Source organism: Pinus tabuliformis, chromosome 1_2, assembly GCF_031772625.1.
Source record: "Pinus tabuliformis cultivar Carrire ecotype Pingquan chromosome 1_2, CPIR1, whole genome shotgun sequence".
In the NCBI taxonomy this organism is placed as follows: Eukaryota; Viridiplantae; Streptophyta; class Pinopsida; order Pinales; family Pinaceae; genus Pinus; species Pinus tabuliformis.
The window spans coordinates 804336900-804408988 of record NC_142298.1 but is presented as its reverse complement, the minus strand read 5'-3'; positions in this window follow the sequence as shown (position 1 = coordinate 804408988).

The window sequence follows — 72089 nt, the reverse complement described above, 5'->3', positions numbered from 1 at the left end:
ATGCTTTATTATGCTTTTACTGCACTGTCTAATAAGTTACTGATGTACTGGTTTAAGATCAACACATGATAAATTGTCTAAATCACAAGTTCTCTGGATATATGTTGGTTTCTCTAATCACAGTTGCGTGTACACGCTAGTTCACTTCACTGAAGTAGTGTATATAAATCTATTTGGGAAATAAAATTATTGATCTAATAATACTGATTCACCCCCCTCTTAGTATTATTTCCAACAATTGGTATCAGAGCAGGTCCTTCAGAAGAAGCTTGATCACTTGAAGGAAGATCTTTCAAGATGAATAATCACGAAGGCATGAGATCCATCAGACCACCAATCTTCAATGGGAGAAACTTAGTATATTGGAAAATAAGAACCAGATCCTATCTACAATCACTTGGAACTGATGTTTGGGAAATTGTGGAAGGAGGATATCAATTTCCAGTAGCAATTCCTACAGACTCTGCAGGTAAGAAGTTATACGAAACTAATGCCAAAGCTATCAATACATTACTGGGAAGTCTGTCAGAATTAGAATTTGTCAAGGTCATGCAACTCAAGACAGCTAAAGAAATATGGGACAAAATCATTCAGAGCTACGAAGGAGACTCTCAGGTAAAACGTGTTAAGCTTCAAACTCTCAGAATTCAGTATGAAACTCTTAAGATGCATAATGATGAGAGTGTAGCCAGTTACTTTTTACGTATAGATGAGATTGTTAATTGTATGAAGAATCTGGGTGAAGAAATAAAGGAAGTTACTTTAGTTGAGAAAATTTTGAGATCTTTGTCTTCTAAATTTGAGTCAAAAGTGTCTGCCATAGAAGAAAAACAGGATCTTAAAACTATCGTTGTGACTCAACTTCATGGAATCCTAAATGCCTTTGAAATGAGAAAAGGAGGTCCATCAGATATGAGAGAAGCCGCATTTAAAGCATCAGCAAAGGGAAAATAAAAGGAAGAGAACAATGAATCAAGACACATTTCTGAAGAAGAAGATGAGGTAAATTTTGTCAAGAAGCTTCAATGGGGTTCTGGAAGGTTCAGAGGTAAGCTACCTTTCAAATGTTTTGCTTTTGGTAGAGTCGGTCATTATGTTGCCAAATATCCTCATACAGATAAATATGAAAAGGTGAAGGAATATGAAAAAGGCAATAGGAAACAGGTTGTGAATAGAAGGAGTTACTATATGCATGAAGATAGTGATGGTTTATCTAATAGTGATGAAGATGAAACTGAACAAGATTATAGAATTTTCATGGCCTATGACAATGCTGATTTTTTGGATGCATTAGAAGAGGAAGACTTTCATGAAGAAATCACTAAACTTAAAATCTATTTAGAAGAAAGAATATGATCATAGATACTTTGACACACCAACTTGTTGAAAGAGAAAAACACAATGAAAATCTAGAATGTGAAATTGTGGGTCTAAGGAAAGATCTTGAGAAGATAAAATCTCTCAATCTTAGACTTGCTAAAGGATCATAACCTTTAAATGAAATTATCAAAGTTCAACGTTCTCCTCTGATAAATACAGGTCTTGGATATACTGAAGAATCATCTCAATCACAGAAGTCGTCAACCTCCACCAGAAGCTATCTTGATGCAACAAAGACCAATGAACAGTATGTCAATCATCAACAAAGGCCTAAAACCCATTATCAGGTAAATCATACTCAATTTACTCCAAGGATGAATATCAATAGAAGCCGCAACCAACAAGTAAACAATGTCAAAAGATTTGATGGTCGCAGAAACTTCTTTAATGGGCAATGTTTTTCATGTCATAACATTGGGCACAAGGCTACTCAATGTGTTGCTTACAAAACCATCATGACTAGAGAAGCACGAAATCAAAGGAGTGTAACAGGAATCAAGAAAAGTTCCTATAATAACTTTTCTCCTCTTGAAAATGAAATAGAATGCTCGATTTGTAACAACTTTGGTCATGAAGAATCTGAATGCAGGAGCAAATTTCGGCGAACACTTCAAAAGGAGAAAATGCCATTAAATCCAAAGATATGGAGAAGGAAGGAATCTCAATAAGAAAGATGTGGTATAGCCTTGTATGCATAAGGACAAGAAAATCAGTGGTACATTAGCAGTGGATGCTCCAAACACATGACAGGTGATAAAGAGAAACTTCACTCATATAATGTTTTAGAAAAAGAAAAGAATGTCTCATTTGGAAATGACACTCCAGCTGTCATTAAAGGTAAAGGTTCTGTTTTCTTGAAAGAAGAGGTTAAAGATGGAAATGTTATGTATGTAGATGGTTTAAAGCATAATCTGTTGAGTGTCAGTCAAATGTGTGATCAAGGAAATGAACTGGTGTTTCGATCAAATAGATGTGTTGTTCGTGAGCTTGATACAGGAGAGACTGTGATCAAAGGTACAAGAACTCCAAAAAACTTATACATACTCAAAGGAGGACAACAACAATGCTATCTAAGAAAAATAGATGAAAACTCACTGTGTCATAGAAGATTAGGACATCTAAGATTTTCTTAAATAAGAAAAGCATGCAAGCTCAAGGCAGTTCGTGATCTTCCAGATATAAGCATCCCAGAAAATACCATATGCAAACCATGTCAAATCGGTAAGCAAACTAGAGTTCACTTCATTGAAAAGGAAGGGTCAGCAAGTGAGCCTCTTGAACTTATCCATATTGATTTATGTGGACCAACAAGGAAAGATTCATCTCGAGGAGAAGAATACTTTATTTTGTTTATTGATGATTTTTCTAGAATGTGTTGGATAGGTCTTCTAAAGCATAAAGATGAAGCATTTGAAAATTTTAAAGCTTTCAAAGCATTGGTTGAAAATGAATCAGATCGAAAAATCAAATTTCTCATATTTGATCGAGGGGGAGAATTCATATTAGATGAATTCTTTGAATTTTGTGAGAAACATGGAATAAAAAGGAAATTCTCCACAGCAAGAACTCCTCAGCAAAATGGTGTGGTAGAAAGGATGAACATAACAGTTCAAAAAATGGCTCGAGCTATGCTAGATGAATCTGGAACTCCTGCAACCTTCTGGGGTGAAGCTGCATTTGCTGCCATGACTATTCTCAACAAAGAAAATGTTCGGGTAAATAGCACTCAAACTCCACATGAAATTTGGTATGGTAAGCCTCCTACTGTAAAATACTTTAAAGTTTTTGGAAGAAAATGTTTTATCAAAAGGACTGATGAAAAACTTGGTAAGTTTGAACCCAGAGCAGACGAAGGTATTCTTCTTGGTTATTCTTCCAGAAGTAAAGGATACAAATGTTATAATAAAAGAATTCAGAAAATTGTTGAAAGCATTGATGTTGTAGTTGATGAAGCATGTAAAAATCCAGAATAGATGAAATCAACAGATGAATATGAAAATGAGGAAGATGAGGATTTCTTTCCCACATCAAATCAAAATGATATTGAAGAAGAAACCAATGAAGCACCAAAATAACATACAACAGATAGGGAAAAGACTCCATCTAGGCATGTTCAGAAGAATCATCCAGAAACTTAAATTCTAGGAGAAAAAGGATCTAGAGTATAGACAAGAAGAACTCTTATAGGAACCTCAAGTTATCTAGCATTACTATCCTCTACAGAACCTCAGAATGTAAATGAACCCTACAAAGATGAATGTTGGGTCAAGGCCATGGATGAAGAATAAGATCAAATTGAAAAGAATGATACTTGGGAGTTAGTTCCTAGACCTCATGATAAAAATATTATAGGAACAAAATGGATATTTAAGAATAAACTGAATGAAAATGGAGAAGTTATTAGAAACATGGCAATACTTGTTTGCAAAGGGTATGCCCAACAAGAAGGTATAATTTTGAAGAAGCTTTTGTACCTATTACCAGACTTGAAGCCATAAGGATGTTTCTTGCTCTTTCTAGTTTTTGAAAATTCAAAGTATATCAAATGGATGTAAAATCAATATTTCTTAATGGAGATTTAGAAGAACAAGTTTATATTGAACAACCAGAAGGATTCATTCTTGGAAATGATGCAAAACTTGTATGCAGACTCAAAAAGGCTCTCTATGGTTTGAAACAGGCTCCAAGGGCTTGGTATTACTGCCTTGACAAATATCTACAACAACAAGGCTTTACAAAAAGTTCTGCAGATAGCAATTTATACACAAATATTGAAAATGATAAATTTCTAATTATTGTTGTTTATGTTGATGATATCATTTTTGGTAGCAATGAAGAATCCATGAGTCAGAATTTTGCTTCAGTAATGCAGCAAGAATTTGAAATGTCATTACTTGGTGAACTTACTTATTTTCTTGGTCTACAAGTTCAGCAAACAAAAGATGGTATCTTTATCTCACAAACCAAATATCTCAAGAAGATCTTGAAAAAGTACGGAATGGAAGATTCTAAACCAGTATGTACTCCAATGGTAACAGGATGCAGTCTTAGCTCTAATGATGAATCACTAGTAGTAAACCAACCAACTTACAGATCTATGATTGGAAGTCTGCTTTATCTAACAAGTACCAGACCTGACATCATGCATGCAATAGGAATTGTTGGAAGGTTCCAAGCAAATCCAAAGGAATCACATCTCCAGGCAGTCAAAAGAATTTTCAAATATCTTCAAGGAACTCAGGACTTTGGACTATGGTATCCTAAAGATACAAACCTTACTCTTCATGCATATACAGATGCTGATTGGGTAGGAAGTGTTGATGATCAAAAGAGCACTAGTGGTGGTGCATTCTATATGGGTTCTCGGTTAGTATCTTGGTTCATCAAGAAACAAAGTTTGATTGCTTTATCTACAGTTGAAGCAGAATATGTGGTTGCTGCATCTTGCTGCACACAACTACTTTGGATGATGCAAACTTTGCAAGACATTCAGATCACATATACTCCACCCATCTCCATTCTATGTGATAATACAAGTGCCATCAGTATTTCAAAAAATTTGGCCATGCACTCCAAGACGAAGCACATACCCATCAAGTACCATTTTCTACGAGAACAAGTACTTGAACAAAAGGTCAAATTGGAGTATGTTCCCTCCAAAAAATAGGTTGTTGATATATTCACTAAACCACTGCCCAGAGAAACATTTGAATATCTCAGACAAAAGCTGGGAGTAGTTGCTACATCATCCTGTTGTTAAATCCAGTTTTTCAGAGGAAGGTTATTATACACGGGTTTCATGAAGTATAGTCGCGTATACATGTGGGTTTCTGTGGCTAAAGAAGCATATATGTTTTTCTGACAAGAAAAATAGTGGGTCAGATTTTAATATGGGTGCTTTGTCTGATGTTGATGATTACATTCTAACGATATGCTTTGTTCATTAATTTTATCTGACTGACAAAGATGCCTTGATTAATGACTTGTTAACAATGCATAGGTAGCACAAGTTCAGGGGGAGCATTAGCCTTCACACACATTCTGCATTGTTGGCATTATAGTTGCTGAGTCTAGTTATGGCTTCAAATATCTATACCATTTGTTGCTTAAGTCATGTAAAAGTCTAGGGTGTGATATGACTTCTCATACATTTGAATGAGTCCTATTAGACAAATGATGTAATTTGTATCCCCACTTTGCATGGGATGGATGATTTAATATTTATTGTATTCTGTCATGTATAAACAATTGGTATATCCCCACTTGGTTGGGTTGATGAGTTAAATTTGGTATATCCCCACTTGATTGGGAGATTGATGTATGTATGAGTCATTGGTGATAGGAAGATCAAACTCACATAGTTGAGTTATAGAGTCATGTTATTCTTTTGGAAAATATTTTTGTAGACTCTGCATGTGCTCAGGGGGAGCATGGACAGTTAGTGCATCACAACATGTATAATGATACCAGAACATGCACAAAGAGGGAGTTTAATAAGATAATTCAGCATGTGCCTAGGGGGAGCATGATCATATTCAGTTGTTCAGATATGAAGAGTATCCTGGTTTTCCCTTTGCCCTTGATGTCAAAGGGGGAGAGAATTTTGGTGTTGCTTGTTATCTCTAATAGTTTCTACAGCTTGCAGAAATCAACACCATTATGGTTTCCTTTAAGTCCAAAGGGGAGATAGTTGGCATTATGATACAAGTGTTGTCCTTGATGGCAACTCACTCATAGGTCAATTCAGTTTTGGTAAAAGGAAACTCACAGTACAACAGGTATATTAAGAGGTTACAGGGCAATGGTACAGAAGAACAGGAAGATGGAACTAAGGTCTACTGATCAGAATAAAGAAGGTAAAGGAAAAAGCTGATACACGCTGGTCCACTTAGTCAAAACAGTGTATACACGCTGTTCCACATAACAAAAAGAGTGTATACGTATACACGCACTCCCACAGAAAGAAAAGCACGTACATGATTGGAAAACCTAGGTTTTGGTCCAAGGTATTTGGTCTGTGGTATTGACCCTAGGTATTTGGTCCAAGGTATTGGTCCTAAGTGGTTTTGGTCCAAGGTATTGACAAAGGGCCTAAAGCTATATAAGGAGGAGAAGATCATAAGGCCAGGGGTGCAAGTGTATGGGTTTCTAAGGAATACTTCTATCTAAAGTATATTTTATGTTGCAGGGGCTATGTTTGTGATTTGATCTAAAATACTTTGTGCACCTTGAATTCAATGTTGGATCAAGATCATGAGACCTGAAGTGACTTATTATTGGATGATCTGATATTGGTTGGGCTAGATCTGACTGTGTACACCTATTTTATTCTTTAAATGTCATGATTTGGGTTTGTATGAAGTTCAGAAGTGCATCAAATTTATGAGTTGATATTTGCAGATATGTACGCTGGTTCGTCTCTTCAAAAGCGTGTGTACACATAGGTTATACCCTTCAAAATAGCATGTACAAAAGAAAAGCTTCTTTTTTAGATCTAACTGATCTATCTGATCAAATTCTGTTGTTTTATTGTTGTTTTTCAATGAAGTCTTCTTAGATATGAATGTAAAACTGAATGCATAAGGAGGCTGGTATTTGATTGGTTGATTGTATAAGTGAGAATAAGTGATCTTTGTCGCTGCCTGTGTAAAGCTCCGTAAGTTTACAGTAGATATTCAGTATGTTGTTGGTTAATACAGACTTGATTCAAAAGTTTATGTTTGCAATAGTTTTGAAGGTATACACAGGTTTGATTAACGAAAGTAGCGTATACACGTAGTTTGGGTTTAGCCAAGTAGCGTATACACTCTGATGCATGGTTTTTGAGGTTACAGGTTCTGAATGATGATACAGGTTTCTGGGTTCAGCATAGTGTTCTGGTGTCAGTGATCTGATTGTTCAGATTAACTGAATGTTGGTTGACGCAATTTAAGTTTAAAAGTTTTTGATGGGTCCAGTATGAAAATTGGATGAAACATGGCCTTCAGATTGTGGTGTTGTGATCCAGGAGTATCTAGTCTGAAAATTCATGAAACGTGGTCCCTAGAGGAAGAAATAAGGTCGTAGCCTTCTGTAGGTCGGCACCTACGTACTAGTAAACAAATTGGCTTGTACAAGAGCTAGGGGGTTGCAACTCCCTTCCAGTAGAAGTTGGAAAATGAGAGAAGGTTGTAGCCTTCTGCAGGTGGGTGCCTGCGTACTGGTATGAGTCTACACCAATACAAGATTGTAAACTGATTTTCTTATTATTAAAAGAAGACAGAGACAACAGTAGCAGGTGGTTTTCACCCACATTGGGTTTCTACCTTAAATCTTGGTGTTCATGTGGGTTTCTTATGTGTGATGCTTTATTCTGCTTTTACTGCACTGTCTAATAAGTTACTGTTGTACTGGTTTAAGATCAACACATGATAAATTGTCTAAATCACAAGTTCTTTGGATATATGTTGGTTTCTCTAATCACAGTTGCGTGTACATGGTAGTTCACTTCACTGAAGTAGCGTATATAAATCTGTTTGGGAAATAAAATTATTGATTTGATAATACTGATTCACCCCCCTCTCAGTATTATTTCCAACATCTTTTACCCTTATATTCAAATTTTGGAAGTCCTTAATGTGCTCCATCATTGAAACCTTTTGTTTGAGATTTATCAATTGGCTAAAAAAGGTGTTGCTTTTTGTATCCTCATAATGTGCTATCATTTCTTTCGTAAAAATTGACCAAGTGACAATTTGTTTATGAAAGCAAAGCCATTGATACCATACAAACTGATTTGGTTCCAAATATAAAGTTTCAATGCGTACCTTTTGTGTGTTTTGCACATTATGGAGATTGAAATATTGTTCCATCTGTAGTATCCATGTTATGAGATCCTTAACATCAAACTTCCTCATATCGATCTTTAGAACGTGGTGGGTCTTTGTTCCAACGTTAGAGTATATGAAATCATGATTAACATTTCTTTTGTTTTCATCATAAGTTTCCTCTACTACATTTTCACCATTAGGAAGCCTTTCTTGTAGCAAATTTGTCAAACCTTCCTTCAAACCTTCCCCATCTTTCTTCAAATCTTCAATGTTGTCATTCTTCAAATCATGATTAACATTTCATTTTTTCTCATTATGAGTTTCCTCTACTACCTTTTCGCCATTAGGAAGCCTTTATTGTAGCAACTTTGTCAAACCTTCCTTCCAACCTTCCATGTCTTTCTTCCAATCTTCAATGATGTCTTTCATACCATCTATCTTAGCTTCCACTCCTTTCTCTAAACCATCCATCTTAGCTTCTGTTACTTTTTGTGAGAGTGAAATTTGTTGCACTTGGTCTCGTAATTTTGATATATCATGTTGCATTTCTTCCTCTTCTTCATGAGTCATGCTAGAGATTTCAGGTTGCTTACTAAGTGTTTTTGTTTTCTTTCTTAGGGGCATCAATTAATGATAATAATGCTTCACTATGCCCTTTGAATTCCTTGAAACTATTTTTTCAAACCAAACTTATGCAAAATAAAAATTAAAAAAAACTACACACTTTTTTTCACTTTGTAGGAGCTCAATACTGAATCTGTTGTATCTCTGTAATTTCGGATCTCCAAGGTCTGAGATTGCATCCTGCGGTAGCCCCCTGAGTCCTCTTTCTAACCCCACAAGTCTAATCAATATTGGATTCTCCAAGGAAGAATTATGCCAAATCTCCCACGATGACCTGATTATAGACTAGTTTAGTAGAGTGAACTTGTACAAAGTGCCACGTGTCACTGTTTCAAGCTTAGGACTTGAAACCAATACACATAAAACTAAAGGCCATTCTTTTTCTATAACTTCTTAGGAAATTTAAATTTGATGTTCAGAAAGAAATTTATGACGATTTCCCCAGGTTATCTATTTGAGATATAATTTGGGATCCTGCAAAATCCCTAACTTGGATCATATCTCGGCTAAAATGGATTTTTTTTTTAGCTTCTGAAATGTCGCAGAAAAAAATTATAGAGAAAATGCCACGATGACCTATTTGGAGCAGCGAAACCCTAGAATCCAGACCTCTAATACCAAATGTTATGCAACCAACTCACAAAATAGAAGAAGAGATAGATCAATGCCTTCAAAATCAACCTCTTCAAGGGGGGAACCTCCTTTACATTACACAAATGAACAATTCTTGGGTGATACAAATGAAAAAACCTCCTTTCTATATATAGGAGTCTAAGGGGTCACAATATATTCAAAGCCGACATAACAATAATAATATAAGGGAACAATAATAACAATAGTGGGCTTTTATGGGGCACAATAATAACAATATGGGGACAATAGGGGCACAACAATAACAATAAGGGCTACAATGAAAATAGTAATGGGGGAATCACTAGTATTATAGGGACCTAACAGTTTGGGATTCATTACAGTTGAGAAGCATCTCCTCTATTGGTTGGTTTCACTGATTCTGATTGGGCTGGTGACCCTGATGATTGGAAGTCTACTACAGGTTATGTCTTCACTCTTGGTTCTGGACCTATTACATGGGCTTGCAAGAAAAAAAGTGCCATTTCTCTTTCTTTAGTAGAAGCAAAGTATCATGGCACTGTTGAAGCTAGTAAGGAAGCCATGTGGCTTCGTCAGATCCTGTCAGAGTTTAGTTTTCAACAACAACATCCAACTACACTTTGGTGTGATAATCAAAGTGTCATTCAACTATGCCAAGATCTAGTCCAACATCATCACAAAAAACACATTGAGCTACACATGTACTTCATCAGAAATCTCATTCATGACCATGTCCTTGAAGTGCAATATTGTTCAACCGATGATCAAGTTGCAGACATCTTTACAAAGGCTCTCATACAAGAAAAGTTTACTAAACTTCGGTTTATGGTTGGAGTTCAGGAAGTTGTCACTAAAGGGGGATAGGCTCTAATGCCTCCTTCCTTCTCCTATTGTGTCATCTTTGTACATCCTTCAATCCTATCCCAAGTTTTTCTTAAGGGGGGGTGTTAGGATATTCCAACACATAGGAAATAATTAAGTATAACTTGGTCTAGTGTATAGTTAGGTAAAGTGTGTTTCTTTAGTATGTACTTTTTGTAACTTACAATCCGACGGTCACGATATGTTCTAGAAATAAAGTGATCTGACAGTTCATTCTCTCCTCGATATTATCGACACTTTATTCAAGGCTTAACACCCGATTGATCCATGATCTCTATTTAAAGAGAATGGAGGGTCATTTGTTAGGTGACTGTTCATGAGAGAAGTTTATGTAAATTTTATTTCTTTTACATTAATAAATTGCCTAAAGTGGTCGCATTGGCTCAAGATGTGCACTGTTTCCCTCTTTGAGGGTTTTAACAATGTCAAGAATACTGGTTTACTAATCTGTGATCTGTTTGTGAGCGGTGTCCTTTGGTTTTCTATCTAAGGAACTTACCCTGTAAATTCCTACACTAGGGAAATATTTTTCATCATAATTATAGTAAATACACTTGAATTGACATTTTTCCATCTCTTCCCATGTCAACTTGTGGATCTTTAGGGGTGGATTAGGATGTTAAGAAGACACAAAGTTTCGGTGTGGTCATGGAACAAAGTTTGGATTTTTGGATAGTGAAAATGTCATAACCTTTACATGAAATCTAGCTGGTAGTGGGGTGATTCATCCACGAGGGATTCACTAGGGGAGAAATATCATACCACGTGGGTTTATATTGGGGGATATATATTGAAGAACAAATGACATAATATATTGGGGGATATATAGGGGGTAAAGGGTTTTCATATTGGAAAATATAAAAAATGGAGCTTAAAGTTAATGAAAAAATATAAAGGGGTATAAAAAATGGATACCTACAATATCTAGTGAAAGTAGGGGTTTTTTAAATTGGGAAGTTGTATTGGGTTCATATTGGTAGGGGGTTAAATATTGTGATTTTTAGAGGGATTTTCCAATATGTAGTCAAATTAAGGGTATTGTTTAATATGCCACAAACACATGTGATATGTCAGAGATTCACTGAGTGAATCCCCAATGTATTCATCTCAAAGTGGGTTTTTATTCCCCCCTTAAGATGACTAATATAACATTACTTGAAAAATTCATCAATCAAATTTTCTATTCCAATTGTCAAGTGCTCAAAAGAAGAAATATATTCTTACACCATGCTTTTTTATGCAAATTTGGTAAGTAGTACCAAAAAATTAATATCATTTTTCAAAGTGAGTAAAATGGGATTTCACAAGCTACTTGTATGCAATGTATCTTGGATATGATTTTTTCCCACTATCACCAATACCAATATTTCTGATTTAGATATATAGCTCTTATCTTTAGTTTAAATGGGTCATCCTCTATAGTATGAAGGGACAGGTAGTGTTCCATTTGGCCAACCCATTTTATCAAATTGGATCCATCCAACTTATTCAAATCTAACTTAAAGGTAATTGGTGCAACATATTGGGTGAATGGTTTGGAAAGTGATTGTAATTGCTAGATCCTTCATTAATAGAACATTCACCATCATCACACTTACCCTCTATCTTGTCAAGTTTATGAAAATAAAATAAGAGTTGCCTATTGAATTTGGTCATGTGGTTCTGAAGTTGGTCCTTGTCTACATCTATTAATTGTATGAGGGACATGATTTCTTGCATTATGCCATTCATTTTGTCTTCCATGGATAAAATGTCTCTAGTATGATCCATGAGACCATAGGGACAAACTAAAGGGTTACAAGGGCAGTAGACCAACACAATTAGTGTTGTAAGAGGATTTTGAGAACGTACATAAATAAGGGTTTGGTTCAATGTGGGAATATGAGGTTACTTAAGAGCTATATCAAAATTAATGTAATGAGTAGTCTTTTGAAATGGATCTCACATAATGGTTTGGTTGAGGCTAAGTACTTTCTTTCTTCTTTCTTTTGGGCTATTTACTCCTTCCTTAGTATTATTGTACTTATGGAATTCTCAAATTTACGAGATTCCAAATTATGTAGGAATTTCATTACCTATGTTATAGAGGTAAGGGTTTTAAGATAAAATGAATGTTAGGAACTATAACTCTCTTATATACATGATGGTTTCCAACAATAATAATCAATTTGTCTTTCAAGGTACTAAGGATAAACCATACCCTTAGCGATAATACCTGATTCCTTGGTATGTGAGAGTGATCACCCTAAGTGCTACACTTGGTTTATTATTACAAAAAAGATGACTAACAAATTTATGTAAGGATGGTTTTAGGTGCACATATGAGGCTTCTGAGAAACCTTAGTGTACATGACAAATTGAACCTTATATAATATTTTCTAATGTGGTAGAAATTTCCAGGTACCAATAAAGGTGTGTAAGGGCATAGCCTACTGACCTAACTTGTATTCATTGCATGTATGCATGATAGCCATAGTTTTACCTATTAAACCATAGGCACCAAGTTTAAAGACATTGGAACTCATATTTAACCTTAAAACAAGTTCTCTAAAATTAGGAAAATGCTAGCATAAGAAAGTGCTCTATTACCACTTGTGGTGTACCTTGATAGCTAAAACAAAAACATCAAAATAATATTGATAGAAATGTAATTTCAAAAAGTAAATAAATATAACCAAAGTGTTGAAGCAACAAGAAAAGGAAAACATATATTCATATTATGAATAAAAGAAATGTTTTTTAGCCTTTTGAAGGGGGAAACCTCCAATTGAGCAAAGCTCCAATACAATATTAATTACTTGGTGCCTAATTACATAGTTTCTACTGATATAAATAATTTATACATATTCCAAATCCTAACCACATAGTGGAGTTTCGTTAATGAGGTTACATCAACTACCTCGTGGACATTCTTTAATAAGACCATATTGCATTTATTGGTTACACACTCTAACTGAATAATGGACCTTATTTAATAAATATGGTCACCATACATTAAGTAACAACCTATTTTCTTAACTACGAGAATTTGTGTGGGACCCTAACATTTGTAGAGCGGTTGTGTAGAATCTAAAGAAGTCTTTGTTGTTGACCCTTATTGTGAAGAAGCTCATTATATTTGAATCAAAGATGAAGAGAAACATCTACAAGGAGTGGTAGATTGTTCGACATGGCTGTTGGAAACCATCATTTCTCATGGGTATCATGAATAAGAAATTACATAACAACAATCTCAATAAAGAGGGAATGAGAAGTATGTAACATCTTCTGCTAAGAGAAAATTTCAATATCATGTAGTTGTATTTTTCATTACTACTTTTCTTATTTTACTCCTTAATGTCCCTCCCCTCCTATTGGGGAGCAAGAATTAAGTTCTATATTCAAAGAAATGCATGATAAAGAGATGGTTGTCTAAGAATATTATAAAAAAACTATCATACCCTATTTTGCAACAACATATGCACCAAGTAATTCCAGTTTCAATTATAGCAAAAATCTTGTTGCCTCTTCCATTTATTTACCTCCAATACAACAATAAATAGAGAAAGAATATGAATATAAGAGGGTTGTGTTTGTATCGAGTGTTTATCAAGTTGAATATGAGAAGTTCAATGAGCCTATATATCCTTCACACTTTTAAGACTCCATACTTGGGTAATCAGACCATTCATAACAACTATCATAATGAACTTGGTGATTAAAATCTAAATTTAGGATTTACATGCTTAAGCATGATTATTTAATTCATTGAGGGTGAATCCCTAGAGGTAATGGGAAAGGTAGTTTGAAGCTTGATTTTGAATCTAAAAAATGGGAGGATGGCCCACTCTTTACTTGGAGGATATTAAGGTGGAGGGAATAGAAAAATAAACTTTCCAAAAATGAAAAGTTTGAACTAAAACATAGATACAAAAACCACTAAATATAAAAAAATGCACTACACAGACCTATTCCTTATCTTGTTCTGTGGAATTCATATGAGGTATTTGTAACACTCCCTCCCACCCCCTCAAGTGTCTCGAGCTATGGGGGGTGTTACTTGTTTTCTTTACCTGACCCCCAAGGTCTGTTATAGAGTTGGGGTTACAATTTTTTTATTTATTCTAAATATTCAAATCTAAAAATAAACAACACCATCACATACAACTCATTAAGAGCTTTCCAGTGATATAAATTTTACCTCAATCCGACTCCCAGATTGAGACTTATGCCCATCAGAAGTTTAGCAAATCATATTAGGCCATGTCAACATTGAATTTCCATGTGGCATCCACATGGTCCCTACATGGACCACGTGGTACTGCCACATCAGCATGGGCACAAGGCCCATCGGGTCCTCACCCATGGTGTTTTGTGGCAAATCACCGTTATATTCAACCCACAACTTATCCATCCTACGAATGTTATGTTGCCACTTCACACTCCCGGATGGCCGTATCTCCATATCCATCTACAGTTGAGGGAAAATATGGTGCAAGGACCACCATATATCAAGTGACATCCACATGGTGGCCTTTGTGGCATCACCGCGCCAACTTGAAGTAGGGTCCACCAAGTCCCCATGCCTTGGCATTTTTCAATGTTTTCCTCTTGTATTCGCCCTATAGGCATCCAACCCTTTCAGTGGTGTGGAAATCCTTACCACCCCAAATCCTCAGATCTACAAATCCAAAATTCTATGTAAAGGTAATCTAGCCACTGCCCATCCGGTCATGTGCATATGGTGTTGACGCCGCCAACTGGTGAGCACCAGTATTGCAGCAAGAATGTTGCAACTCCTGGAGCTTCCTACTTTACTTTTATCAACCCGGTAGTTCGTAACAAACTTGGAAGCGACGGTGCTGTATGCACAAGTACTAGCTCTTACTGTAGGCTGTCACTTGGTCAGCTGGTGCAAGATCACTAGGAGCTCAAGCCAACTTCTATGAGTTTCCAAAAGAAGCTTTTAACTGTGATGAAAGAAATCTAACTCTACAGAGGCTATCCTACTTGCAGAAAGAGAAAGAAGGTTAGAGTATCAAGCAAACCCTAATTCTTCCAACTAACCCTACGCTTGCGGAAAAAGAGATGAAAATTGATGAAATGAGTGCCATTGACTACTGAGAAGGTAAATTACATCTATTCAAGCTACTTCTGAAGGGAAATGAGGAAAACCATCTTTTTGGGTTTTTTTATGTATTTTATGTGAAATTGCTATGCTTGTAATTTATCTGTTTGTGGTTGTGGCAGAGATCTGGTGGTGATGGAAGGTGGACTTGGGGTTTGGAAAGGTGTAGGAAGGTGTGGGGGAGTCCTAAGAAGCCTTTGGTAACCTTTTGAAGACTTTCTCTACAATCGGACTTCAAAAAGTCACTTTCAGGAAATTCTACAAGAGGTTGCAGGGGATCTACAGGAGGATCTATAGGAGGATGCCGAGAGCTATTTCTGGAGGTTTTAAAGGTGGAAAAATGGTGGGAAAGGGTAGTTGATGATTAGAGGGAGGTGTTAAGGCGTTTGTAGCTCATCAAGGATGATTAGGAAAGAAGATGATGGTTGGATTTGTTCAAGAGACAAGAGGAAAGTTTATGAGAGAAATGCAAAAATTAGGGAAGATTCGTGAAGGGCTGTGAATGACTTGTGAAACCTGTGAGAAACAAGGTGATGATCACTGCTTTATTGATGTATTGTGAGCATAGGTGTATTGTAGGAGAGCTGCACATCTAAATACTAAAACAGAGCAAGAATAGAACTAGTTGTACTAAAAAAACAGAACTATATCTCGTGTTAACCTAATTCTGACCTAGAAACATAAAATGCTTAACAGTGTTATATGAACATGAAAGCATGAAAAGAGTTTTATTGTAGAAACTGAAATGAACTTGGCAAAATGGATCTGAAGCAAAACATTAACCTCCGAATCAAACTATAACACTAGAAATTGCATGGGGAAAGAAAAACTGTGTTTTTATGACAGCAAGCAGACCTCGACCTCAATTCATGGTCCCCGAAGGAGGAAAGCAGGTATGGGCCTATTGATGGCCTTTTTGTACCTTTATATAACCACTATTTAACCTACTTTAGCAACTGAAATGGAAACAGCTATGTAAACCACCAAAAGCGACCTATTCTACTAAGGAAAAATGATTTTATCTAACAGAAATTTAATTCATGAATTGAAGCAAAAACATATAAATACAAAGCAAGAGGTGCTGGGTAGCTTGGGTTGGGTCCTAACCAAAGAGCTTCAGCCCTCTGAAAGAAATCAGTGTTGGCTCAGAAAATATGTCATCTCCATTATCAAAATAAAAGTCACATTACATAAACTGTTCACAAAAGTAAGCTCAAAAATGAGCTGAGCAAGAGCTGCAACAAAAGTGCGAAAATTTGACTAAAAACCAACTAAACTACTAAGCACCTAAGCCCTCCTATTACAACTGGAGCCTCCAACAACTCTCCTAAAATCACAGAGGCTCGACTCCCAAGACTAGAGATAGATAACAGTTCTTCTTCACTTGCTTAGCTGCCCCTCTAATGCATTAATGTGGCTATTGTGCTCCGAGTTTACTGAAGGAGGATTCAAGGTAGGGGGTCATAAATGAGGGGGACACCCTCCTACAAATACACTCCCTTGTTTTCCTTGAATATTGGTTGCCAAATGCTCATTAATCCTTTGACTTTGTCCCAAAATTGACCAAAAATTTGCATAAAGCACACATTAGACTTCATGGCATAATGACTAACCCAATTCACACTATTAGCATAAATATAATAAAAAACATGAAATAAACTAATGAGAATGGTGGATTAAGCTTAGTTAGGAGGCCAAATCAGCCCATATAATTACCCATTTCTGGGGCTCATCATCACCCCCCTACTGAATGGGTTGCTCATCCTCTGAGCAACTAGTCTATCTCCTCATCCTTGATGGCTCTGATGGTCTCCCTGACATCCCATGCCTCTGATGTGAGATCCTCTTCCCTATCATGGAATCCAAATTTTCTGTCCACCTCTTCCCATTTTTATCTTTCTTATTATTCCTTTGTGCCCTCTAGCAGTCCTAGAAACATTGGGGGACTCAACTTGAGACCAATCCAATTGGCCTTCAAACTTTGCATGGAGTGCTTATACGGTGGCACTCTCCTCAATGCTTATTTCATCCTGTTTGGGGAGTGATACTCTCTGATCTGTAGGCAGTGTGGTAGTGTGTTCCACCTTCTCATGCAGGCATGAATGCAGTCATCTCCAAGCAATATCTCCATGTCCTCAAAATATGCAATAGCCTGGGCCTGAGCATCGATGTACTTATGGGAACTTTGAGGATTAGTTGCAAGTAGCTAGTGTGTGTTAATGAGAGCCATAGGGTCTGATGGCTCTGCTCTAATCATCAGGGGCTCATTCTATTCTTTTGCCATCAACTTTTTAATTTCTATTGCCCTTTTCTCCTCATGACTCATCCAAGATGCCATGGCCATCACCTGCAAGTCCCCTAACCTAGCATTGGGGTCCCATAGGTTCATATCAGTAAGGGCCATGTTATGCAAATAAAACTCTGCCAAGTTTGGCTTGTCTTTTGTTGAACTGTGATCACATAGATCCATGAACTTTCTATAATCCTGCAAAAGGTATGGTGCCTCTTTGGGCCAGAATCTTGATCTGGAACTGTAACCACTGATCTTTGAGGTATACTCCATATGATTTGGCTGGTTGTCTACACTGTAGTGCCTCCATAGCCCAGTTGGCCATGCATGCTAACTGAGTTTCCCTTTCTTGCAGCCATTTTCTTAATATTTCAGTGTCTATCTGGGTTCCCCTTTCTTGCAGCTGTTTTCTTAACATTTCATTTTCTACTTCCAAGTGAGATCTTTTGATTGATTCTGCATGTTTAACAGTGGCTAGCTCTCTACCCATCTCTCTAACCTTGCCGTCCATGTGGCCAATGTATTCCACCCCTTTGGACTTTGCAATTTGCATCCATCTGTGGCTCCTTACTCTTTCTTTTTCCAGCTCAAAGAAAAGTGGGACTGCAAACTTCTGTGGGATGATTTTCCCTGTTTCTAGAAGTTTGTAATAAGAGCCTAAACTAGGCTAGGGGTTAGATTCCGGTATCCCTGTTGTTTCATCTTTCCCCTTGGTCTGCTCTTCTGCCCTTTTTTCAAGTTTCTCAGCCTCCTGTAGCTTTGTCAAGGTCTCTCGTAGAGTGGTCTGCGCCTCCTGTAGGACTATTTTAGAGTCCTGTAGTTTTATCCTTTCCCTCCAAGTGGAAGATCTAGGGCTTCCTCTTTCATAGGTAATGGGGGTTTTGGATGGAGATTCCTCCTTTTTGGCAGTAGGAGAATCTTCAATGGTGATAGGCTCTTTTGAGGGTGGCCATGCTTCCCTATTCTTATCCTAGTGCTTTTTCGAGCGTTGAAATACATGGATGATTTCCTTTTTCTCTTTGGTTTGGGCTTAAGTGGGGTGCTGAGTGCAGCAAGAATAGCTGCTACCTCCCTTTCCAGTGTTTCAGGAGACACTTCTACCTTTGGTGCTTTTGTTTCTTCTTCTTTTGTGTTTTCTGCCTCTGTAAGTTTTGTTTCTTCTGTCCCTGTTTTAATTTCCTCCTCTTCTTGTTTAGTTTCTGCCTTTTCTGCTGTAGTCTTTGTCTTCACTGATTTAGTCTTTTTCCTTTCTGTTTTAGTCCTTTTTCCTCTTGTCCTAGGTTCTTTCTTCTTCTCTACTGTGGTCTTATCCTTCTCTGTTTCATGTTTTTCTTCCTCTGTTTGGGTTTCTTCCTTCCCTGATTTAGGTTCCTCTTTCTCTGTTTGTGTTTTCTCTTCCTCTTCTCTGGTTTCCTCCTCATCTTCCCCTTTTTGTTCTTCTCACTCACTTTCAGATGGACTGAGGTCATATGTGAGGGCTTTCACATCATCTTCCCTTGTCATATTTCTAAAAATCTCCCAAGCTATGGGTATTGTGAAGGTGTGGAGGGCCTCTTCCACCAGCAGTTTAATTAGCCCATGGTGAGCCAATTGGTTTGGAACTCCTGCCTTCAATTTGATGCTGGAATCTATCAGATACTAGAGGAGAAAATAGGGAACACTGAGTTTTTGGGGTGCAGGAAGTTCCATGCCATATCTTAACTCATACAACAGTCTGAAATGGTACCCATAAACTATGATGTATCTTATTTCACAGGAGATGTATTTAATAATCTAATAACTGACCTCATCCCAAGGGTAAGGTATACTTGTTCTCCTGATGCCATTTTTGTCCTCTACAGGATGCTCATCTGGCTGGAAGAAGGTTTTCTTGGCAACTTGACCCAATGGCTTTTCCTTCTTGCTCCATGGTAGTCCAAGTGGGAGACTAGTAACCTTAATGATGAACTCTGGGGTGATTTCCATGGTGAGACCCCTGAAACTAGTAGTGGCATGGGTTTTTGAGTGAGGTATCAAGGACCAGGCAAATTCCTCCATTACTTCATCATACCCCCGAAGTTTTTCAAAGAATGACATCCAATTGGTTCTGGTGAAAAGGGATACTACCTCGGGTGTTCATGTAGCCTGGTTGAGTTTAGAGGTTCCTTCCACATAAATCCCCTGTCATTATGTTCAGAATCTTCGGGATACCTCATGTGGAGAAGGAGACAACAATTCTTAAAAACCAGGAAACAGAGGAAAAAACTGTGTTTTTCTCCAAGAAACAGACAGATTTTCTTGATGCAATTTTCTTTCTTTTAGGCTTAATTCTCCTTAAAATTGCATGACTCCTCGTATATGTGAGTACCAAGGTGGAGAAGGAGTCAATACTTCAAAAACAAAGAACAGGAAAAAAAACTGTGTTTTTTCTTAAAAAACAGGCAGACTTTTGAATACAATTCCTCTTCCTTTTCAGGCTCAATTCTTTCTTAAAATCACATCACCCCTCGTATATATGAAAATGCAAAGTGGGTTTGCACCAAGCCTACCTCTTCGAGCCCAAATTTGGATGAAAATCCCGTTTTTTCTTCTGCAAGACTGCTTACTGGTCCTCCTGTAGAAAGGGCTCCTGTAGGACCTATTACTGCTCCTGTAGAACCCGATAATGTACTTATAGACCCCGATAAGTGGAGGAGTTCTGAAAATGATGGAGAGCGATGGTTTCAAGGCTCTAGAGATGGTAGAGAGCTCACTGTAGTCAAGGGCACGATGATAAAAATGGAAACAAAGGTGGTGAACAAGCTCGAGAGAGCATACTTATGCTTACGGGAGAGGTTTTCGATGACGAGGTGAGGTGGTGGAAAGGGTACGTTACCATTATTCAGACCGTTGGTCCCCACTATAGTGTCATCATGAGACTTTATGCTTTCTACCCGCAATCACTTGCCATCATTGGCGCTTGAGTTCAAAACAACTGCCACTACCTGACTTTTAGATTTTTCCATGAGTTGACTAGACACATGTGTAGTGTGATCCCTGAATGAGCGTGATCGAACTGGACGAGGGTGGCCAGTTAACTGGAAACTTTTTTGGTTTAATCCCAACCATTCCATTTGTTTATGCAATTTCGAATCATATAGATGCAATAGAGGAACAGGTTTAGACACTTGCCTGTAAGTCAAAATGTTCGTGCTACAGTGTTGCGAGGCTTTGCTGCTGTTGCATGCTCAGACTCCGGTGCTACATATTTGTATTCCTACTACCATATGTTGGTGGCTTCTTGATATGTGGCTCAGCTACTTTGTACAGGTGCTTCTCTGCTGGATCTTGCTTCGGACATCTTCTGCATACCTGTGGCTGCACCTATTCTGCTGTTGGAGCTTGATTTTTAAGGGGATCAGCTGCTACAGGAGTTCTATAGGAACTCTTGTAGCTGCTTCTCCCTCTAAAAATTTTTAGCTGAGGCTTATGCAGGGGTTGAGAGGAGGCTTCTTGGAGAATCTAATGGTAATGAAGCATCTGGTAGGCTGTAGGTGAGTTGTAGGGGTACTGTGTTTTATTTCCTCGATTTTTTTTTTTTTGAAAAGCAGGTTTCTGTGTTTTATCTGCAGGAAGAAAAGAAATAATTGGAAATAAGGTGGTGCAGGTGTGGGATGGAGGGTTAGGATGGAGGATGTCTTTCTATGGAAATTCCCAGCTCTTCAATCTCATTTTTAGCTTTATTTTGAGCTCTCTGTGTTTTCTACAGGAGCCTCCTATAGAACAGACAGGGCTTCCTGTAGGATACACAGTGTTCAGAAAAGAACACCGAGAGATGGAAAAAAGAATCAGAGATGATGGAGAAGAGTTTAGATGATATGGAATAGGCTTGGTGGCATGTCCCCTTGCTTCTTGGGGTCCATCTGTGACCTGTAATGCACTCAAACAATCAATTTTCTCTTTTTCTCTTTTTCTCTCTATTTTTTTTTTTGAAAAAACAATTAGGGCGCCTCCAAGTTTTCACCCAGGGATCTTTATTCTCTTCATTTTTTTTTGTCATCACCGGGCTGCCTCAAAAGAGGTTTTCAGCCTAATGATGGGACTCAAGCGCCTCATAGAGGTTTTCACTGGAGTCCTCATTATTTTATTTTTTTTATTGAGTGGGTGGAGTGGAGGCAGAGACTTGCTCCATTAACAACACTGTTTTACTTAGATTTTCAATAAATTCTTGCTTGGAGAGGGGATTTTTGTAGATTTTCAACCTATGCCCATTGACAAGCATGGGGATGGCTTCTTCATCAATGGTCCTAATCAGAACTGAACCATTTTCATTGCACTTTTCTACTGTGTAGGGTCCCTACCATCTTGTCCTCAACTTGCCCTTGAAATCCTTATACCTTGAGTCATACAACAATGCCCAATCTCTTTCTTGGAATTTCTTCTCCTTGATGTTTTTGTCATGCAATATCTTCCTCTGAAACTAGATTAATTATGTGTGGAGAAGGGCCTGCAATCTCTGTTCATCCAATCCATTAAGCTAGAGTAACCTTTCCCTTTGTGCATGGCTGAGATCTAGGTCCAGTTGAGCTGCCATCCTTAGTGTATTGTATTCAAATTCTATTGACAACAGAGCCTTCTTCCCATAGACTAGTTCATAGGGTGTGAATCCAGTGGTGGTATTCCATGTGGTGTTGAAGGCCCAGGTGGTCTCAACCAATCGATCTACCCAATCTTTCCTCTTGCTACTCACTACCTTAGTCAAAATTCCCTCTAAAGCTCTGTTGGTGACTTCCACCTGTCCATTGGCTTGTGGATGGTAGGGGGTTGAGGTCCTATGCTTGATTTTATGATGTGTGAGTAGGTCTTCAATCAGATTGGAGGTGAACTGACAGCCCTATTCTATAACTAGTTCTCTTGGATACCCAAACTTATAGAATATGTTCTCTCTTAAAAACTCAACGAATTTTTCTTTTGTTGCTGCCTTGATTGCCTTTGTCTCTGCCCATTTGGTCAGATAATCGATGCACACAATGATGTATTGTTTTTGGTTTGAATGAGGGTTGATAGTACCCAAAAAGTCCATGTCCCACTTCTCAAATGGCTCAAAAGTCACTTGCGGTTGCAGGGGCATCTCATCCTTTGGAGTAGGTTTCCCCATCCTTTGGCACCGATCACATTGACTGATATATCTCCTCACATCTTGATGAAGAGTGGGCCAATAGTATCCTGCTTGCAGAATTTTGAAGGCAGTCCTCTTTGCTGCAAAATGGCCTCCATAAGGCCTGTCATGACAGGTTAGGAGAATGTCAAAAACTTCTTCCTCCCTGACACATCATCTCAAAATCTGATCTGGGGCAAGTTTGAAGAGATTTCCCCCAACCCAAGTGAAAGGAGCACTTTTCCTCACGACCTTGCTCTTCTCCTTTGAGGACAGGTGTGGTGGGAACTGTGCTGAAACCAAGTAATTTTCTATATCAACAAACCATGGAGAGAGTACTGAGATAGAAAATAGGTGTTCATTTGGCATTTGATCATCCACCATTCCTTCCTCACCTGCAGGCAGATTTACTCTAGACAAAAAGTCAGCAACAACATTTTCCTTACTCGGCTTATCAACAATGGTTAAATCAAATTGCTGTAATAAAAGCAACCACCTAATGATGTGAGCATTTACATCTGGTTTGTTCATTAAATACCTAATTGCAGCATGATCAGTGTGTACAAAGGTTTGATAGCCTGTGATGTAATGTCTGAATTTATTTAAGGAATGGACTACAACTAGGAGTTCCTTCTCAGTTACAGTGTAGTTTAACTCTGCCTTTGACAAGTTTTTACTTATAAAGTATATGGCATAGGGTAGCTTCTCATCAACTTGCCCTAAGGCTGCTCCTATCACTTTGTTCGAGGCATCTGTGTGAATGTGGAAAGGTAGGGCCCAGTTTGGACCTCTCAAAATTGGGGCAGTCACAAGTTTACTTTTCAAGGTATCTAGGGCTTCTTGATAGTTGTCAGTCCATGTGAACTCGACATATTTCCCCAAAAGACCAAACAATGGAGAGGCTAGCTTACTGAAATCTTTAATGAATCTTCTATAATATCTTGTTAAGCCTAGGAAACTTCGGATATATCTCACCTTTTGAGGAGGTGGGACCCTTTGGATGATGGCAATTTTGTTGGGGTCCACCTGTAATCCTTGCTGAGAGATTACATGACCTAGCACGGTCCCTTCAGTCATCAAGAATTCACACTTTTCCAGATTGAGGGACAGGTTCATTTCAGTATACTTGTCCAAGACTTTTTCCAGGTTAGATAAATCTTCCTGAAAGTTAGAACCATAAGGAGTAAAATCATCCATATATATTTCCACTGCATCATGAACCAGTTCAGAGAATATACTCAATACTACTCTCTGGAAAGTGGCGGGAGCATTGCACAAACCAAAAGGAAGGACCCGATATGCAAAGGTACCCCAAGGACAAGTGAAAGTGGTCTTATCTTGGTCTTCCGGGCTGATTTGGATCTGATTGTCCATGCTAAACCCATCTAGGAATGAGAAAAACTTTTTCCTCGCCAGACCATCTAACACTTGATCTATGAAAGGCAAAGGAAAATGGTCCTTCTTAGTGGCCTTGTTCAGTTCCCAATAATCAACACAGATTCTCCACTTACCATTTTTGTTTGGCACTAGCACCAAAGGAGAGACCCATTCACTGTCAGAGATGGGGTAGATGAATCTTGCATCCAGTAACTTTTGCAATTCTTCCTTGACAATGTCTTTAAGGGCTGGATTCATCCTTCTTTGAGGTTGCCTGACTAGTTTGCAATCTTCCTTAATGTAAATGTGATGAGTATAGACTGAAGCGTGCACTCCCTTCATCTCCTTATAGCTCCAAGTGAAGGCATCCAAATGGTTTCTCAATAAGCTACACAGATCCTTCTCCTGAGGGGTGGATAGGGATGAATTGATTTTCAAGGTTCTTTCTGAGCCAAACTCTATATTCTTAACTTAGAGAGAGGTGGGGTCGGCCACACAGAAATCAACTAAAGGATTGTCTTGGGTTTCTTTCACTAGCTCTTCTAATCGCAACATACTAGGGGGTGGATTTTGAATTAAGTTTTCAATGAAATCATCCTCAGTTTGTGGTTCCCCCCCCCCATGACAGCTTCTACTGCAAACAGTGGTGCAGAATAGACTTCATCCTCATCTTCCTCCTCCAACCAGAGAGGTAGATCATGTTCTAACAAAGGTTGGGCGGGAGGGTATAGGACTAGCTACTTGGACATATGACCATACTTGATTGTCATGTTCTTAGCTCGACAACTGTTGTAGGCATCTACAGTATCCAACCAAGGTCTTCCCAGGATGAGAGGATACCTAGTGAGCTTTTCCTTTGGCTGGAGAACCAGGAAATCAGCAAGGTACTCCCAAGAATCGATGGAGACCATTACATCATCCACAATCCCTTCAAGGGTCATGGTGGAGCGGTCTGCTAACTGCAGTACTGTTGTGGTCTTTCTTAGGGAGCCTCGAAGGTTGAGCTTGAGCATAGTGTCCTTGGTAATCACATTAATGGTAGCCCCCAGATCAATCAGGGTATGGCGGATCATGGTGCCATTGATGTGGACATCGATTATTGGGCTTCCATGGTCTAGATACTTCAAACAGATTACTTTCCCCAACATCAGGTCAGATATTTGTCCTATGACATTGATGGTTGGGGCATCTCTCTTGCGCCTACTTGGATGCCTGAAGCACTTCTCTTTGATCATCTTGTTGTATATAGGCACATCCTTTATGGCTTGGAGAAGTGGTATCTTTACACATAATTGTTTCAATTCTCCCACAAGTTCAGTTTCATCTGGGGTAGGTTGTGTTGTTCCAGATAATCTCTCAGGAAAGGGTGGAATTTATTTCGATTCACTTCCCTCTTTATCTTTCTCATCCTCCTTAGGGGAAGGCTTGCTATCTGGGAGAACCTTCCCAGATCATAGGTTAATCTCCTGAATTTCCACATCATAGGTTGGGCATGATGGTTCCCCACTATATACTTGCTGAGCCTATCTGTTATTCGGGTTCGGGTTTGGTTGAGCAGGCATTTGGGGTTGCCTTGGTGGAGCAGGAGGCAATGGTTGCGGTTGAGCAGGTGGTGGAGGTGCATTCCACTGAGGTCGTGGCTAAGCATAGGAGTGAAATGAATGAGAAGCTGTTTGAGCATGATATTGAGATGGATATGACCAAGGAGGAGGTGTGGACTAGGAAGGATGAGCAAGGGGGGGCCCAAGAAGGCATGGAAGTGGCTTGATTGGGGTTGTAGTATGCCTAGGATGTCCCTTGCATTCCTTGCTAGTAAGGTCTAGGTCCATGCGGCCTCCTTTGGTTTATGAAATAGAGTGGTTCAGTAGCTCCTTCGACCCCTTGGTATACAGCTTTAAGTCTGGGCAAGGAAGGGCACTTATTTGTAGGATGATCTTCTTCACAGACTGAACACACCTCTATAGAGTTCAATGGACATTCATTCCTAGGATGCCTTCTGGTGCACCTAGGACAAAAAATGGCCAAGGCCCTCTTTGCTTCCTCTTGTTTCCTTTTGATATGTAAGGTATCCATTTGCATGGCAAGAGTCTGCAGCATCTCGCTCTTGAAATCTTCCAGCATGTTTCCAAATTCACCTTTGAGGGATGAACTGGATGAGGAGGTACCAGCCATGGGTTGACTCCCCCTACCTCTCTTTTTGGCTGCCCTAGAATGGTTTCTAAAGAAATTCTTGATGTCTTCATAAGGTAGTTGGTAGATGTCTCCCCCAGCTAGTAAATGGAGGGTGTCTAGAAGGTCTTCCGGAATTCCCCTAAGCAGGAGCAACTTCAGATATTTGGGGTCAAGTGTGCACCTGACCCTTTTATGACTGAGCTGGAATCTCTCTTCATAATCTTCCAAGGATTCATCACTTCCCATGGTCATTCAGAATATTTCTTCCTTGGTGTCTTTTGACCCACAGTAGTCCCAATATTTTTTATTAAAGGCTTGCTGCATCTAAACCCAAGTTGTGATGTTGTTGCCACGTAACCCCATGAACCAGCGCAATGCTGCATCCATGAGGGTAGAAGGAAACAGTTTCAACTTCTGCTCGTCTTCTGCATAGTCGTACGTTTGATAGATAACAACAAACTCAAATAGGAAGGTGTCAGGATCTTCTGTAGTTAATCCATGGAAGTGAGGTAGGGTTGAAGGGCTTATGTTCTTCATTCTAGTGTCCCCATTGGTCTCTCGGATGGGAAAGGTACCCTCTAGTCTTTCTCCATTCCCCCTAGCAATTTTGTTTTCAATCATTGTCTCAGGAGGGATGGTTTCTTCCTCTTCTTCTCCTATAGGCTCTTCAAATATTTTAGGTTGTTCTCCTAAAGGATCTTCTGGATCACTGCCACCGAAGAAGAGAGAAGGGTGGCTTTGTGATGTGGTGGGGGTGTTGGGTAGGAATTTCCCTGAATTATCTCTATTCCTATGAGGCATGAAAGGGAATCTCTTTTTTTTGGGTGATTTTTGTTTTTTTCACTTCTTGTACCTACAAAACTAAAATTGATTGAACAAACAAATTGCAACTACTGAAATGAACTTGCTGAAAGGAAATTGCAGAATTGAAATGAAAGCAAGGAAATGACTAATCTGGAATGGAAATTGTAGAATTGAAAGAACTAATCTACTTTTGCTGAAATGGAAATTGAAGAATTGAAATAACTAATCTACTTTTGCTGAAATGGAAATTGCAGAATTGAAATGACTAATCTATTTTGCTGAAATGGAAATTGCATAATTGAAATGACTAATCTACTTTTGCTGAAATGAACTACTTGGCAGAATGTTGCAGTAGAAAATAGAAGAAAAGCAGTAATCACAAAATACTCTGACGCTTCCCCGGAAACAACGCCAAAAAGTGGTGAGCACCAGTATTACAGCAAGAATGTTGCAACTCCTGGGGCTTCCTACTTTACTTTTATCAACTCGGTAGTTCGTAACAAACTTGGAAGTGACAGTGTTGTATGCACAAGTACTAGCTCTTACTGCAGGCTGTCACTTAGTCAGCTGGCGCAAGATCACTAGGAGCTCAAGCCAACTTCTATGAGTTTCTAGAAGAAGCTTTTAACTTTGATGAAAGAAAGCTAACTCTATAGAGGCTATCCTACTTGTAGAAAGAGAAAGAAGATTAGAGCATCAAGCAAACCCTAGCAAACCCTAATTCTTCCAACTAACCCTATACTTGCAGAAAAAGAGATGAAAACTAATGAAATGAGTGCCATTGACTACTGAGAAGGTAAATTACATCTATTCAAGCTACTTCTGAAGGAAAATGAGAAAAAACATCTTTTTGGGTTTTTTTTTTAATGTATTTTATGTGAAATTGCTATGCTTGTAATTTATCCGTATGTGGTTGTGGCAGAGATATGGTGGTGATGGAAGGTGGCCTTGGGGTTTAGAAAGGTGTAGTGTTACCGGGAAAAGTGTCTATTTAGAACTGCTCTATCCCACTAAGGTGTGACAGCTGCCTTAGAAACAAACAGAGAAAAACTACTTTTGTATTTCCTTTATGAGTTATAGATAGAGAGGAATAGAAAGAACCAACCTGTGTCTTGCGCTAATCCTTTGATCCAATCCCTCTCTTCTTTGACAGCCTCCAACTACCTGCTCCCTTACTTTCCCAGCTTCACCAAGTACCTGTAAGATCACAGAAGAAGAACACTATACAAAGACATGGATCTATATTCATAAACAACTTAGGATCATATTTAAGTTAACCATACAAATGTAACAAGCATCAATGATACAAAAGCATGGAGGAAAAACTCAAATAGTTTTTATTGATAAACAAGAAAAGATCCAGGAGGAGTTACAACCGATGGTTCCTGACCCAGCATCAACCTCCCAGCAAAGAAGCCCCTCTTCACCTCCAACAAAGCATAGATCACCCAATACTCTGATGTTTGTCTCAAAACAAACAACAATTCCTTACAATGTGCAAAATTCCAGCCTCTGGATCTCTGGGATGAGGGATCCATATATAGATATGTGTAAGGAGGATGAGTCAGCTTGTGATTTGATTAGTGTCTTCTCTCTGTCAGTTCTTGCTTCCACTTGGAGACTAAATGCCTCTTACTCATCCTTGGTCGAATTCAGTGAGGCAAGTGTCACAGGAGAAGATTCTGGAAGCTTCCATTGTCTCTCCACCTCGCGGAATGACATTGCCATTTGTCATTTCTCGCCCAACGCACCCTCACAGTGTATTTAGGTGCATTGCAACGCACCTAGCCAGTGTATTTAGGTGCAATGCAACGCACCTAGCCAGTGGAGCAGCTGAAATGATCCTGTTTTGACTTATTCTGAGCAGTTTCTAGTGGAGAACTTCTGGGAGAAGCTGTAATTTGTTGACCTTGTTCCTTTAGGGGTTAGAACAACACTTTTAGGGACTTAGGAGCCCTTGGTTTATGGACATTTCATGCTTGGAGTTGTAAGGCACAAAAATGTCTATAACAGTTACCCCCTAAAGTATGAGGCCGTTAACCTTTTGGTGTCGGGTGAAATGCTTTATTATGAGGATCCGAAGTTCTTTCAATGCTGGGAGGAGACCTGTAATAAGATACAATACAATACATTATCTTCATACTGTTTTTCATGATCTAGCTGAGGCGGGCATTCCCATGCTCAGCTTTATAAATTCATTTTCATGTACATAGGACAGACAATCGTTTGAGTGTAGACTGATGATTCTGATAGAGCCATCATCCTTTTGGTAAGATGATTAACTGTGCTGCAGTGCTTGTACATTTAATGTCTTTATTTCCCTGAATATATATCACAGCCGGGATGGATGAAACTAGATCCAGGGTCTTCAATCTCGTCCGGTCTTCACTCGAAGTACAAGTCGATCCATGTGAGAAATGTTTTGAAGTCGAACATGGAAAGACATCGCTTGATTACCAGTCAATGATGTAAACTGTTAACAAGCGCGAGAGGAATCACCGATAATGATAATGACCCTCAAGGTACTGCAGTACAATTCACGTGGTGTGAATAAAGGACTTGGCGTCGAACACCACGCAAAATCTTTCGGTCGAAGGTCATTGATGTAAACCTGTCGCCGGAAGTGAGAAACTTGCCATTGAGGCATGCAAGCTTCAAAGTACTGAATGGGGTGTTCCTAGACCAACTTCTTGGATAATGAGCTGATGTCGACAAGAAGTGATCCGTCAAAGGAGGGCCTTAATGAATCCCACATCAATGACACGGAATGGAGCAAATGATTTTGATGGAGGTGAAAACGATCTGATGATATACGGTTCAGGGTGGCGGTCATGAAAGAATGGAGTATAATGTATGGTATTGGGTGAGACACAGGTGGCTTCTCTGGATGACTTCTCTTGAACATGTCGGCGACACTGATGTGATGGATTGGTAGCATTAACCCCAAATGTGGATGGTATGGTGTGACCATGGGGATGTGACCGGTGAATGAAACAACCCAACCCGACTCGAACACGGAGTGGAAGTGTCATGTTCAAGAGCGACTTGCTACCAATAAAGATTCTTTGAGTTTTCTTCCCAATTTTTCCCCAGTCATTGCTGACCAGTACCTCTTTATTTTTGTCAAGCTTGAGGAGGATAACATATGCTTGTTCTATAACTTGCCCTTCAGGCAAACCCATCGCTATGTTTTAACGAGCCTAGCGATAGTGAAACTCGTTCATGTCTAAAGACAAGTTTGTCGCTATTAATCTTTTTAACGAGTTTAACGACAAAGATAACTTGGTCCTTTTCAATTTTAGAGAGTCTGAAAAGGTACGTAAAGGTAACTCCAAAATTCCTTTTTTGTCATCTAATCCCTTAAGTCCGAAAAAGTATAAAACAATACAGAAGGGATGAATTTTCGATAGTTTTAACGAGCCGAACAAAACAAGCGCTCGATCTTTTTGTGCAATAATCCCTCAGGTCCAAAAAGATTAAAATCTAGATTAGGGATAGCACTTCCTGTCTTTTAACGAGCTGGAAGGCCAAGGACTCGGCAATCTTTTCATATTTTACGAGTTAGTTGAAAAGAGCTTAAAGAAGACTCGTCTTTTGAGGAACGAGTGATAAAACGGGTAGCAGTTGATTCCAGGTAAGGTTTGGAATTTTCCAATCACGGCAATGTCACAAGGATGGCTAGTGAAATCACTCTTCGCAGCTGTTCCTCAAAATGGGTAAACAATCAAGTGGAGGTGAATGATCGGCCAATGAAAAAGTGCAGGTGACGGTGCAAACACGACCAAGGATTTAATGGCTAAAGTACTTCATTCATGGTGGTTATTTACCGGGGAATAGTTCATTTTTTAACGAGCTTAAACGCGGGTGGAAACATTTGCTCATGTCTTATGTTTATTTTTTAACGATCTTGAACTATGTGCTAAAACTGCTCGATTAGATGGTCTTGTTTTGATTTTACCATAAATAGCTTTGTCCTTTCAAAGATCGTACTGTATTTTCAACTGCTTCATCAAACTAGTCAGAAATGAACAATATTTTCTTGAAAACGAGTTAAAACGCTAATATTTTACTTTGAACTACGTAAAAGTAATGAAAAAGTGTTTTTACCTCTCATTTTACCATTTCATTTGAACTTGGTTTGTTGGAGCTTTGGAGGTGCTTTTCCCCCTCGATTTTCATCAGTTGATTTCGGGAGATTCTGTGGACGATTCTCGGCGTCGTCTGGACCAGGTAGGACCTAAACCTGAGCTCTTACATTTCATGGTTTCCATTTTGCATTTTGAGCTTGATTCCTAGCTTTTCTGAGCCCCTGGGGTTTAAGGAACTCGTTCTGCCATCAACGCACCCTCAGTGTATCGAAACTTGCGTTGAATGTTGGCCTGTCTAAAGGCTATCTGACATTCAACGCACCTAGAACACTACTGCAGGTGAGTTGGGCGCAAAAAGGGAATTTGATGCACAATTTTTTATGAAATTTTTGCATGTTTCTCACCAAAATCAGGACCTAACTCCTCTCTTGTTTGTTTTTCAGAGATCTTTGGAGTAAGATGACCCTTACATGGCGAGAACGTGAGCATGAAGAAGAGGACATGCTTTCCCTACATGATCCAGTTACAGTGAACGCGCTGCGGAATTGTGGCTTGCTGAAGTTTTTCCGCATTTCTAGCATGAGACAACAGATCAACTTACTGCAGTATTTGCTCGATGCTTGGGATCCTACCAATCGGGTTTTCCAGATCAGGGGCAAATCTATCCCCTTGACTATAGTAGACATCTATTTCTTGACTCGGGTTCCCCCATCTCTTTGTCAGGTTCGGCTCGAGGAGGCGATTCTGTAAGAGATTATGTCCGCCGATACTGCAGAGAAGGATCTCAGCCGAGTAAAGATGGCAAGATCATCATCCGTGATGTCACTGACAGGTCCCTTAGGACTATTCTGTTTACTTTTGGTAGGATGGCCGGTGGTGCGTCTCTTCATGTAGCCAATCGATCTTATATGCAGGATGCCTTGGAATACCTCCAACCGAAGGTGTTCAACTGGTGCGACGCAGTACTTCTTGTGATGAAAGAACAACTGACCAAGATAAAGAGCGGGAGGTTGAAGAACTTTGGGTATGGTTCTATTTTGACCGCCTTTGCCTTGGAGAAGATACCACTGATGCAGCCGCAGTACATTGCACTCAATTTACCTTCTCCTACTGAACCACGTATGCAGAGATGGGTTGACCATATGTCTAGGCATGCTGGCCAGTCTTAGATTTCATTTTCTGATACCTTCTTCAGGTGGTTTGATTGTCAGGAGATGGTTTATTCTGAGTATCCATACACTAGCATGGACTTCCGGGGTGATCCAGATTTAGTACTGCCGGATGGCGAGCAGTGGGGCGCCATTGGTAAAATCTTTGACCATATTGTTGTTTATCGTTTTTTGTTTATAATGTCCTTGTGCTTTATTCTATCAAGACTTTAATCAAACTCATGTGTACATGCAGATGTTGGTCTCGTTCGTCCAGTAGTTCGCCTGAGAGTACCAGCTGCTGCCCCAGCAGGAGAGGCCGTCGGAAGGGCTATTCTTCGTGACCTTGATGTGGCTGAGACTCTCACAGCTTTGCAGGAGCAGCTTGAGGGCCTCACTCTCGGTATTCCAGATGTGAGGACCGACGAGCTACTTTTGCGGTTACAGTGGCATACTACTGGTGTGCCCAGACGATGGACTCGTCTCCTACGCATGATCGCACAGGCTGTGACTTGCTATCACGAGCATCATTAGACTAGGGTGCCACCTAGCATTTTGAGTTTTTGGGTCACTTGACCGATTTTGTCTTGGTTACAGAACATTATGTGTAAACCATAAACAGTTATATATATTTTTGATTTTCGGAGTTTTATTTTGGTTGAGCTACATGATCCACATACAAAACATTGATGATGTGTTTCTTTTTATAAATGTTGCAAATGTCTATCTAACACATAGTTTGCTAATGAGTCAGTTAATGTGTTTAAGTTTCTGGAAATATTTTGATATTGAATAAGATAAAATTGTCTTTCCAAAATCTTAACCCTTAGGAACATGCGATAAATAGTTGGGTTTCGGACGGAATATATATACAATTGAGTTGTAGTATTACGAGTTGTGAGTCTAGCCTGACAATTAGTCGGCATATACCATGAGTGATGGCATCAGAGAGAAGCTCTATCAACGCGCTATACTCAGCGATGTTATTCGTTGATCGACCAATACATACACCTCTGAAACTTACTAACTCGCCGCTTGACCAAAACAAACACTTTAGCGAAAACAAAAACATAACAAAACCATACTGGTTACCATTACGCATAGTAATGCTTGAGGTACAACCCATTACGGGGTTGCGCCAGTGGAATTTCGTCATAATCCATTAACTCGTAGGCTCCTTTTGCTAACACTCGTTTAACAATATAGGGGCCCATCCATAAAGACTTAAATTTCCCTGCTCCCAATTTATCGAATTCTTGGTCATAAAGAAAGACCAAGTCACCTTCTGAGAAGACACGGGGTTTGACATTTTTGTCGAACTGCGCCTTGACTCGTTTCTTATGGGTTTCGTTAGCCAAGGCGGCGTCACGACGGGTTTCATCCAATTGGATTAATTCCAAGAAACGAGCCTCTTCTTCTGAAGTTCCGGGGAGGAGATCAATTGCGAGTTTGAGAGACGAGATTTCACACTGGATTGGTAAGACTGCTTCCAGGCCATATACCAGTTGGAAGGGTGTGAACCCGGTTGCATTCCTTACCGATGTTCGGTAAGCCCACAAAGCTGAGTACAGGATTAGGTGCCATCTTCTTTTGTGAACTCCGATCATCCTTTGCAGCATGCGTTTCAGGACCTTGTTGATCGCTTCAACTTGTCCGTTGGCTTGCGGATAATATGGAGTAGATCTGTCGTGAGACAACCCTAGTTTGGCAGCTAATTCGACCATCATGTGATTGCGAAAATGCGATCCATGATCTGTGACTATAGCCTGTGGTACACCGAATCTGGTGACTACATGATTGAAAAAGAAGAGGGCAGCTGTTTCACCAGTATTATTGGTGGGCTCCAGTATTGTAGCAATAATGCTACAACTCCTGGAACTTCCTTCCTTAATTTTATCAACCCGGTAGTTCGTAACAAACTTGGAAGCAACGGTGCTGTATGCACAAGTATTAGCTCTTGCCGTAGCTGTCACTTGGTCAGCTGGCACAAGTCTGTTAGGGGCTTAAGCCAACTTCTATGAGCTCTTAGAAGAAGCTTTTTAACTGATGGACGAGAGCTAACTCAAAGGAAGCTAATCTACTCGCGGAAAGAAACTGAACGCCAACAAGAAACGCAAACCCTAGCAAACCCTAATTCTACCAACTAGTCCTACTGATGCAAAGATGGGAATGAAAACTACTGAAAGAGATGCCATTACTTCTATGCAGGTAAGATGCATGTGTCTAGACTACTTCTAACTAAAGAAAACATCTTTTTGTATTTTTGAATAAGTTATTTCGAATTATCATGCATGTGCTTGTAACTGGCTTTTTACTGTGCAAAGGCGGATCACAGAGGAGAAATACTTGGAAGAGGTCAGGAAGGTTCAGAGAGGGTCTAAGGAGTCTCTAACATCCTTCCAGAGAGTTTCACAAAGTTTGGCTGCCAGGAAACTGTGTTTATGAGCTTCTACAGGAAGTCTGCAGGGGTTCTACAGGATGTTTCAGAATTCCTACAGGATGTTCAGCAATTCCTACAGGATGTTCTACGATTGGATTTTGGATGATGGGTGAGTGGAAGAGGCTGCATGGATGGATAGGGAGGTAGGAGAGGGGTTTGTAATGACTTAGTGACAGAGAGATGAGGTGATGAGAGGGTGTGGAAAGCTAGCTTGTCTTAAAGAGGGCAGAGGGAATGGAAGGCCAAGAAGGTAAGATGACGTGGGCAGTAGAGTAGTTGTGAGATGAGGGGTCTAATTTGGAGATGAGCAGTTGGCCTGGACGAAGCTTAGATGGACGAGAGAGTGATGGAGATCCACTACACAGTGTAAACTGAACCAAATCATCCACGTCCTGCACATAATCAAAATATTACTAATCTATCCTAACTGTTAATGAAACCAATGAACAACAACGTTATTTCTAAAGAGAACCATGTATGGTACTGAAGCAAAGAAACATTCCAAGAGGTCTGAGCGCATGGATAACTTTTACAAATGAAAACATTGCACCCAAGATTGCATGAATATGCAAACTAGTGTTTTTTTGTTGGGTAGCACTGTCTGCAATTCCAGCCCCAAGTAAGAGGTGAAAATGAGAGTGCAGGCAACCCTTTTCTGGAACTCTTATCAATTCTAATCTCTTTTCTCTATTCTAGACATCTGAAGCAACTCTATCTTCTAACAATGACCTACTTAACCACACCGCAAAATCTAACTCAACAAACTGCGTTTCAAATGCATGTAAAGAAAACCATATTGCTGAAAGAAAAGATATCAGTACAAAAGAAGGAGGCCCTAGGCTCTCAGGTTGGGCCCAACCCCGAGAGCTATGGCTCCTTTAGAAACTCAGAGCTGAGATCAAATCTGAATGCTTCTCATTAAAAAATAATAATCATAAGTCAAGAGGTATGCCAATGATGGCTACAAAATAGAAAAAACAGAGCTGGCAGCTCGTAGTGCAGAATGTGCAACAATTTTTCAAAAAGTCCTTTTCGAAGGCTGAAGCCTTATCATTTATACATCACAAGGCCCCAAGCTAGCCTCCTAAATCTATGGGACTTGGCTGACCAAACTAGGAGTGAATAGTTGCTTCCACAAAATCTGTTTGGCTGCCTTCTAGATCCGGTTGTGGTGGCTTTTGGAGCTCAGAGTTGGGGGTGAAGATCCCGAGGAAGGCTATTTAATGCCATGGACAACCCTCCTACGAATCCTCAACCCCATCTTGGCTGTCTCCTAGCCCTTATCTGTTCGGTTTTTCTCCAACATGTGCCAAAAAACCTAAAATGAGCACGTGTTAGCCACCTAGGAATAGTGACTTCCCTTATTCGTACAAATGACATAAACAAACTAAAAAATGATGCATAAGTTATGAAAAATGAAGGATTGAGCAAGGGTGGTTAGGCCAAATGAGCCCAAAATGTTACCAAATTTGGGGCTCATCATCACCCCCCAGCTAAAATGATTGCTCATCCCTGAGCAACTAATCCAGCTCCTCGTCCTTCATTGCTTTCACCGTCACTCTCACATCCCAGGCTTCTGAAGTAGTATCCTCCTCACTGGCATGGAACCCAGCCTTCCTTTCCACCTCTTCCCACTGCTTATGCTCTTCTTTTTCTGTGCTGCCTTCCATCAATCCTAAAAGCAAAGGTGGGCTTAGCTTGAGGCCAATCCAGCTGGCTTGGAGGTTCTGTATGGACTTCTTGTAGAGGGGGACCCGTACTAGAGCTTCCCTCATTCGAGTTGGAGTGTGATATTCTCTGATTTTGAGGTTGTGGGACAGTGTGTTCCATCGGCGGGTGCAAGCATGAACACAATTGTCCCCTAATAGTCGCTCCATATCCTCGAAATGTGCTATAGCCTAAGCCTGCTGATCCATGTATTTCAATAAAGCTTGAGGGTTGGTGGCTAAGTGTTGGTGGGCTGATATCAATGCAGTGGGATCCCCTGGCTCTGCTCTAATCAGCAGTGGCTCATGTAACTCTCGGTTCATGACCTCTTTGACCTCTGCTGCTCTCTTTTCTTCATGGTTCAACCATGAGGCAAATTCCATCAACTGCATATCTCCTACGACTGTGTTGGGATCCCATGAAGTCACATTAGGAAGGGCCAAATTATGGAGATAGAACTCCAATATCTTGGCCTTATCCTCTGATGAACTGCTATTGCATAACTCTGTGAACTGCTGGGGTTCTTGGATTTGGGAGATACCCCTCTGTGCCAATGCATTAATTTGGAATTGCAGCCACTGGTCCCGTAGGTATAGGCCATAAGATTTGGCCGGTTGTCTACATTGTAGAGCATCCATGGCCCAACTGGCCATGCAGGCCAGTTGTGCCTCTTTTTGCTGCAACTGCTGTTTGAGAGCTTGTAACTCGATTTGTGCTTGTAGTTCCCTTTCCTGTAGATGCGAGGTTAGTTCCCCAAGACCAACTTGCAGTCCTTCTTTGCCTTGAGGTTCTGCTGTATTGTCCCCTGATGATGTGCCCCTTTCTTTCCTCTGTTCCTGTAGCTGCAGTTTGAGTTTCTCATTCTCTTCCCGTAGAAATACCCGCTGGCAGTTTCCCACGTGTTTGGCCATAGCTAATTCTCTTCGTGCCTCCTTGAGTTGTTCCTCCAAGGGGCCTATATCTGCCACTCCTTTAGATTTAGCTATCTTCATCCATGTGTGGGTTCTCACTCTTTCTTCCTCCAACGCAAAGAAAAGCGGCACTGTGAATTTCTGTGGAATAATTTTTCCAGCCTCCAAAAAGTTATAATACGAGCTCAAGCTTGGCTGGGGACTAGGTTCCGGAATATGCTCCACCTCTTCTTCCCTCGGTGGCTCTGCTCCGTCTTCCCTAAGTGGTGATGTGGCTGCCTCCCCCTCCATTCTTTCGGTCTCCTTGAGCCTGGCCAATGTTTCCTGTAGAACGGCCTCAGCATCCTGTAGCGGGGTTTTTGAAGCCAACCTGTCCATTCTCTCCTTCCAGGCAGTTGTCTTCGGGCTCCCCCGCTCATAAGTGACTGATATTTTTGAGGGGGACCTCTCCCTTGGCGAGGTAGGGGTGTCTTCTATGGTAATTGGGCTGCTGGATGGAGGTTGGGGCCTGCCTGTTTTGATTCTCACACTTCTCCTGGCTTTGAAATATAGAGGGATCTCCCTCTTTCGTTTTTCCCTTGGCTTAGGAGGGGTACTAAGGGTGGCCAGCACAGCTGCTGCCTCCCTTGCAAGGATTTCAGCTGTCTTCTCCTTCTGTTTTCCTTTCTCAGGACTTCCTGTAGAAAGCCCTGTAGCAGCTGATTTCTGGCTTCCTGTAGAAACCGTTTTTGATTTTCCTGTAGAAACAGGTGGCACCGTTTTAGCCTGTTTGGCTGAGGGTGCTTTGTCTTTTGACTTTGCTGAGGCTGCCTTCGAGGTGCCTTCACTGACGTGGACTTGTTCAGTCCTTTCCACCCTACTCTGTAACCTTTTCTCCCTGGGTGTCAATGTGGGTTTGTCATCCTCTGTTTCGGCAACCTGGTGTTTCTCTTGTTTCCCCTTTTGTTCTTTCTTTGGTGCTTTGGCCATGGTTTCTTGGCCTTTTCCTTTCTTCTCTGTTTGTATTGGTTCCTTCTCCTCGCTGCTGGAGGAGGTGAGCTCCTCGGCCAACATTTTGATGTCACCATCCTTAGTCAAATTTCGGAAGGCTTCCCACGAGAGAGGGACGGTGTATGTGTGGAGTGCATCCTCCACGAGGAGTTTAATGAGCCCATGATGGGCTACCTGGTCTGGCGTGCCCTCTCGTAATTTGGTGGCACATTCAGTCATGGACTGCAGGAGGAAGTAAGGAATACTTAGCTTGTTTTCTGAAGGTAGGTCCATTTGGTGCCTAAGTTCTGTGAGCAGCCGGAAATACGATGCTGAATCGTCCTTTGCACGTGATATATTTCATACTTTAGAGGCTGACCTCACTCCAGAGCGGCTGTAGGATAGCTCTGCGAACCTCGTTCTTATCCTCTGAGAATTGCTCCTCTGGCAGAAAGAACTCCTTTTTAGCCTTCTGGCCTAGTTTTCTCTCCTCCTTATCCCACGGTACCCCCATTGGGAGATCAGTGACTCTACTGATGAACTGTGGAGTGAGTCTGAGATTCAAACCCCTGAAATTGACAACGGCCAGCATTTTTGATTTTGGCTTCAAAGCTCGTAGGAATTCCTCTGCCACCTCGTCATCGTAACCTTGAAGCTTGTCGCAGAACGACTTCCATCGTGCACGAGAAAACAGGTCTACCACCTCAGGGTTTTCCCGCAGCTTCCTTGAGTCTGTCGGTTCTTTCCTAATGAACCCACCCGGCATCGTGAAAGCTTACTGTGTTAGCCGGAGGTGGCTGGCGCGTATCAAAAGATGAGCCTTTGGGATTTCCTTAGACAGAGCGCAGAATTACGCCTCTATCAAGCACACAGTTCGTGAATTCTCGGCTATCTACAGGTGAGCCTTGACAGGGGCTCAATTACGAACCAATTCCTGTAGAAAACCCCGCATATACACTACGACGACAATTCTCATGCAGAAGGAAGATGACGCTTGCAAATTTATGCGCAGACTGTAGTTCTACTTTTTTAGGACGTCGACTTTGCCACCTTTCAAACCAATTGCATGGGAGGACCAGGTTCAGGCTTACCTCTTCCAATTCGCCACCTTTGACGTGAATAGATTTATTTCCTCCATAGCGGTGAGCTTCCTGTAGCGCAACTTCCTGTAGAAGTCGCGCACGGGTTCTGGAGAGCGCGTCAGTGGTTCTGGGCCTTCTGTGTAACCACCAGATGTTTGAACAAGCCGAAGACTCGGAGTAACAGGCTTCAGGGAATTTCAGACGCTTACTCGACTGCAAAGCGGTTGACGATAAATGAGTGGAGTGCCATACACGATCTAGCCGGTGGATTTGAATCCCTGTGGAACTTGTGGCACGGGGGTGAGCTGTCCCTGCCGGACCGTTGTACGACGTCACCTATTATCATTCCACTGTAAGTCTGCCTAACCGCCGCATCATTCCCTGCATATCTACCGCCGCCATTTCTGTTAGATCGTCGCTTCCCCCCGACTGGACGCTTCCCACGTGTCCATTTCCTGTCTTTCTTGACACGACCAACACTTTCCGAATCTGACGAGACCATCGGACTGGTCGTGGTGGCCAGTTGAATCGCTACCCGACTGGCTCAACCCATTCATTTTCATACTCGCATACATTTTAGAGCATTGTTCATGTAATTTGATGAAAAAGGGTGAGGCACTTACCTGTGCGGCCGCGACGTTATTTTTAGGCTTCAGGATTAGGGTGACGGATCCGCTTGCTGCTGCTTCATGCACAGGCATGGGGGTTCCTTCTTGCCGACTGCTGCTGGTTACGAGATTTGTTACCTGGCTGCGGATGGTGCATGTGACCGCTCTATGTGTTGCAGGTGCCTTCATGGTGTACACTCTAGCTGGATGAACTACTACAAGATTCCTGTAGGATATCCTGTAGCCGTTTCTCCTCCTCGGGTGCATGCCGAAACGGTGGAAACGGTGGCATCACGGTCACGGTCGCAGGGTCCTCGGGTGGCTTTGATGAGTAGCGCATGGGGCCTCTGCATAGTTTATTCCATTTGAGAATTGTTTCTTCTGAGAATCCAACGTTCTGATTTGACTGTGCAGGTATTTCCATTGCATGGCAACAGGGGTGGTAGAAGGAGGCGACAGCAGTGGGTGATGGAGAAAAACATTGGCTTGCATGCCTCCGTATTGGACCTCGGCTTCGAATCCTCCCACACAGTCGGTCCTGGGCCGTCCAAAGATTCTACAGGAAGTTTCCTGTAGAAATACAGAACTTCCTGTAGAAAGTCCTGTAGCTTCCTGTAGAAGGCTAAACTGTGATCAAATCATGCCCAGACCTTGGAAGAGATGAGTGTTTCTGGAGGGAGTGCTGGTGAGGTCACCTGGTAGCATAGTAGGGACCCTTGTCCTTGAGTTGAGGGACCTCTTTTCCTGCATGGAATACCTGCAACCTGCATGAATTGTCAAATCTTGAACCTGTTTTCCTTGTTTCTTTGTTCGTTTTTTCTTTTTCTTTTTTGAAAGACAGCAGGGGCGCCTCCGTGAGGTTTTCACCCTTACCATCTGCCTTGAGCGCCTCAGAGAGGTTTTCACCCAAGGGTCTTTTTTCAAACATTTTCAGAAAGACAGCAGGGACGCCTCAATGAGGTTTTCACCCCTACCATCTGCCTTGGGAGCCTCAGAAAGGTTTTCACCCAAGGATCTTTATTATATACATTTTTTATTTTTTATTTTTTTTTTTTTGAGATGTTCAGGGTATGCCCAAAACAGAGGCAGAACCCTTCTCTATGACCAGCACTGATTTTTCCACAGTTTTGATGAATTCTTGCCTTGAAAGAGGTTTTCTGTAGATCCTTAGTCGATGCCCATTGACGAGCATGGGGATGGCCTCCTCATCAATGGTCCGAATAAGAACAGACCCATTGTCATTACTTTTTTCCACTGCATATGGTCCCAGCCATCTGGTTCTCAGCTTCCCCTTGAAATCCTTATGCCTGGAATCATACAACAGCGCCCAATCTCCCAGCTGAAATTGCTTGTCATTGAGGTGTTGGTCATGCCATACATTCCTCTGAAGTTGAACCACTTCTGAGTGGAGAAGGGTCTGCATTCGATGCTCGTCCAATCCATTCAACTGTAATAACCTTTCTTCTTGGGCATGCCTGAGATCCAGGTCCAGCTTAGCTGCCATCCTCAAGGTGTTGTACTCGAACTCAATTGACAGCAAAGCTCTCTTCCCATAGACCATCTCATAAGGTGTGAAGCCGGTTGTGGTCTTCCAAGTGGTGTTGTAAGCCCACGTGGCCTCAACCAGGCGATCTGCCCAATCTTTTCTGCTGCTGCTCACCACCTTAGTCAAGATCCCTTCCAATGCTCTATTAGTGACTTCCACCTGCCCATTTGCTTGAGGATGATAGGGGGTGGAAGTGCTATGCTTGATTTTGTGATGAGTGAGTAGGTCTTCAATTAAGTTGGAGGTGAACTGGCTTCCTTGATCGGTGACTAGCTCTCTTGGGTAGCCAAATTTGTAGAAAATGTTTTCTCTTAAGAACTCGGCCACCTTTTCTTCTGTCGTTGCTTTGATTGCCTTGGTTTCTGCCCACTTTGTCAGGTAGTTTGTGCACACAATGATGTAAGACCTTTGCCTCGAAGGAGGATTGATTGGACCCAAAAAATCCATACCCCACTTCTCAAATGGCTCAAGAGTCACTTGAGGTTGGAGAGGCATTTCGTCCCTTGGAGTCGGTTTCCCCATCCTTTGGAATCGGTCACATTGGCTGATATACCTTCTGACATCTTGATGAAGCGTGGGCCAATAGTAGCCTGCCAGTAGGATTTTGAAGGCAGTCCTTTTGGCTGCAAAATGTCCTCCACAAGGCCCGTCATGACAGGTTAGGAGGATATCAAAGACTTCCTCCTCCCTTACACAACACCTTAAGATTTGATCGGGGCCAAGCTTGAACAGGTTGCCCCCGATCCAAGTGAATGAGGCACTCTTCCTTACGATTCTGCTCTTCTCTCTTGAGGATAGGTGCGGAGGGAACTGTACTGAGACAAGGTAGTTTGCTATATCAGCAAACCATGGAGAGAGTACTGAGATAGCAAATAGATGTTCATCTGGCATTTGGTCATCCACTGTTCCATCCTCACCTGCAGGTAAATCCAATCTAGACAAAAAGTCAGCAACAACATTTTCTTTACCTGGTTTGTCAACGATAGTCAAATCAAACTGCTGTAACAAAAGTAACCATCTAATAATACGAGCATTCACATCTGGTTTATTCATTAAATATCTAATTGCAGCATGATCCGTATGTACAAATGTTTTATAGCTAGTGATATAATGTCAGAACTTGTTCAGTGCATGGATCACGGCCAAGAATTCTTTCTCAGTTACAGTATAATTCAGTTCTGCCTTGGATAAGTTTTTGCTGACAAAGTATATGGCGTATGGAAGTTTTTGTTCAACTTGTCCTAAGGCTGCCCCTATGGCTTTGTTCGAGGCATCAGTGTGGATGTGGAAAGGTAGGGCCCAATTTGGACCTCTCAAGATTGGGGCGGACACCAACTTATCCTTTAATTCATTCAGAGCCTTCTGACAATCGTTAGTCCATTTAAACTCAACATCTTTTGCCAAGAGGCTAAACAATGGCGAGGCTAGCTTACTGAAGTCTTTAATGAATCTCCTATAATACCCTGCTAAACCTAAGAAACTTCGAACATCTCTTACCTTCTGAGGAGGTGGAACCTTCTTGATGAGAGCAATTTTGTTAGGATCCACCTGTAACCCTTGGCGAGAAATGGTATGTCCTAGCACGGTCCCTTCAGTCATCAAGAATTCACACTTTTCAGGACTAAGGGACAGGTTCATCTCAATGCACTTGGTTAGGACTTTTCCCAGATTGGACAATGCTTCCTGGAAGTTGGACCCATAAGGAGTGAAGTCATCCATATAGATTTCCACCGAATCATGGACCAGCTCAGAAAAGATGCTCAAGACGGCTCTTTGGAAGGTGGCAGGAGCTTTGCATAGTCCAAAGGGAAGAACTCGGTAAGCAAAGGTACCCCAAGGACAAGTGAAGGTGGTCTTATCTTGGTCTTCCGGGCTGATTTGGATCTGGTTATACCCGCTAAACCCATCTAGGAAAGAGAAAAACTTCTTTCCTGCCAGTCCATCCAACACTTGATCTATGAAGGGTAGAGGAAAGTGGTCTTTCTTGGTGGCTTTGCTCAGTTCTCGGTAGTCCACACAGATTCTCCACTTCCCGTTTTTCTTGGGAACCAACACCACAGGGGACACCCATTCGCTATCCGAGATGGGGTAAATGAATCCGGCATCCAACAGTTTTTGCAATTCTTCCTTGACGATGTCCTTAAGGGCTGGATTCATTCTCCTTTGGGGTTGCCTAACTGGTTTACAATCTTCTTTGATGTAGATGTGATGGGTACAGACCGGAGGATGGACTCCTTTCATCTCCTTATAGCTCCAAGCAAAAGCATCTAGATGACTGGCCAATAGACTACACAACTCCTTTTCCTGGGAAGGAGATAGGGACGAGCTGATATTTAACGTTCTCTCGGGGCCGAACTCCACATTTTTGACTCTGGGAGCGACTGGGTTGGTCACACAAAGGTCCACTAAGGTGCTGGCTTGGGCATCCTCCACCAATTCCTCTAAGGACAATGCACTGGGAGGTGGATTCTGAATCAAGGTCTCAATCAAATCATCCTCGATTGGGGGGCCTCCCCTAGTGGTGTCTAGGGTGCACAAGGGTGCTGAGTACACCTCATCCTCTTCTCCTTCCTCCAACCAAAGTGGTAAGTCATGCTCTAATAAGGGTTGGGCAGGAGGGTACAGGACTAGCTGCTTGGACATTGGACCATTTTTGATGGTCATGTTTCCTGCATGACAGCTTATGTAAGCATCTACAGTGGCTAACCAAGGCCTTCCCAAAATAAGGGGGTATCCAGTAAGCTTTGCCTTTGGTTGCAGAACCAAGAAGTCTGCAGGGTACTCCCAAGAGTCAATAGAGACCAAGACATCCTCTACAATCCCTTCGGGAGTCACGGTGGAGCGATCTGCTAGTTGCAGGACTGTCGAGGTCTTTCTCAAGGAACCCTGAAGGTTGAGTTTGAGCATGGTATCTCTGGTCATCACATTAATGGCAGCCCCCAGATCAATCAATGTGTGTGGTATGATGGTGCCATTGATGTGGACATCAACTACAGGACTCCCAGGATCCAAATACTTTGGGCAGATTACTTGCCCCAACATAAGATCAGACAATTTTCCTATGACATTGATGGTTGAAGCGTCTCTTTTTCGCCTGCCTGGGTGTCTGAAACACTTTTCCTTAACCAGTTTGTTGTATATTGGTACATCTTTGATGGCTTGGAGAAGTGGTATTCTCACACACAACTGTTTGAGTTCTCCCAAAAGCTCATCCTCCTCCGGGTTGGGTTGTGTGGTGGCCGTTAGTCTCTCAGGAAAGGGTGGAATGGCTTTTGGTTCACTTTCCTGTTTATCTTCCTCGTCCTCTGAGGGAGGAGGTTGGCGATCCGGAAGAGTCTTTCCAGATCGCAGGTTGATCTCCTGGATCTCCACAGCATAGGTAGGGCATGATGTTTCCCCAGTATATACATGTTGGGCCTATCGGTTGTTGGGGTTCGGGTTCGGTTGAGCAGGCATTTGGGGTTGCCTTGGAGGAGCAGGAGGTAATGGTTGTGGTTGAGCTGGTGGTGGAGGCAGAATTGCGGGGGGAGTATTGTACTGGGGCCTCCACCCCGGTTGAGGTGCATTCCACTGAGGCTGTGGCTGGGCATGTGAGTGAAACGAATGAGTAGTGGGCTGAGTATGGTAATGAGGCGGGTAAGACCATGGAGGAGGCACAGACCAGGAAGGATGAGCAGTGGGACCCCAGGAAGGCATAGGAGCAAATTGGTTGGGGCTATAATAAGCTTGGGGTGTCCCTTGCATCCCCTGTTGGTAAGGTCTAGGTCCATGTGGCCTCCTTTGGTTGAGGAAATAGAGAGGTTCAGTGGGTGCTTCTGTCCCTTGGTACATGGCTTTAAGCCCAGGTAAAGTTGGACATTGGTTTGTGGGGTGGTCCTCCTCACAAACAAAACATACCTCAACCGAATGTAATGGGCACTCGTTCTTAGGGTGCTTCCTTGTACACCTAGGGCAGAAGATAGCCAAAGCCCTCTCAGCTTCCTCTTTCTTCTGCTGGATTCGGAATGTATCAAGTTGCATGGCAATGGTCTGTCTCACCTCACTCTTGAGGTCCTCTAATTGATTTGCAAACTCATGTTTGGAGAAAGGAATACTAGTTGAGAGGAGGTTTCCTCTACCTCTTTTTCGGGCTGCCCTAGAGTGGTTTCTAAACACAGTCTTTATATCCTCATAAGGTAGTTGGTAAATATCTCCTCCAGCTAGCATGTGAAGGGTATCTAAGAGGTCTTCAGGGACTCCTCGAAGTAGGACCAACTTGAGAGATTCAGGGTCAAGTGTGCACTTGGCCCGTTTATAGCTAAGTTGGAACCCTTCCTCATAATCTTCTAAGGACTCATCATTTCCCATGGTCATCCGAAAGATTTCTCCCTTGGCTTCCTTGGACCTACAGTAGTCCCGGTATTTGGTATTGAAAGCTTGCTGCATCTGGGCCCAAGTGGTGATACTGTTCCCAGGTAAGCCCATGAACCAACACAATGCTACATCCTTAAGGGTAGAGGGGAAGAGTTTCAGTTTTTTCTCATCTTCGGTATAGTCATAGGTTCGACAAAGGACGGAAAAATCAAATAGGAAGGTATCAGGGTCTTCAGTAGTCAGTCCATGGAAGTGAGGTAAAGCGGAGGGGCTTATGTTCTTCATTTTCATGTCTCCATTGGTCTCTCGGATGGGGAAGGCACCTTCTATTCTCTCATCTTCTCCCCTATTGTCAGCCATGGCTTCAGATGGAGTGTTCTCTAACTCTTCTTCTGTTATAGGATCTTCGTATATCTCAGGAGGCTCGCCTATAGGTTCTTCTGGATCACTGTCACCAAAGAAGAGAGAAGGGTGACTCAGTGACGTGGTGGGGGTGTTGGGTAAGAATTTGCCTGTTTTATCTCGATTTCTACGAGGCATGAAAAGGAAAGACTTTGGATTGCTTTTGTTTTTTTTTCTGGTACCTGCAAAACTAAAACAGATTGAACTGCAACTAACTATCTTGCTGAAATGGAAATGCGGAATTGAAATGAAAGCATGAAAGAACTAATCTATTTTTCTCAAATGAAATTGCAGGAATGGAATGCTAGGCTACGCTTGCGGAATTGAAATGCTAATCTACGCTTGCAGAAATGAAATTGCGGAATTGAAATGTCTATGCTACTTTTGCGGAAAGGAAATTGCAGAATGGAAATGAAATAAACTACTTAGCAGAAGGCGAGAGTAGGAAAATAGAAGAAAAGCAACAATCACCAATACTCTGACGCTTCCTCGGCAACGGCGCCAAAAAGATGGTGGGCTCCAGTATTTAGCAATAATGCTACAACTCCTGGAACTTCCTTCTTTAATTTTATCAACCCGGTAGTTCATAACAAACTTGGAAGCAACGGTGTTGTATGCACAAGTACTAGCTCTTGCCGCAGCTGTCACTTGGTCAGCTGGCACAAGTCCGCTAGGGGCTTAAGCCAACTTCTATGAGCTCTTAGAAGAAGCTTTTTAATTGATGGATGAGAGCTAACTCAAAGGAAGCTAATCTACTCGCGGAAAGAAACTGAACGCCAACAAGAAACGCAAACCCTAGCAAACCCTAATTCTACCAGCTAGTCCTACTGATGCAAAGATGGGAATGCAAACTACTGAAAGAGATGCCATTAGTTCTATGCAGGTAAGATGCATGTGTCTAGACTACTTCTACCTAAAGAAAACATCTTTTTGTATTTTTGAATAAGTTATTTCGAATTATCATGCATGTGCTTGTAACTGGCTTTTTACTGTGCAGAGGCGGATCACGGAGGAGAAATACTTGGAAGAGGTCGGGAAGGTTCAGAGAGGGTCTAAGGAGTCTCTAACATCCTTCCAGAGAGTTTCACAAAGTTTGGCTGCCAGGAAACCACGTTTATGAGCTTCTACAGGAAGTCTGTAGGGGTTCTACAGGATGTTTCAGAATTCCTACAGGATGTTCAGCAATTCCTACAGGATGTTCTACGATTGGATTTTGGATGATGGGTGAGTGGAAGAGGCTGCATGGATGGATAGGGAGGTAGGAGATGGGTTTGTAATGACTTAGTGACAGAGAGATGAGGTGATGAGAGGGTGTGGAAAGCTAGCTTGTCTTAAAGAGGGCAGAGGGAATGGAAGGCCAAGAAGGTAGGATGACCTGGGCAGTAGAGTAGTTGTGAGACGAGGGGTCTAATTTGGAGATGAGAAGTTGGCCTGGACGAAGCTTAGATGGATGAGAGAGTGATGGAGATGCACTGCACAGTGTAAACTGAACCAAATCATCCACGTCCTGCACATAATCAAAATATTACTAATCTATCCTAACTGTTAATGAAACCAATGAACATCAACGTTATTTCTAAAGAGAACCATGTATGGTACTGAAGCAAAGAAACATTCCAAGAGGTCTGAGCGCATGGATAACTTTTACAAATGAAAACATTGCACCCAAGATTGCATGAATACGCAAACTAGTGTTTTTTGTTGGGTAGCACTGTCTGCAATTCCAGCCCCTAGTAAGAGGTGAAAATGAGAGTGCAGGCAACCCTTTTCTGGAACTCTTATCAATTCTAATCTCTTTTCTCTATTCTAGACATCTGAAGCAACTCTATCTTCTAACAATGACCTACTTAACCACACCACAAAATCTAACTCAACAAACTGCGTTTCAAATGCATGTAAAGAAAACCATATTGTTGAAAGAAAAGATATCAGTACAAAAGAAGGAGGCCCTAGGCTCTCAGGTTGGGCCCAACCCCAAGAGCTATGGCTCCTTTAGAAACTCAGAGCTGAGATCAAATCTGAATGCTTCTCATTAAAAAATAATAATCATAAGTCAAGAGGTATGCCAATGATGGCTACAAAAGAGCAAAAACAGAGCTGGCAGCTCGTAGTGCAGAATGTGCAACAGTTTTTCAAAAAGTCCTTTTCGAAGGCTGAAGCCTTATCATTTATACATCACGAGGCCCCAATCTAGCCTCCTAAATCTATGGGACTTGGCTGACCAAACTAGGAGTGAACAGCTGCTTCCACAAAATCTGTTTGGCTGCCTTCTAGATCCGGTTGTGGTGGCTTTTGGAGCTCGGAGTTAGGGGTGAAGATCCCGAGGAAGGTTATTTAATGCCGTGGACAACCCTCCTACGAATCCTCAACCCCATCTTGGTTGTCTCCTAGCCCTTATCTGTTCGGTTTTGCTCCAACATGTGCCAAAAAACCTGAAATGAGCACGTGTTAGCCACCTAGGAATAGTGACTGCCCTTATTCGTACAAATGACATAAACAAACTAAAAAATGATGCATAAGTTATGAAAAATGAAGGATTGAGCAAGGGTGGTTAGGCCAAATGAGCCCAAAATGTTACCAAATTTGGGGCTCATCAATTATCTAATGTAGGCATCGCCTCGGCCCATTTGGTAAAATAGTCAACTGCGACTATGATATACCCATGCCCCCCGGTCAAGGTGGGGTTACAGGTCATAAAATCGATGCCCCATTTGGTGAATGGCCCAACAGAAACTATTGGCTGTAGAGGTGCGGGTGTTCTTCTGGTTTTGCTATCAAAAATTTGACAAGCATGGCAACTTCTGACTGCGGTTATGCAATCTTTGAACATTGTTGGCAAGAAGTATCCTGCTCGTAAAAAATTTTGTGTTGTATCATATCCAGATTGATGCCCCCCACTCGCGCCTGAATGACACTCATTTAGGACTTTTTCGGCCTCCTCATGGGTGAGGCACCTTCTCAGAACTGTATCGATACCACGACGGTAAAGTGTATCACCGACGATCATGTAGTCTTTTGCTTGGTATCGAATACGTTTTTGTTCAGAGTGGGAGGTGTTTGGCCTAAATTTTTGGGTTTGGAGATAAATGATTATATCCCTATACCACTCATTGCTTGTAGATATCAGAAACAAACTTTCATTCACGATTGATTCTTCGGATGTTTCATCGTTGGACGACGATGGGAGATCGCACAATAATTCTGCGAAAACTAGAGCTTTCTTTGACTTGGATTTTACAAATTCCAGATCAAACTCTTGTAGGATTGCTATCCATTTTGAGTATTTGCCCCCCAGTAACTGTCGCGACAATATATAATTCATGGGGTTGCAATCTGACATAATGGTAGTTTTCTGAAAGAGGACATAGTGTCGAAATCTTTGTATCGCTTGAACAGCTGCAAGCGCTAGCTTTTCAACGTAAGAATATTTGCTTTCTGTATCATTTAAATTTTTACTTAAATAATATATAGGATGCTCAATTCCAAATGATGTATTTCATCGTCCACAGCTTCATCTGTAATCTGCCCTTCAATTTCATTTGGTGGCTGCAAATCTGATGCTACAGGCTGCTCAAGAATTTTGTTATCTGTCTCATCCTCAACATTAACACTGAGAGATTGTTGATTTGTTAAAGGCCGTTCATTTGAAGATTTACTATGCAATCTACCCTTCAAAAACTAAAATGATTCAAAACAGAATGGTACGGAGTCACCTTGAATCATTAAACCATGTGTGTCCACTTCCAAGTCTTCATCTGCAACTTGACAATCAATGGCTTTCGGGGGTTGCAAATCTGAATATGAGAAGTCTTGAACAAAATTTTCATTGCTCTCAAGATGATTCAAATCAAGACTTGTTGACATTTGATTTCTGATTGCATGGTAGTTATCTCCGATGAACTGAAACTAATCAAAACAAAAAGGCAAAGATCCTTCACTTACTTCAAACCTTGATGCACTTCCCTCGTCAATGTCATAGCTGATATGTGATGGCTGAACATTGTATTCAAGCTGCTGAAAATGAACTTTTTCCTCCCACAAACTAGCTACTTGTTTGATTGCAAGATTAGCTTCTGTTTGGAGAACATAATCATCATCGTACTGATCAAACTGAGGTAAATCATCGGTATACAACATATCATCAAGCATGCAGGTCATATCAACAGTTCTTTCTTCGCCAAGGTGATCTACAAAACAATCATTATCAGATCTATGACAACTAGGATAAGAAACAAAATGTTTTGGATCATCAACTTGTTCTTCTTCAATTAGCGCGCCATGACCTTGAACATCATAATCATTCCTTGCGTTGATCTTGTCCATCATCTTTTCCACTGCACTTACCAAAATGTCAAGCTTTACCTCTAGAGATGTCGATTTTTCCGGATCTATGTTTTTCATCTCTTCTTCCTTCATCCTTGCCCTTCATATCAGCAGATGAGCCTCTACATTTACTGCACTGTTTTGCATCTCGTGAAGTGTTGCAATATCCCTTTCTCTCAGCTGAAACTCCATCTCCGGATCAAAGGCACCCGGATAGTGCAAGAGAGCCGATCTAGGAGGAGGCCTTATATCAACTGGCATTGAATAATAAACTTGGTTAAATCTGGCTGAAAACTGTTGTACTGTCTCCCCTGGTAGTCTTTTCAGTTGGTTATACTCTTCTACAATCAAGAAGAGGTTCTGCCCGATCATCCACCTATCGAGGAAAACTTTGATAAACTGCTAGAGATCTGAAATGCTTGCATCAGGCAGGGCTTTGAACCAACTCTTCACTTTAGCTTGCAAAGAAAGAGAAAAAAGCCTTATACTGACATCTTCTTCATCAACTTCAAAAAGATCTAGAAAATTCTCAACATTCTGCACATGTTGCTCAGCGGTGACATTCTTACTTTCACCATCGAACCTCGGCAAGTATAGATCATAGTTTTTGGGGAAATCATGGAGAACAGAAGGTAAAACAAGAGGTTTATACCGATCTGGAATTTTACAAGGTGTAGGGGTATGTACAGCAGGTATAGAATTAGTCTTGGTTGCTTGGGGCTCATCAATTTGAAGATGATCATCACAAAAATCGGAAAAAGGATCTTGATCAAGCTCAAAGGCATGCAAATCTTTGGTATTCACAATCTTCAAAGGGAAAGAATCAACTGCAGGTCGAGGATCTCTTCTCAAATACAATATACTTTGCAAAGCCTTCTTGACATTCTCAGGAAAAGAGAAGAAATAATTCAGAACAAAGAACAAAATGTCTTGGATGAAATTCCAACTTGAATACCTGATCTGTCCATGTTGTCCTTTCATGTTTTTGCTAGTCGGGATCATCCTCCAGTGGAGTCTTTGGATCTGATCTCGAAAATGATTTAGAGTCACCAGGTGAATGATTTCAGCCTTTCAAGTGTCTGATCGTTGTCCACCATCAAAAATCAGATCTACACTTGATACATGTACTGGGGTAATTAACAAGTTAGATGTCACGTTTACAAGCTAGACTGGAGATTGACTGAAGCAGTGTTTATCTACTTCCGCTAATGCAAAGCAAAAGCGTTTCGAAGGCTACCTGGCATAACTTCAGGCTCCGTCTGTAGCTTATAAAACAAATGACATCAACAAGTAAACCATTTGTTCTTCCCCAGTATGGTCGCCAATATGTTAGCGCTTGAAATTTCACCTCTGGCTGAAAAAGGTAAACTCCAAGGCAACATCAAACCACCTAGCCTCGTAGCTAGCCCTACGGGGCAGGAGAGGGCTCTCTCCGGTCTATCTCGGTAAAGATCTTCAATGGGCGAGATAACCAATAAGGAAACACTGATTTTAGGCTAGTAAACTGATAAAAAGGTTTGAATTGGGAAGTTTTAAGATTTTGGTGGAAAATCAGGGAAAGGCAATTTTGGGTGCGGGGATTGGACACAGTTTTTGCAGGGGGTTCTTTGGCGCAAGGTAGGAGACTGTATTGATGCCTTTGAATTAAGTGAATGGATAGGAATGACCGGTGAGGGGCTAAAGAGAGCAAGAAACCTTCAAGAGTTCTCTTTAGACAGATGAAAACATAAATATTAAGCAAACTTAAAAGCAGAGCATGGCAATCATGAATTCTACTTTAACACTTCATTTGCCTAATTTGCAGAAGGAAAAGTAAGGAGATGATTCACATAACAAACTTACAAGTACAAAGAGAAACACACCATCAATACATGTAACCACAGGAATCCCAAAAAGGACTGCAAAACCCTGGTCTTTCTTCCTTTGCCAAAATTGCAGAGATACAATGAGTAATACAATAGGGCTTTCTCCCTCAAGAGTCCAACCTCTCTAATTGTGAAAATGATTGAGAAAATACATAATATAGACCATGCCAACCCATTCCCTAGCCTCTAGGGGTCGAGCTCATCCTTCTAGGAGCTGTTTCAACCAATTCTAAACTGAGCACTAAAATCTAGGCAGTCAAAACAACTTGCCTCTATAAGCTAGGAAACCAATTCATTCATTAAATTTTTGCCTATCTCATGAATGAATCTTCTAGAAGAGATAAATAAGTGTCAAAATATCATAAATTTACATCATTTACAACAAGGAGGATCAAAATTCACTCCAAAAAGTCAAATCCAGTCAAAACTGCGTTTTCCTGAGCTGTAGGTGAATTTCTGTGAAAACTGCCCAACACGTCGCGCCCTGATCCTGAACAGGTCGCGCGCCTTTGGAGCTGCTTTTGTGGCACTTCCAGGTGTCCAAATGAGGCAAAAGTGGGCTTGTTGGAAAGTTCTAGATGTCTACTGTCCAACCCAAGTGGAATTGTTGAATTTGGTGGTTATTTGCCCCTCCAAAATTGCAATCTCCCAAGACTGCTTCCTGTGTGTCAAAAAGGTGGCAGAAAGTCATTTTTTGCTTGTTTTTTGACCTTCTGGAGGCTCAAAACTTGATGAAATCTCTTGGTAATTGCTGAGAAGGTGTATCTTTTCATGAAAAATCCAAAAATACTGAGTTTTCCCGAAATGGAGTTGCCCATTGAATAGGTCGCGCGCGGCGCGCGACGTGTTGGTGGAGAAAACCTGTTTTTGGCACAAAAAATTCACAATTGACAAAATTTTCTCCAAATTTCTTGAAATTTGGGCTGGAAGTCCCCAATCAAGTACCATGCTTAGTCAAAGAGGCTTTGGCCAAAATTTGGAGTGGATCGGGCCTTTTTCTCCATTTTAGTGCTTTGCTCAACCTCCTTGGATCTGGCGATTGTATTTTTGACCTTTCTCTAAAACCATGACACCTGTGCAAAATGTGAAGGAGGTTTTTCTTCCTTGGCCTGTTGTGAACAAAATAATCTCTCAGTTTTCCAAAATTCATCTTTGGTTGCTCTGAAACGGCTTTTGAGTGAAACTTATCCCGATGTGTGGAACAAGGGATTTTGTCGAAATGAAGCGAAATCAAGGGGATAAGAGGCTTCTAAATTCTTGGGGAAATTTTTGGAAGTAGGGAGGGATGTTAGGAAGCAGGGGAAAATGGAATCGCAGAGATCGAGTGAGGGGAAGGGGTCCAAAAGGGCAAAACACAGGCCCAACCTAGAAAATTGCCAGGTTGTAGCTAGAAACTAGGGTTTGAGAAAAAATGAGGAATTTGGGGAATCTTAGTGATGGGAAGCATTTGGTAAGGTACTTTAAGGATAGGGGAAGGTGTATGAACATCAGGAAACAAGTTTTGCCGATGATTTGACCGTCCAAGAGAAATTGCCTTCAAAACCATAGGAGAGGGAAATGACCTTACGTAGGCGCAACTGAAGCATGGACAAGGTGTAAAAAGACCCATTAGACACTGAGATGATAATGAAAACCCTATGAATGATGATAGACTCATCTGAATAGTGACATAGATTGGCATTTGGGCCACTTTGAAAAGAGTGAGAGCAAACCCTAAACCTAATGCATAGTGACCAAATTTTGATTGAAGACTCACTGAAATGACAAAATTTGACCTTGACACTCTGAGACCACTTTGTAAGAGCATATTTGATCACTGGAGGAAGGCTGGAAAGACTGACACTAACATTGGCTCCAATGGGGATGGTAGCTCCTTGGAGGTGCCAAGAACGGCAGATCTTTGGGATAGCAGACCAGCGCCTTATCCATTGGGTAATGGAGTCAAAAACTCAAACTAAAATGCATGACTGAAAACCGACACAAACTAACTTAACAACAAGACTGAAAATTGACTCAAAAAGGACTCATGACTCAACTAAAAACTGACTTGATACTTAAACACAATCGACCAACTGAAAATGATGCTCAAAGTGGAGGTTATTCATCAAAACTACTCTAATAGTTTCATTCATCACCTGATCAAGTGAAATGAAACAACCAATGCAACCAAGTAAGTATCCCGTTTGCTATTTGAATTCTCCGCAAATGCTCACTTATGAACAACAAGAGAGAACTACTGAAAGGCAACTCCCATGACAACTTGGAAACAGATCCGTAAAATGATATGAATTCTCTCTCCACCTCCAAAAACACTGCATAAGGATATTGAAATTCAAGCACACTGGAACTTAGCTCATCCAATGGATTACTTCTCATTTCCTCATACCATGAATGAAAACTTTAATCTAAGCCTTGTGACGAGACCTCTGCTGAAAATGACAAAGAAACTGGTTGCCGAATCAAGTTTGTATCAACACATGTTTCAAGCTCACATATAGTCAATGGAGAAAGACTTTGACTGCAAACCGCATCCAAAACATCAGCTATTGGATCATGAAAAACTTGAAAAGACTGCTGTAATGTATCCATTGAAAATGTATGACATCCTTTTAGCTGTTCATCTTTTTCTTGAGAGAATTTACGAAGATTCTGCCTTATATATTGAAATGCTTCGAAACAAAAAGGTATAGAATCTTCCTGTATCATCAAATCATGTATTTCATCTTCCACAGCTTCATCTGTAATCTGCCCTTCAATTTCATTTGGTGGCTGCAAATCTGATGCTACAGGCTACTCAAGAATTTTGTTATCTGTCTCATCCTCAACATTAACACTGAGAGATTGCTGATTTGTTAAAGGCCGTTCATTTGAAGATTTACTATGCAATCTACCCTTCAAAAACTAAAATGATTCAAAACAGAATGGTACGGAGTCACCTTGAATCATTAAACCATGTGTGTCCACTTCCAAGTCTTCATCTGCAACTTGACAATCAATGGCTTTCGGGGGTTGCAAATCTGAATATGAGAAGTCTTGAACAAAATTTTCATTGCTCTCAAGATGATTCAAATTAAGACTTGTTGACATTTGATTTCTGATTGCATGGTAGTTATCTTTGATGAACTGAAACAAATCAAAACAAAAAGGCAAAGATCCTTCACTTACTTCAAACCTTGATGCACTTCCCTCGTCAATGTCATAGCTGATATGTGATGGCTGAACATTGTATTCAAGCTGCTGAAAATGAACTTTTTCCTCCCACAAACTAGCTACTTGTTTGATTGCAAGATTAGCTTCTGTTTGGAGAACATAATCATCATCGTACTGATCAAACTGAGGTAAATCATCGGTATACAACATATCATCAAGCATGCAGGTCATATCAACAGTTCTTTCTTCGCCAAGGTGATCTACAAAACAATCATTATCAGATCTATGACAACTAGGATAAGAAACAAAATGTTTTGGATCAGCAACTTGTTCTTCTTCAATCAGCGCGCCATGAGCTTGAACATCATAATCATTCCTTGCGTTGATCTTGTCCATCATCTTTTCCACTGCACTTACCAAAATGTCAAGCTTTACCTCTAGAGATGTCGATTTTTCCGGATCTATGTTTTTCATCTCTTCTTCCTTCATCCTTGCCCTTCGGATCAGCAGATGAGCCTCTACATTTACTGCACTGTTTTGCATCTTGTGAAGTGTTGCAATATCCCTTTCTCTCAGCTGAAACTCCATCTCCGGATCAAAGGCACCCGGATAGTGCAAGAGAGCCGATCTAGGAGGAGGCCTTATATCAACTGGCATTGAATAATAAACTTGGTTAAATCTGGCTGAAAATTGTTGTACTGTCTCCCCTGGTAGTCTTTTCAGTTGGTTATACTCTTCTACAATCAAGAAGAGGTTCTGCCCGATCATCCACCTATCGAGGAAAACTTTGATAAACTGCTGGAGATCTGAAATGCTTGCATCAGGCAGGGCTTTGAACTAACTCTTCACTTTAGCTTGCAAAGAAAGAGCAAAAAGCCTTATACTGACATCTTCTTCATCAACTTCAAAAAGATCTAGAAAATTCTTAATATTCTGCACATGTTGCTCAGCGGTGACATTCTTACTTTCACCATCGAACCTCGGCAAGTATAGATCATAGTTTTTGGGGAAATCATGGAGAACAGAAGGTAAAACAAGAGGTTTATACCGATCTGGAATTTTACAAGGTGTAGGGGTATGTACAGCAGGTATAGAATTAGTCTTGGTTGCTTGGGGCTCATCAATTTGAAGATGATCATCACAAAATTCGGAAAAAGGATCTTGCTCAAGCTCAAAGGCATGCAAATCTTTGCTATTCACAATCTTCAAAGGGAAAGAATCAACTGCAGGCCGAGGATCTCTTCTCAAATACAATATACTTTGCAAAGCCTTCTTGACATTCTCAGGATAAGAGAAGAAATAATTCAGAACAAAGAACAAAATGTCTTGGATGAAATTCCAACTTGAATACCTGATCTGTCCATGTTGTCCTTTCATGTTTTTGCTGGTCGGGATCATCCTCCAGTGGAGTCTTTGGATCTGATCTCGAAAATGATTTAGAGTCGCCAAGTGAATGATTTCAGCCTTTCAAGTGTCTGATCGTTGTCCACCATCAACAATCAGATCTGCACTTGATACATGTACTGGGGTAATTAACAAGTTAGATGTCACGTTTACAAGCTAGACCGGAGATTGACTGAAGCAGCGTTTATCTACTTCCGCTAATGCAAAGCAAAAGCGTTTCGAAGGCTACCTGGCATAACTTTAGGCTCCGTCTGTAGCTTATAAAACAAATGACATCAACAAGTAAACCATTTCTCTTCCTCAGTATGGTCGCCAATATGTTAGCGCTTGAAATTTCACCTCTGGCTGAAAAAGGTAAACTCCAAGGCAACATCAAACCACTTAGCCTCGTAACTAGCCCTACTGGGCAGGAGAGGGCTCTCTCCGGTCTATCTCGGTAAATATCTTCAACGGGTGAGATAACCAATAAGGAAACACTGATTTTAGGCTAGTAAACTGATAAAAAGGTTTGAATTGGGAAGTTTTAAGATTTTGGTGGAAAATCGGGGAAAGGCAATTTTGGGTGCGGGGATTGGACACAGTTTTTGCAGGGGGTTCTTTGGGGCAAGGTAGGAGACTGTATTGATGCCTTTGAATTAAGTGAATGGATAGGAATGACCGGTGAGGGGCTAAAGAGAGCAAGAAACCTTCAAGAGTTCTCTTTAGACAGATGAAAACATAAATATTAAGCAAACTTAAAAGCAGAGCATGGCAATCATGAATTCTACTTTAACACTTCATTTGCCTAATTTGCAGAAGGAAAAGTAAGGAGATGATTCACATAACAAACTTACAAGTACAAAGAGAAACACACCATCAATACATGTAACCACAGGAATCCCAAAAAGGACTGCAAAACCCTGGTCTTTCTTCCTTTGCCAAAATTGCAGAGATACAATGAGTAATACAATAGAGCTTTCTCCCTCAAGAGTCCAACCTCTCTAACTGTGAAAATGATTGAGAAAATACATAATATAGACCATGCCAACCGATTCCCTAGCCTCTAGGGGTCGAGCTCATCCTTCTAGGAGCTGTTTCAACCAATTCTAAACTGAGCACTAAAATCTAGGCAGTCAAAACAACTTGCCTCTATAAGCTAGGAAACCAATTCATTCATTAAATTTTTGCCTATCTCATGAATGAATCTTCTAGAAGAGATAAATAAGTGTCAAAATATCATAAAGTTACATCATTTACAACAAGGAGGATCAAAATTCACTCCAAAAAGTCAAATCCAGTCAAAATTGCGTTTTGCTGAGCTGTAGGTGAATTTCTGTGAAAACTACCCAACACGTCGCGCCCTGATCCTGAACAGGTCGCGCGCCTTTGGAGCTGGTTTTGAGGCACTTCCAGGTGTCCAAATGAGGCAAAATTGGGCTTGTTGGAAAGGTATGGATGTCTACTTTCCAACCCAAGTGAAATTTTTGAATTTGGTGGCCATTTCCCCTCCAAAATTGCAATCTCCCAAGACTGCTTCCTGTGTGTCAAAAAGGTGGCAGAAAGTCATTTTTTGCTTGTTTTTTAACCTTCTGGAGGCTCAAAACTTGATGAAATCTCTTGGTAATTGCTGAGCAGGTGTATATTTGCATGAAAAATCCAAAAATTCTGAGTTTTCCCGAAATGGAGTTTCCCATCGAATAGGTCGCGCGTGGCGCGCGACGTGTTGGTGGAGAAAACCTGTTTTTGGCACAAAAAATTCACAATTGACAAAATTTTCTCCAAGTTTCTTGAAATTTGGGCTGGAAGTCCCCAATCAAGTACCATGCTCAGCCAAAGAGGCTTTGGCCAAAATTTGGAGTGGATCGGGCCTTTTTCTCCGTTTTAGTGCTTTGCTCAACCTCCTTGGATCTAGCGATTGTATTTTTGACCTTTCTCTAAAACCATGACACCTACGCAAAAAGTGAAGGAGGTTTTTCTTCCTTGGGCTGTTGTGAAAAAAAACCTCTCTCAGTTTTCCAAAGTTCATCTTTGATTGCTCTGAAACGGCTTTTGAGTGAAACTTATCCCGATGTGTGGAACAAGGGATTTTGTCGAAATGAAGCGAGATGAAGGGGATAAGAGGCTTCTAAATTCTTGGGGAAATTTTTGGAAGTAGGGAGGGATGTTAGGAAGCAGGGGAAAATGGAATCGCAGAGATCGAGTGAGGGGAAGGGGTCCAAAAGGGCAAAACACAGGCCCAACCTAGAAAAATGCCAGGTTGTAGCTAGAAACTAGGGTTTGAGAAAAAATGAGGAATTTGGGGAATCTCAGTGATGGGAAGCATTTGGTAAGGTACTTTAAGGATAGGGGAAGGTGTATGAACATCAGGAAACAAGTTTTGCCGATGATTCGACCGTCCAAGAGAAATTGCCTTCAAAACCCTAGGAGAGGGAAATGACCTTACGTAGGCGCAACTGAAGCATGGACATGGTGTAAAAAGACTCATTAGACACTGAGATGATAATGAAAACCCTATGAATGATGATAGACTCAGCTGAATAGTGACATAGATTGGAATTTGGGCCACTTTGAAAAGAGTGAGAGCAAACCCTAAACCTAATGCCTAGTGACCAAATTTTGATTGAAGACTCACTGAAATGACAAAATTTGACCTTGACACTCTGAGACCACTTTGTAAGAGCATATTTGATCACTGGAGGAAGGCTGGAAATACTGACACTAACATTGGCTCCAATGGGGATGGTAGCTCCTTGGAGGTGCCAAGAACGGCAGATCTTTGGGATAGCAGACCAGCGCCTTATCCATTGGGTAATGGAGTCAAAAATTCAAACTAAAATGCATGACTGAAAACCGACACATACTAACTTAACAACAAGACTGAAAATTGACTCACAAAGGACTCATGACTCAACTAAAAACTGCCTTGATACTTAAACACAATCGACCAACTAAAAATGATGCTCAAAGTGGAGGTTATTCATCAAAACCTACTCTAACAATTTCATTCATCACCTGATCAAGTGAAATGAAACAACCAATGCAACCAAGTAAGTATCCTATTTGCTGTTTGAATTCTCCGCAAATGCTCACTTATGAACAACAAGAGAGAACTACTGAAAGGCAACTCCCATGACAACTTGGAAACAGATCCGTAAAATGATATGAATTCTCTCTCCACCTCCAAAAACACTGCATAAGGATCTTGAAATTCAAGCACACTGGAACTTAGCTCATCCAATGGATTACTTCTCATTTCCTCATACCATGAATGCAAACTTTGATCTAAGCCTTGTGACGAGACCTCTGCTGAAAATGACAAAGAAACTGGTTGTCGAATCAAGTTTGTATCAACACATGTTTCAAGCTCACATATAGTCAATGGAGAAAGACTTTGACTACAAACCGCATCCAAAACATCAGCTATTGGATCATGAAAAACTTGAAAAGACTGATGTAATGTATCCATTGAAAATGTATGACATCCTTTTAGCTGTTCATCTTTTTCTTGAGAGATTTTACGAAGATTTTGCCTTATATACTGAAATGCTTCGAAACAAAAAGGTATAGAATCTTCCTGTATCATCAAATCATGTATTTCATCTTCCACAGCTTCATCTGTAATCTGCCCTTCAATTTCATTTGGTGGCTGCAAATCTGATGCTACAGGTTGCTCAAGAATTTTGTTATGTGTCTCATCCTCAACATTAACACTGAGAGATTGCTGATTTGTTAAAGGCCGTTCATTTGAAGATTTACTATGCAATCTACCCTTCAAAAACTGAAATGATTCAAAACAGAATGGTACAGAGTCACCTTGAATCATTAAACCATGTGTGTCCACTTCCAAGTCTTCATCTGCAACTTGACAATCAATGGCTTTCGGGGGTTTCAAATCTGAATATGAGAAGTCTTGAACAAAATTTTCATTGCTCTCAAGATTATTCAAATCAAGACTTGTTGACATTTGATTTCTGATTGCATGGTAGTTATCTCTGATGAACTGAAACGAATCAAAACAAAAAGGCAAAGATCCTTCACTTACTTCAAACCTTGATGCACTTCCCTCGTCAATGTCATAGCTGATATGTGATGGCTGAACATTGTATTCAAGCTGCTGAAAAATGAACTTTTTCCTCCCACAAACTAGCTACTTGTTTGATTGCAAGATTAGCTTCTGTTTGGAGAACATAATCATCATCGTACTGATCAAACTGAGGTAAATCATCGGTATACAACATATCATCAAGCATGCAGGTCATATCAACAGTTCTTTCTTCGCCAAGGTGATCTACAAAACAATCATTATCAGATCTATGACAAATAGGATAAGAAACAAAATGTTTTGGATCAGCAACTTGTTCTTCTTCAATTAGCGTGCCATGACCTTGAACATCATAATCATTCCTTGCGTTGATCTTGTCCATCATCTTTTCCACTGCACTTACCAAAATGTCAAGCTTTACCTCTAGAGATGTCGATTTTTTCGGATCTATGTTTTTCATCTCTTCTTCCTTCATCCTTACCCTTTGGATCAGTAGATGAGCCTCTACATTTACTGCATTGTTTTGCATCTCGTGAAGTGTTGCAATATCCCTTTCTCTCAGTTGAAACTCCATCTCCGAATCAAAGGCACCCGGATAGTGCAAGAGAGCCGATCTAGGAGGAGGCCTTATATCAACTGGCATTGAATAATAAACTTGGTTAAATCTGGCTGAAAACTGTTGTACTGTCTCCCCTGGTAGTCTTTTCAGTTGGTTATACTCTTCTACAATCAAGAAGAGGTTCTGCCCGATCATCCACCTATCGAGGAAAACTTTGATAAACTGCTGGAGATCTGAAATGCTTGCATCAGGCAGGGCTTTGAACCAACTCTTCACTTTAGCTTGCAAATAAAGAGCAAAAAACCTTATACTGACATCTTCTTCATCAACTTCAAAAAGATCTAGAAAATTCTCAACATTCTGCACATGTTGCTCAGCGGTGACATTCTTACTTTCACCTTCGAACCTCGGCAAGTATAGATCATAGTTTTTGGGGAAAGCATGGAGAACAGAAGGTAAAACAAGAGGTTTTTACCGATCTGGAATTTTACAAGGTGTAGGGGTATGTACAGCAGGTATAAAATTAGTCTTGGTTGCTTGGGGCTCATCAATTTGAAGATGATCATCACAAAATTCGGAAAAAGGATCTTAATCAAGCTCAAAGGCATGCAAATCTTTGGTATTCACAATCTTCAAAGGGAAAGAATCAACTGCAGGCCGAGGATCTCTTCTCAAATACAATATACTTTGCAAAGCCTTCTTGACATTCTCAGGAAAAGAGAAGAAATAATTCAGAACAAAGAACAAAATGTCTTGGATGAAATTCCAACTTGAATACCTGATCTGTCCATGTTGTCCTTTCATGTTTTTGCTGGTCGGGATCATCCTCCAGTGGAGTCTTTGGATCTGATCTCGAAAATGATTTAGAGTCGCTAGGTGAATGATTTCAGCCTTTCAAGTGTCTGATCGTTGTCCACCATCAACAATCAGATCTGCACTTGATACATGTACTGGGGTAATTAACAAGTTAGATGTCACGTTTACAAGCTAGACCGGAGATTGACTGAAGCAGTGTTTATCTACTTCCGCTAATGCAAAGCAAAAGCGTTTCGAAGGCTACCAGGCATAACTTCAGGCTCCGCCTGTAGCTTATAAAACAAATGACATCAACAAGTAAACCATTTGTTCTTCCCCAGTATGGTCGCCAATATGTTAGCGCTTGAAATTTCACCTCAGGCTGAAAAAGGTAAACTCCAAGGCAACATCAAACCACTTAGCCTCGTAGCTAGCCCTACGGGGCAGGAGAGGGCTCTCTCCGGTCTATCTCGGTAAAGATCTTCAACGGGCGAGATAACCAATAAGGAAACACTGATTTTAGGCTAATAAACTGATAAAAAGGTTTGAATTGGGAAGTTTTAAGATTTTGGTGGAAAATCGGGGAAAGGCAATTTTGGGTGCAGGGATTGGACACAGTTTTCGCAGGGGGTTCTTTGGGGCAAGGTAGGAGACTGTATTGATGCCTTTGAATTAAGTGAATGGATAGGAATGACCGGTGAGGGGCTAAAGAGAGCAAGAAACCTTCAATAGTTCTCTTTAGACATATGAAAACATAAATATTAAGCAAACTTAAAAGCAGAGCATGGCAATCATGAATTCTACTTTAACACTTCATTTGCCTAATTCGCAGAAGGAAAAGTAAGGAGATGATTCACATAACAAACTTACAAGTACAAAGAGAAACACACCATCAATACATGTAACCACAGGAATCCCAAAAAGGACTGCAAAACCCTGGTCTTTCTTCCTTTGCCAAAATTGCAGAGATACAATGAGTAATACAATAGAGCTTTCTCCCTCAAGAGTCCAACCTCTCTAACTGTGAAAATGATTGAGAAAATACATAATATAGACCATTCCAACCCATTCCCTAGCCTCTAGGGGTTGAGCTCATCCTTCTAGGAGTTGTTTCAACCAATTCTAAACTGAGCACTAAAATCTAGGCATTTCAAACAACTTGCCTCTATAAGCTAGGAAACCAATTCATTCATTAAATTTTTCCCTATCTCATGAATGAATCTTCTAGAAGAGATAAATAAGTGTCAAAATATCATAAAGTTGCATCATTTACAACAAGGAGGATCAAAATTCACTCCAAAAAGTCAAATCCAGTCAAAACTGCGTTTTGTTGAGCTGTAGGTTAATTTCTGTGAAAACTGCCCAACACGTCGCGCCCTGATCCTGAACAGGTCGCGAGCGTTTGGAGCTGCTTTTGAAGAACTTCCAGGTGTCCAAATGAGGAAAATTTGGGCTTGTTGGAAAGGTCTAGATGTCTACGTTCCAACCCAAGTGGAATTTCTGAATTTGGTGGCCATTTTCCCCTCCAAAATTGCAATCTCCCAAGACTGCTTCCTATGTGTCAAAAAGGTGGCAAAAAGTCATTTTTTGCTTTTTTTTGACCTTCTGGTGGCTCAAAACTTGATGAAATCTCTTGGTAATTGCTGAGAAGGTGTATATTTTCATGAAAAATCCAAAAATGCTGAGTTTTCCCGAAATGGAGTTTCCCATCGAATAGGTCGCGCGCGGCTCACGACGTGTTGGTGGAGAAAACTTGTTTTTGGCACAAAAAATTCACAATTGACAAAATTTTCTCCAAATTTCTTGAAATTTGGGCTGGAAGTCCCCAATCAAGTACCATGCTCATTGAAAGAGGCTTTGGCCAAAATTTGGAGTGGATCGGGCCTTTTTCTCCGTTTTAGTGCTTTGCTCAACCTCCTTGGATCTAGCGATTGTAGTTTTGACATTTCTCTAAAACCATGACACCTGTGAAAAAAGTGAAGGAGGTTTTTCTTCCTTGGCCTGTTGTGAACAAAAACCTCTCTCATCTTTCCAAAATTCATCTTTGATTGCTCTGAAACGGCTTTTGAGTGAAACTTATCCCGATGTGTGGAACAAGGGATTTTGTCGAAATGAAGCGAAATGAAGGGGATAAGAGGCTTCTAAATTCTTGGGGAAATTTTTGGAAGTAGGGAGGGATGTTAGGAAGCAGGGGAAAATGGAATCGTGGATATCGAGTGAGGGGAAGGGGTCCAAAAGGGCAAAACACAGGCCCAACCTAGAAAATTGCCAGGTTGTAGCTAGAAACTAGGGTTTGAGAAAAAATGAGGAATTTGGGGAATCTTAGTGATGGGAAGCATTTGGTAAGGTACTTTAAGGATAGGGGAAGGTGTATGAACATCAGGAAACAAGTTTTGCCGATGATTTGACCGTCCAAGAGAAATTGCCTTCAAAACCCTAGGAGAGGGAAATGACCTTACGTAAGCGCAACTGAAGCATGGACAAGGTGTAAAAAGACTCATTAGACACTGAGATGATAATGAAAACCCTATCAATGATGATAGACTCAGCTAAATAGTGACATAGATTGGCATTTGGGCCACTTTGAAAAGAGTGAGAGCAAACCCTAAACCTAATGCCTAGTGACCAAATTTTGCTTGAAGACTCACTGAAATGACAAAATTTGACCTTGACACTCTGAGACCACTTTGTAAGAGCATATTTGATCACTGGAGGAAGGATGGAAAGACTGACACTAACTGTTTGGTTTCTTTGCCTTTGTCTGTCAATATGGAATTTACTTCCGAAGCAAGAAGCTCGTCTTTTGCATTTTGACCTGAAATCTTACGGGCCTTTTTGGATGTAGCTTTTGTCGATTTCGTGTTTGTCGTGCCAATCACGCCATCACCGGCATGAGAGTCATTGTTTGATTTAGGAGGAGGAGGAATTGAGAATTCCGGTCTAGGGGCGTCAGGTATTTTGTCGTAGAGCGTGCCGAACTGAGTGTAAATCAAGTCCAGATATTGTGCACGAGCGATAACTTGCTCTTCCGTTACGACTCCCCCCTTTGCCACATCTTCCGTGATGGAAGGTAGTAATGACTTGATAAACCATTCAGCTAAGAGCTGATCGGGGACGTACGTTTTTACCATCCTACGACGACGTCGCCACTCATGTATATGATCAGATATGTGAGTGGTCGTTGTCTGTTTGAAGTTGGTAAGAAGTTCTGTTCCCGTTTCGTACCTTATTGGTAATTGAAAATGGGTTCAAAAGGTTGTGGCTAAGGTACTGAAGTTGTCAAACGAAGCTCTAGGCAATTCAATGTACCATTTTGCCGCTGGACCCGTTAACGTCCTCTGAAAGAGGCGAAGTCTTATCGAATCATCATTTAGGGTGTTTGATGAACACCATAGATGAAAGTTCATCACGTGATTCGATGGATCTTCACCCGGATTTCCATTAAATTTAGGAATATCTAATGGCAGTTTATGCGGAATCGCTGGCCACCAAGGGGCGTAAGCAATTGGATCGTTTGTTAACCGATTTAAATCAGGTAATTCTAAGGTTGCCACAAAGGGTAACTGTTGATTCAGGTTAGGTGAAGCATACCCAGGATAAGATGGGATTGTCTGAACAGTTGGTCTTTGCATACTGGCATAATGAATTTGATGCTGGTATGTTTGGTAAGGTTGGTGGACATGACCATTGAAGAATGGTTGATTTTGACCGTTTTGAATGTACGACTGTCCACTGTTCGCAAAGATTTGCTACTCAGAACCTTGGTATACTTGTTGGAATTGCGGTTGTTGGTATTGCACCAGCCATGGTTGTGAAGCCATGTGCTGTTGCGCGATACTAACCGTTTGACCAAGGTGAGGGGTAATTGTACCCATCTGGACCTGTGTCACTCCACTAGTCGGCGATTGTGGTTGAGTCGCAGGGTCAAGGGGCTGTTGCATTACAACCAAAGAAACCTGAGGTTGGCATACAACAGGCAGCGTTTGAACTTGCGACATCGTCACAATAGTTGGCGTAGTCGGGATATTCGACATAGGTACGCATTGTTGCATCGAATACACAACTCTTGGTTGTTGAGGTAGTATAGGTACCCAACCACTTGAGGTAATTCCAGTATAACCTGAATGTTGTTGTGAACTCCCGTACGGACATCCTCCCAGAGGGGATAATGAAAGGGTATACTGTCCCCCATATGGTGGTAATCCAGAACTCAAGGGAATTGTTTGCCCTTGGGGACTGGACTGCCCAAATTGACCTCCAAATGAATCAATTTGTTGAGACTCAACATAAGAGTTTCCGGATATTATTCCGGATGAACAAACAGGAACGGACCATACTGTCGAAATAGCCCCTGAGTGGGCACCTTCTAGTGGTTGAGAGCTAGTCGGGACAGATGGTATACCGGCGAACATTATCGGAGTGATAGCAGGGAGTTCTGCCATCGCTGTGTCAGATGACACAGTCCTAGATGTTGACGGTTGCTCAGACATTTGTAGTCTATCCAAAAGATTACCTAGCGATTCTACAGGAGCTTCCGCTGGTGGTAGACTAACTTCTGATGAAGAAGGATATAGAGTGATCCCGACTCCAAAGTTCGTTGGAGTACTTGTTTGAGGATCTTCTACAATTTCTTCTATTGCAATCAGACCAGGTGGAAGGGGAAGACCATCAGGTCCGTAAAATATTTCCGGTGCCGAAGAAGGTGTGAGATCGGCAGCGACAAATGTTTGAAGAATAAGACTCTCCGAACCGGTTGTAGATGGAACTAGTTCGGAGACACAAGTGTTTATTCTCAAACTAGGATCAGTATCACTGTCCTTCTGTGGCTGTTGAACTTCTTCTGTAGAGGCAGGGATTCCAGAAATGTTTGGAGTAACCGAAGTTTCTGATGTTGTTGGAACACTTGTTCTAACTTTGATTGGAGATTTGGAACCGGTCAAACGAGTTCGCTTTGTCCGTACTGGTTTCGATTCCGGAGACAAAGACGGTTGACTCGTAAGCCTCCGCGAACGACGGGGTTTCAATTGAATTTCTTCCACGATTGTGGATTACTCGATCAACTAAAATAAAGGGAAGGTATGTTTCCGAATTAAATGATTTTTAGACGCTTTGACACAACTTGTTTTTTCATTTTTTAAGAGTCGAGAAAAAACAAAAGATGACTCTAGTCTCCTTCGATTTTTAATGAGCCTGAAGTGACAAGTGCTCAGATGGACCTTTTCCGTTAAGGAGTCTGAAAAGGAACGAAAAGGACTGCTATGGAGATCTAGGTAGAGGGAGTACCAAACCAATTGCAAAACTGCAGAATACTTTTTACGGTACGGCAGTCAACCTTCCCGAATGCTGTGTTCAGTGCATTGCGATCGATAGGGCGGCAGACACAGCTTCCTATGGATAAAGGATTTAAGCCTATAGGGGTCTCCCAAAATATACTCGATGGTACGTGGGAGCACAAGTCCGTACTGGCACTTATCGTCTTAAAGTGGAGGAATCACTCAACCATCAGTGAGGACAACAGTTACCAGGCTTTACGACGCCGGAATACGTCTCTAGCCTAGACCTCTAAATGTTGTGCGTTAAGTTCCAAAGCGTTGTTAGATTCATTGAATTTATTTTAAGTTGATCTTGCTTATGAAGTTTTCCTTTTGGGTTCACCACGAGATGTAGATGTAATTCTTAAAATGCAATCTAAAGATGATAAACAAACTTTTATCTCTTTTGTGCAATGAAAATCCTAGCTACTAGAGGAAAAGAAAGACACAATCTTTTCACAAAGAGCAAAGAGCACACTGTAAATGCACTTTCCTAAATCAAGCCAAACAGACTGTCTATATGCAAATGCACATGCATGTATTTGTTTTCAACTTTCTTAGTATTGATGCTAAAAAGAAAGTTGATGTACAAATCAGAATTTGCTTTCAAGCGACAAGCACAAACAAGCTTCTTTTCGAAATCAAAAGATAGAGATGATTACGACACCTTGCGATTTTGAAATGAACACTTGTACTTGACACTAGAAAATCACAAATTCAAACCAAAGGCAATAGTAAAAGTATAATCGACCATCAACAGCAATCAAACTTTCTCCTATGATCGAAATCGACACTTGCGATAGATCCAAATCAAAGGACAACAGTACGACTATTCTACTTTTGCAATGGAAAACTGTAAACGACTCAACAAACACATAAAAACATCTACAGTTCTTTTGTACAAAGGAGGCGGAATAACAGCAAGGAAAAGGGGTTTTAAACAGACATATACTGATCACATGCAGCAAAATTCAGAGATAGAACTGGAGAAAATGAAGCACAAGAACCACAACTGCACAGGGCTAGTCTGATCAGCGCACCTATAACACAGAGAAACTGCAATGCAGCGCAGGTTTCCCTTTCGGGAAGTGCGCTGAAATTCAGGATCTCTTAACAGTACCTGCGCTGGGCCAGAAACGAGAATCTGTCCGGGTTCTGGGTCATAGTTTGCAGTTCAGTCTTTGGTTTTTGGCCGAGTAAAAGCAATCAGTAATGCACAATCATGGGTAGATCTAAGGAGGGTCTAAGAGCTATCACAAGGGCAATCAGATAGTTTGTGAATCAGCTGTTCAAATCATAAACAGATCCAGTGAATGGATTGAAGCAGCAGGTGTCTACTTTGCATTTGTTATGGAAAATGCAGTTCGAACGCCAATTATAAGTTTATGAAACAAACAACAAAGAGATACACAAACAAACTAATTAGACATTCTCCCCAGCGGAGTCGCCATTTTGTTATCGGGAAAAGTGTCTATTTAGAACTGCTCTATCCCACTAAGGTGTGACAGCTGCCTTAGAAACAAACAGAGAAAAACTACTTTTGTATTTCCTTTATGAACTATAGATGGAGAGGAATAGAAAGAACCAACCTGTGTCTTGCGCTAATCCTTTGATCCAATCCCTCTCTTCTTTGACAGCCTCCAACTACCTGCTCCCTTACTTGCCCAGCTTCACCAAGTACCTGTAAGATCACAGAAGAAGAACACTATACAAAGACATGGATCTATATTCATAAACAACTTAGGATCAGATTTAAGTTAACCATACAAATGTAACAAGCATCAATGATACAAAAGCATGGAGGAAAAACTCAAATAGTTTTTATTGATAAACAAGAAAAGATCCAGGAGGAGTTACAACCGATGGTTCCTGACCCAGCATCAACCTCCCAGCAAAGAAGCCCCTCTTCACCTCCAAAAAAGCATAGATCACCCAATACTCTGATGTTTGTCTCAAAACCAACAGCAATTCCTTACAATGTGAAAAATTCCAGCCTCTGGATCTCTGGGATGAGGGATCCATATATAGATATGTGTAAGGAGGATGAGTCAGCTTGTGATTTGATTAGTGTCTTCTCTCTGTCAGTTCTTGCTTCCACTTGGAGACTGAAGGCCTCTTACTCATCCTTGGTCGAATTCAGTGAGGCAAGTGTCACAGGAGAAGATTCTGGAAGCTTCCATTGTCTCTCCACCTCGCGGAATGACACTGCCATTTGTCATTTCTCGCCCAACGCACCCTCACAGTGTATTTAGGTGCATTGCAACGCACCTAGCCAGTGTATTTAGGTGCAATGCAACGCACCTAGCCAGTGGAGCAGCTGAAATTATCCTGTTTTGACTTATTCTGAGCAGTTTCTGGTGGAGAACTTTTGGGAGAAGCTGTAATCTGTTGACCTTGTTCCTTTAGGGGTTAGAACAACACTTTTAGGGACTTAGGAGCCCTTGTTTTATGGACATTTCATGCTTGGAGTTGTAAGGCACAAAAATGTCTATAACATGTAGGAAGGTGTGGGGGGGTCCTAAGAGGCCTCTGGTAACCTTCTGAAGACTTTCTTTGCAATCGGACTTCAAAAAGTCACTTTCAAGAAATTTTACAGGAGGCTGCAGGGGATCTACAAGAGGATGCCGAGAGCTATTTCTGGAGGTTTTAAAGGTGGAAAAATGGTGGGAAAGGGTAGCTGATGATTAGAGGGAGGTGTTAAGGTGTTTGAAGCTCATTAAGGATGATTAGGAAAGAAGATGATGGTTTGATTTGTTCAAGAGACAAGAGGAAAGTTTATGAGAGAAATGCAGAAATTAGGGCAGATTTGTGAAGGGCTGTGAATGACTTGTGAAACCTGTGAAAAACGAGGTGATGATGGCTGCTTTTTTGAGGTATTGTGAGCAGAGGTGTATTGTAAGATAGCTGCACATCTAAATACTGAAATAGAGCAAGAACAGAACTAGTTGTATTAAAAAAACAGAACTGTATCTCGTGTTAACCTAATTCTGACCTAGAAACATAAAATGTTGAACAGTGTTATATGAATAGGAAAGAATGAAAAGAGTTTTATTGAAGAAACTGAAATGAACTTGGCAAAATGGATTTGAAGCAAAACATTAACCTCCGAATCAAACTATAACACTAGAAATTGCATGGGGAAACAAAACTATGTTTCTATGACAGCAAACAGACCTCGAACTCAATTCATGGTCTCCAAAGGAGGAAAGGAGGTCTGGGCCTGTTGATGGCCCTTTTGTACCTTTATCTTACCACTATTTAACCTACTTCAACAACTGAAATGGAAACAACTATGTAAACCACCAAAAGCGACCTATTCTATCAAGGAAAAATGATTTTATCTAACAGAAATTTAATTCGTGAACTGAAGCAAAAATATATAAGTACAAAGCAAGAGGTGCTAGGCAACTTGGGTTGGGCCCTAACCCAAGAGCTTCAGCCCTCTGAAAGAGATCAATGCTGGCTCAAAAAATATGTCATCTCCATTATCAAAATAAAATTCGCATTACATAAACTGTTCACAAAAGTAAGCTCGAAAATGAGTTGAGCAAGAGCTGCAACAAAAGTGCGAAAATTTGACTAAAAACCAACTAAAATACTAAGCACCCAAGCCCTCCTATTTATACAATTGGAGCCTCCAACAACTCTCCTAAAATCAAGGAGGCTCAGCTCCCAAGACTAGAGATAGACAACAGTTCTTCTTCACTTGCTCGGCTGCCCCTTTGATGCATCAATGTGGTTGTTGTGCTTTGAGTTTCCTGAAGGAGGATTCGAGGTAGGGGGTCGTAAATGAGGGGGACACCCTCCTACAAATCCTCTCCCTTGTTTTCCTCAAATATTGGTTGCCAAATGCTCATTAATCCTTTGACTTTGTCCCAAAATTGACCAAAAATCTGCATAAAGCACACATTAGACTTCATGGCATAATGACTAACCCAATTCACTCTATTAGCATAAATATAATAAAAAACATGAAATAAACTAATGATAATGGTGGATTAAGCTGATTTAGGAGGCCAAATGAACCCATATAATTACCCATTTCTGGGGCTCATCACCGACCTCCAGATTCTAAGATCTCTTATGAGAAAGGTGCTTGAATGGAGATCTATAGTTGAGATGACGTCCAACCTACTTACATTATAACCACTCTTTACCAGACCTGGACGCTGGATCACTATATTTGTTGTAGAATGATAAGTGAAAAGGAAATAAGAGGAATTTGAGGAAGTC